Source organism: Callithrix jacchus, chromosome X (assembly GCF_049354715.1).
Source record: "Callithrix jacchus isolate 240 chromosome X, calJac240_pri, whole genome shotgun sequence".
Lineage (NCBI taxonomy): Eukaryota > Metazoa > Chordata > Mammalia > Primates > Cebidae > Callithrix > Callithrix jacchus.
Window position 1 is genome coordinate 49,311,043 of NC_133524.1, and position 60,948 is coordinate 49,371,990.

Genomic DNA, 60,948 nt, shown 5'->3' on the forward strand with positions numbered 1-60,948 from the left:
GCACCGTGGCTCACACCTGTAATCCCAGCACTTTGGGAGGCCGAGGCGGGCAGATCACGAGGTCAAGAGATCAAGACCATCCTGACCAACATGGTGAAACCCTGTCTCTACTAAAAAATACAAAAATTAGCTGGGCATGGTGGTGCACACCTGTAGTCCCAGCTACTCGAGAGGCTGAGGCAGGAGAATTGCTTGAACCCAGGAGGCAGAGATTGCAGTGAGCCGAGATTATGCCACTGTACTCCAGCCTGGCGCCTGGTGACAGAGTGAGACTCTGTCTCAAAAAACAAAAACAAACAAACAAACAAACAAACAAACAAAATTATCAGATGTTTTGGTGATTTTTTTTTTTAGCTCATCAGCTGTCATTAGTGTTAGTGTATTTTATGTGTGGCCCAAGACAATTCTTCTTCCAATGTAGCCCAGGGAAGTCAAAAGGATGGACACTGCTGATCTAGACAAAGAGGCTGGGATTGCTGTGAATCCTGATCCTAATGTGGAGTGGAGTGGAGTGGAGTGGAGGAGTTCACAACAAATCATGGGGCTCCTACTTCTCACTGCCTTTTTTTTTTTTAATTGGAGACAGAGTCTTGCTCTGTCACTCAGGCTGGAGTGTAGTGGTGTGATCTCAGCTCACTGCAACCTCAGCCTCCGGAGTAGTAGGGATTACAGACATGCGCCACCACACCCGGCTAATTTTTGTATGTTTAGTAGAGACAGGGTTTCGCCATGTCGGCCAGGCTGGTCTCGAACTCCTGACCTTAAGTGATCCACCCACCTTGGCCTCCCAAATGCTGGGATTATAGGCGTGAGCCACCATGCCCAACACTCACTACCTTTCTGAACTAGCATATGGTCCAAGCAGAGGGAAAGGGGGATGTTACACATACCTCATGTCTGGATTTGGTATGTGATAAGTCCTGATATAGCACTCCCAAAGACCTCAGAGCTTTTAAACCTTGGAACAGAAACCGTAAGACAGACCACAGACCTCACACTCTGAGACATAGACCCAAATACCTCTCAGAGAACATAAATCTCAGACAAAGACCTCCAAATTGTTCAAACACTTCATACCCCAGACCAATGGTTCTTAACCAGAGCCAATTCTGCCCCCTAAAGTACATTTGGCAATATCTAAGGACATTCTGGCTGTCACAAATGTGTGTGTGTGTGTTAGGGGGTTGCTACTGGCATCTGTGGTTTAAAGCCAGAGATACTGCTTGCCAGTGTCCTTTAGCCAAAGACCCCCCCCGCCCAGGAACATACCTATAGTTGAACAAGTTGGAACAATTTACTAATTGCAGTGAGGGAGAACACACTCCATGGGGAACTGTGGGGTAGTGGCGTTTGATGGAGTGATTTATGGGGAGGGTCTAAGGAAATGGGGACTCACTCTAGATTGGAGGCTCCCAGAAATCAAAGGCAATTTTACAATTGGGTATTTCAATAAATCTTATCTATAGGGAGGGCAGACTAGAGTGAGGCTAATGCTGTCACTGGTAAGGAAGTAGCAGTCACTCATTTTAACCAAGAGAGGAGAATGTTTGGTATTTTATGAGCAAAACAGTGACCTTATTTTTGTTTGTGCTTAGACAACATTATAAAGTGGCTATGCTCTGTCTATTTCATTTTATTATTTTTTTGAGACAGGATCTCACTTTATCCCCAGGCTGTAGTGCAGTAGCATGATCTCAGCTCACTGCAGCATCTAACTTCTGGGTTCAAGCAATCCTCTGGCCTCAGCCCCCCAAAGAGCTGGGATTACAGGCACCTGCCACCATGCCTGGCTAATTTTTGTATTTTTTGTAGAGATAGGGTTTCACCATGTTGTCCAGGCTGGTCTTGAACTCCTGAGCTCAAGCAATCTGCCCACCTCAACCTCCCGAATTGCTAGGATTATAGCCGTGAGCCACCTCACCTGGCCAAGCTCTTGTGATTTTATCATGGTCTCAGATTAACCTTACCTGAGGCTGGTATTCTGTGAGATTGTTCATGTCTGTTAGGAGAACAACGTGGCCTAACTATGGGGACCAGGCCTGCTTCTGGGTGTCAGGGGCTGCTCCCTTCCTCCCTCCCATTTTCTCTCATGCTAAACGTCTCTTATGGGTGAAATTGTGTCCCATCAAAATTCATATGTTGAAGTCCCAAACCCCAGTACCTCAGAATGTGACCTTATTTGGAAAGAGGGTCGTCGCAGATGTAACTAGTTAAGTTGGAATGTGGTCATGCTGGAGTAAACTGGGCCCCTAATCCTGCGCCACTGGTGTCTTTGTAAAAATGGGAAATTTGGACAAAGACACACAGGGAGAATGCAAGATAGAGATGAAGGTAGTGATGGGGTAAAGCAGCAGAAGCCAGGGAACAGCAAAGATTGGGCAGGCCATGAGAAGTGAGGAAAGATGCAGGGCACACACATTCCCCTCACAGCCCGGAGAGGGAACCAACCCTGCCTACAACTTGATCTCACACTTCAAGCCTCCAGAACAGACAATACATTTCTGCTATTTAAGCTACCTAGATTGTGGTACTTTGTCATGACAGCAGCCCTAGTAAACTAATACAATAGATCCTACAATGCACAGAATAGCCCTCCATAACAAAGAATTTTCTGGTCCAAAATGTCAATAGTCCTGAGGTTGAGTAACCCTGCCCTGGATACAGAACCTAAAAGTATTTACTGACCTCATAATCTCTGGTAGAAGACAATAAAAACCAGCTGACAGTACAGACAGCTTTGAACATAGTCCTCCAGAGTGCTCAGAAACCTCACACCTTGAACATGGAAGCCCATACAGCCCAGAGACAAGCCTAAAGAGACCACTAACAGGTCAAAGACATCATACTCTGGGACAAAGACAACCAAGAAGATTAAAGACCTAGCAACTAAAAACATACCAAGTGTTCAGAGACATCACATCATGAGACAAAACCCAAGAAAGCTCTGCGTCCAAAGGGCTCAGATATTTCACACTCTGGACACAGACACCAAACAGGCGAACAACAGCTCATAAATAACAACGTCATTCACTGCCTGGTTTTAAAAACTGTACAAAGATTATGTAAATTAACATTAGGGGACGCTGGGTGAAGAGTATACAAGAACGCTCTGTACTATTTTTGTAATTTTTTGTAAGTCTACAATGATTTTAAAATGTTTTATTAATTTTTTTTCTTTTTCAGCCTATTTTCATATTCCAAAAAATTTTTAAATGTTCAAGGCTAGATGCAGTGGCTCACATCTATAATTCCAGCACTTTCAGAGGCCGAGGTGGGTAGATCACTTGAGCTCAGAAGTTGGAGACCAGCCTGGGCGATATGGTGAAACCCTTTCTCTACAAAAATACAAAAATGAGAAAAGGGTGGTGGTACACACCTGTGTTCCCACCTGCTTGGGAGGCTGAGGTTGGAGGACCGCTTGAGCCCAGGAGGTCAATGCTGCAGTGAGCCATGATCATGCCAGTGCACTCCAGCCTGGGTGCCAAAACAAGACCCTGTGTCCAAAAAATAAAATAAAAATTTTAGCCAAAAAAAATGATCAGAGGACATAAAACGGAATTTAGAAAACTTAAATAAGGCCAGGTGCAGTGGTTCATGCCTGTAATCCCAGCACTTTGGGAGGCTAAGGCAGAAGGATCCCTTGAGCCCAGGAATTCATGACCAGCCTGGGCAACATGGCAAGACGTGGTCTTTATAAAAATAAAAAAAAAATAGTGGAGTGTGGTGGCACATGCCTGTGGTCTCAGCTACTCAGGATCAGGAGGCTGAGGAAGGAGGACTGTTTGAGCCAAGGAGGTCGAGGCTTCAGTGAGCCATGTGCATGCCACTATACTCAGCCTTGGCAACACAGTGAGACCCTGTCTCAAAACAAAACTTAGATACATCTTGCCAACAAGCACAGAAAACAATGTTAAGCCCCTCTAGCAGTCACAGAAATGCCAATAAAAGAAAAATGAAATTCGATTTTAAGAAGAAAAAAAAAAGCTGGGTGCAGTGGTTCATGCCTGTAACCCCAAGACTTTGAGAGGCTGAGTCAGGAGGATCATTTGAGCCCAGGAGTTTGAAACCAGCTTAGGCAACAGAGGGAGACCCTGTCTCTACAAAAAAAAAAATTGACAGTCTCGCTCTGTTGCCCAGGCTGCAGTGCTGTGGTGCGATCACAGTTCACTGCAGCGTTGACCTCCTGAATAGCTGGGACTACAGGCATGTGCCACCATACCTGGCTAATTTTTGTGTTGTTTTGTAGAGATGGGGTTTCGTCATGTTGGCCAGGCTGTTCTCAAACTCCTGGGCTCAAGTGATCCACCCACTTCAGCCTCCCAAAGTTCTGGGATTACAGGTGTGAACCACCATACCAGGCCTACCAAAAAACAAAAGTTAGCCAGGTGTGATGATGTGCACCTGTCGTCCCAGCTACTAAGGAGGCTAAGGTGGGAGGATTGTTTGGGCCAGAGGTCAAGGCTGAAGTGAGCCATGATCATACCACTGCACTCCAGCCTGGGCAACAGAGAGAGACCCTGCCTCTAAAAACACACAAAAAAGCCTTGGCAACATGGAAAGTCCTGTCTCCACAAAAAATAAAATAAAAAAATTAGCCAGGTATGGTGGCATGCACCTGCAGTCACAGCTACTTAGGAGGCTGAGGTGGGAGAATCACCTGAGCTTGGCAAGTCAAGGCTGCAGTGAGCTGAGACAGCACCAATGCACTCCAGCCTGGGTGTCAGAGCAATATCCTGTCAAATAAATAAATAAATAAACAAATATAAAGACACAACTAAAAAAGAAAAAAAACCCCTGCACATCTGGGCACAAAGATCCATAAACAGCTTAGAAACCTTGAGACACTATGGACCAATGTAAACAGAAAAACAGAAAAGAAAGAAAGAAAAGAAAGAAAGAAAGGAAAGAAAGAAAGAAAAGGAAAAAGAAAAGAAAGAAACCTACCCACCCACCCTGGGACAGAGACCCACAAACATCTCAAACACCTAAACCTCTCAGATACAGATTTTCAAACAGCAGAGACTTCACAGTCTTTTTGTAAGTCATACTCTGAACTGAGATTCCAAAACAAATCAGACTTCACATCCTGCACACAGTCCTCCGAACTGCAGAGTGTAATAACTACCTTATGATGAGCTGACTTGACTTTAGAACCACTTTCTTCCTACTACCTACCGACCTAGCCAGCCAAACACCTCCCCTGTCTCATGTTTAAAATCCCATCATTTAAAAGTGTACTCTTTTAAGTCTTGTCCCCCTTCAAAAATCTCCTTGCAATTGCCACAAGCCCCTCAGGATCCCAGAGCATGAAACCACGCATCTCTCTTTAGTCACTTACGGCCCACCCCATCACACTCCTAGTCAAGCCTAGTCCAGAGGGAGCAGGAAGCCTCCAAGTCACCCTCTTCTGGGGGATTGGGGCTGGCCTGGAGGAGAATCATGAGATCACCTTGAATCTTATCTGCTGGACTCAGACCTACAGGCAGCCTGAAAGACAAACGCCAGGGACCCTGGAGAAGAGTTTTTCTCAGTGCTGTTGTGAACGGTGAGTGGGTCCTGAAATCAATATAATGGAATGCAATAAGCATTGTTTTAAAAAAAAGAAAGAATAGGTAAAAGAAAATAGAAAAGATTACCCGACACACTCTGTGCCAGCCCTTGAGTACAAGCCATTAATGCCAGCTTCTTTTACAGGTGCACAAGTTGAAGTTCCCAGAAGGGATTCGAACCTACGGTCTCCAGTAGCCAAAGCCCTGCCTCGGCAACCCTGAATGCCAAACCAGGAACCATAGCGCCTGCGCCGAAACAGCAGCCAATGGGAGCGCGGAGCCGGGACCCGGCTTGCAGCCTCTTAGAGATGCTGGAAAACCTTGGTACCCTGGAAGAGCTTAGGCAGGCAGTCTCGCGGTGACCAATCAGCGCTCAGGACAGGATTTTGTCCCGCCCTATGCAACTCATCCAGGAAGCAATCACCGCTCCGCGGCCTCCTCCTCACCCCACCCCCGGAGTTGCTTAGCATCTGTATAGCCAACCCGGTGGGAACGGATATATTAATAAAAGCTTGGTGGTGGCGGCTTCTAGACAGGTGGACTCTTGAGGCCAGAGATCGGGTCCGCCCGGCGCCGGTGTCGGTCAAGGCAGAGCCATTCTCTCCTCGGTCTAGGGTGGAGGTCGATCCACTCGCGGAATGAGGAAACCTTTCTTGTCTTCACTAGTACAATGGTGCCTTCCGAAATACACGACCCCTCCACTGTGGTACCTCCCATCACCGTAGTGGTATGGTCCTGGAGCTGCACAGTCTAGTCGTTAACCCTTTATTCCCACCACTCACGTTCTCCTTGTGTGTGTGACAAGGACTCTTATATGTCAGTGTCTAGTGAATCAATCTTCGGTTCACAACAACACAACTAAATGGACTCTCTCTTTCATGCCTTTCTCCTGCCCACGTTCCAGTCCTGTCTCCCCCCACCCACGTAACCCAGAGCACCGTCCCTGCCCCATACCCTGATAATCCAGTTTAGAGCCAAGGCCCAGGCGTCCAAACCCTTGTTGCAAAGCCACTGCCCATTAATGGGTATTCATTCATTCCCCGAGGCCACTGATGGAAGTGTGCCTTTGGGTGGCAGCATTTATCAAAATAAAAAGCAGACACCCCTCCTTACTGAAATGTCAGCAACCCAAGCTAGTAGGGGGGCATATGTGTATTTCTAGACCCCGGGTGTCTCCGCCTGAAACGGCCCTGCACACAGTAGGTGCTCAAAAGGGAATCTGTTGAATAAATGACTCATTTGGCCTGGCAGTTTCACTTTTAAGTATGTGTTTTAAGGAAATAATCACACATACGTGCACAGTCCCGTGTGCACAAGAATGGGAGGAGCAAACAACTAAGGGCAAATGCATAAAGGCGATTATTCCATGGAGTACCAGTTGGCTGTGAAACAGAATGAGACCTCATCACTGGAAATACCCAGCTAGCTCAGGGACCTCACATCATTGCACACAGAGCACAACAGAGCTCAGAGACCTCACACCATGGGACACCGAGTCCAAAACAGTTCAGGGAATTCACACTGAACACAGACCACAAAACAAACTTAGAGAACTCAATAATGGAACATATTTTAATAGATTCCCAGTCATTTCATAGATCTCATCCTCATCACAAAATCCTGCAAACATTTCAGAGACTTCATACCCTGGGACACAAAAGCTGAAACATCTCAGGGACATTGCACTCGGAAAACAAATCCCAAACAGCTCACATACCTCACACCCTGGACACAGACTCCAAAACAGCTCAGAGACCTCACCACTTGGGATATAGATTAGAATGTGGACCGAGATCACGTACAGTTTTTGCAGGGTCTCACTCTGTAACCCAGGCTGTGGTGCAGTGGCATGATCTCAGCTCACTACAACCTCCACCTCCCCAGCTCAAGCAATCCTCCCACCTCAGCCTCCCCAGTAGCTGGGACTACTGGAGCAGGCTACTACGCCTAAGTTTTGTAATTTTTTCTAGAGACGGGATTTCACCATGTTGCCCAGGCTGGTCTCGAATCCTCGGCTTAAGTGATCCACTGGCCTTGGTCTTCCAAAGTGCTGGGATTACAGGCATGAGCCACCGTGCCTGCCATTAAACCACATAACTCATCGTAGACCACAAAACAATTCAGAGGCCTGGACACAAACAAAATGAAGGTGACACATCTGTACTGCCTGGAGAGACCACCTAAAGGACATGCTGTTAATGGAGGCAAAGCAAGTGGGAAAAAAATGCTCAAAGAATAGCCTCATAACCTGAGAACTAGCCCTGAAAAGTATTCTAAAATCTTACATCCAAACAGCTCAGAAATCACAGAAAATATATTCTCTTACCATAATGGAATTAAACTAGAAATCAAGAAGAGAAATATATCTGGAAAATCCTAAAGTACTTGTAAAAACAAAACACTTTTTTCTTTTTTTGAGATGGAGTTTTTGCTCTGTTGCCTAGGCTGGAGTGCAGTGGCATGATCTCGGTTCACTGCAACGGAAACCTCCTCCTCCTGGGTTCAAGTGATTCTCCTGCCTCAGACTCCCTAGTAGCTGGGATTACAAGCACTCGCCATCACGCCCGGCTACTTTTTGTATTTTTAGTAGAGATGAGGTTTCACCATGTTGGCCAGGCTGGTCTAAAACTCTTGACCTCAGGTGATCTACCTACCTCGGCCTCCCAAAGTGCTGCTATTACAGACGTGAGCCACCATGCCCAGCCAAAAAACACTTTTAAATAGCCCATGAGCCAAAGAGGAAATCACAAGGGAAATTAAAGAACTATTATGAATTGAATAAAAATGAAAATACAACAAATCCAAATTTATGGGATACAGCTAGAGTAGTGATCAGAAGAAAACTGATGGCAATAAAATGCTTACATGAGAAAAGAAATGTCTTAAATCAGTTTTCTGAATTTCCAATTTAGGAAAGTCTAAAAATTACACCTGAAGGAATGAAATAATAAAGACAAGAGTGGCCAGGCCAGGCACTAGGCACTGTAGCACACTCCTGTAATCCCAGCACTTTGGGATGCCAATGTGGGTGAATCACTTGAGGCCAGGCATTCAAGACCAGCCTGGTGAACACGGTGAAACGCCATCTCTACTAAAAATACAAAAACTTGATGCCTGTAATCTCAGCTACTTGTGAGGGTGAGGCAGGAGAATTGCTGGAACCCGGGAAGCCGAGGTTGCAGTGAGCTGAGATCGTGCCATTGCACTCCAGCCTGGGTGACAACAGTGAGACTTCATCTAAAAAAAAAATTAGCTGGGTGTGGTAGCACATGCCTGTAATCCCAGCTACTCGAGAGGCTGAGGTGAGAGAATTACTTTAACCTGGGAAGCGGAGGTTGCAGTGAGCAGAGATTGGGCCACTGCACTCCAGCCTGGGAGACAGAGCGAGATTTCATCTCAAGAAAAGAAAAGAAGGAAAAAAATTAGCCAATTAGCCAGGTGGGGTGGTGTGTGCCTGTAGCCTAGCTACTGGGGAGGCTGAGGCAGAGGTATCACTTGAGTCTGGGAGGCCGAGGTTGCAGTGAACCGAGATCGTGCCACTACACACCAGGCTGGGTGGCAGAATCAGACCCTGTCTAAAAATCAATAAAAAATTTAAAAATAAGAACAGAAATCAATGAAATTGAAAGCAAAAACAATAGAGAAAATCAACGGAGGCTGGGTGAGATGGCTCACCCATGTAATCCCAGCACTTTGGGACACCAAGGCAGGTGGATCAGGAGATCAAGACCAGCCTGGCCAACATGGTGAAACCCCATCTCGACTAAAAATACAAACATTAGCTAGGCGTAGTGGTGCACACCTTAGTCCCAGCTACTGCAGAGGCTGAGGCACAAGAATTGCTTGAACCAGGAGGCAGAAGTTGCAATGCACCAAGATCGTGCCACTGAACATCAGCCTGGGCAACAGAGTGAAACCCTGCCTCAAAAAAAAAGAAAGAATGAAAAAGAAAAGACAAGGAAAAAAAGAAAAGAGAAAAGAAAGAAAGATAAATGGAACCAAATGCCAGTTTTTGGAAAACAACAATAAAATTCAAACTCTCTAGCACCAAAAGCAGCACATTTGTCTCATAAGATCCAAATTCAATGAGTCTCTGCAAAAATTTTCTATTCTTTCTGAAATCTCAACTGAAAAGGATTTTACTTGAAATCGCCTAATTAACAGGTCTTTTCCTTTTTTTAAAAAAATTCTTATTTATTTAGAGACAGGATCTTGCTCTGTCACCCAGGCTGGAATGCAACAGTGTGATCACAGCTCACTGCAGCATCGACGGCCTAGACTCAAGCAATTCTCCCACCTCAGCCTCCCAAGTAGCTGGGAATCCAGGTGCACACCACCACACCAGGCTAATTTTTTGTATTTTTGGAAAGATGGTGTTTCACTATGGTAACCAGGCTGGTCTGGAACTCCTGGGCTCAAGTGATCCACCTGCATCGGCCTCCCAGAATGCTGGGATTACAGGTGTGAGCCTGGCCAAAAATTTATTATTTTATCAGTTTCTTTGGTGCAAGTTGGGGAAATCACATGTCCTTTATACTTAGCTAGACTGTACTGGTTTGTATCTGACTTTCTACTATTTTTGATATAGAATGAACCACTGGATAGTACTCAAAGAGCTTCAAAAGGACTTTTTTCTCGTTAATAAATGTCCACTGTTCAGAAAATGTATCACAAAGTTTATACCTACATCTTATCAGTTTGAGAGTTAAATATACACAAATAAAAGCAGATTCTAGCAACCACAAGAACTGAAAAGATTGAATTTAATCATCTTACAGTGCTCTGTTACACATCATTATGCATAAACAAATCCTAAGAAGTCGTGCTTACTTGTCAGACACGATACTCTAATATACTGCCAGACCTTTGGGAAAGTTTTGGGAAGCCAGGTCTTCAGGGATGGGTGCACAATGAGAAGCGGGAGCATTCAGAGGAAAGCCATGATGTCTTCTGGCATCTTCCTCCACTCACTGGAGTAAGGCAGCTATCAAGGCGTGACTTTAAAATGGCAGCAATCGGAAGGAGTGCTCGATGATTGGCTGTTGTCTAGAAGGGTGAGGTTGTTTCTGATTGGCTGTTGTCTAGAAGGGTGGGGTTGTCTCTGATTGGTTGACTCTGGCTGATTTTCATGGAGGCCATTGTTAATTGGCTGAGTTTCAGGACTGGGCATGTATCGCCTGGTGATTATTGAGTATATTTCCTGATTTCCTTGTATCTTAGTGTGCATGGAGGGATAGAATTTCTGGGTCACCAGGGATGCATATCTTTTTTTTTTTCTTTTTTTTGTATTTTTTGTAGAGATGGGGTTTCACTATATTGGCCAGGCTGGTCTCACACCTGTAATCCAAGCACTTTGGGAGACCAAGGGGTGGATCTCTTGAGGCCAGGAGTTCGAGACCAGCGTGGCCAACATGGTGAAACACCATCTCTACTAAAAATACAAAAATTAGCTGGGTGTGGTGGCATGTGCCTGTAGTCCAAACTATTCAGGAGGCCAAGGCAGGAGAATCACTTGAACCTGGGAGGCAGAGGTTACAGTGAGCCGTGATTGCACCACTGCACTCCAGCTTGGTGACAGAGTGAGACTCTGTTTCAAAAAAATGAAATAAATAAAAAATAAAACCAAGGCCAGGCATGGTGGCTCATGCCTGTAATCCCAGCACTTTAGGAGGCTGAGGCAAGAGGATCACTTGAGCACAGGAGTTTGAGACCAGCATGTACAATATAGCAAAACCCTGTCTCCACAAAAATTTTTAAAAACTATAAATTTAGTCGGACGCAGTGGCTCATGCCTGTAATCCCTGCACTTTGAGAGGCAGAGGCGGGTGAATCACGAGGTCAAGAGTTTGAGACCATCTTGACCAACATAGTGAAACCCCATCTCTACTAAAAATACAAAAATTAACCGGGCATGGTGGTGCACTGCTGTAATCCCAGCTACTCAGGAGGCTGAGGCAGGAGAATCACTTGAACCTGGGAGGCAGAAGTTGCAGTGAGCCAAGACTGTGACACTGCACTCCAGCCTTGGAAACAGAGTGAGACTCAGTTTCATATATATATATATATATATATATATATATATATATACATATATATATAAATTTAAAAAAATTAAAATTGAGCCATATTCCCATTAATAGGAATGTTTAAATAACACATCTGTTAACCTTGAGTTAATGGAAAGAGCCAGGAAGGGTCCAATTTGGTTTTGTGTCTGTAAAATTAAAATTAGAAACTGTTAAAAAAAAAATTCTTCTATGGTTTTTGTTGCTTGAGCCCAGGGGTTCAAGTCTATAGTGAGTTGTGATTGCACGGCTGCACTCCAGCCTGGGTGACAGAGCAAGACCCTGTCTCTAAGAGAAGGAGAGGAGGGCAAAATATATAAAATTAATATTACCAACTTTTAAGCAAATGTCTTGTGTGCTTTTCATTACTTATAAAAGACTCTCTGAAGGACAGGATGGGGCCATTTTAGAGATCTGGACCAAACACCAATGTGATTCTTCCAGAAGACTGTGATTTGATGGACTATGTCAGAGATGAGAAGACCGAATTCCTGACTCCCTTTCCACCGCTTCCTGATCTCAGGGCTTCAGGAGTCTGAAGATTTGAATTCTGGCTATGTAGCTTTGACCAAGTCATGTGTTGCCCATGGGACTCGGTTTTTCTTCTGCCCAGTGGGGAATCATAAGAGCCATTCTGACTTGTCACAGGGTTACAGGTGTGTTGGGAGATTACTAGACAGCGAAAATGAAGTATCTGTGACTAATTAAATCAGCTCTCTCAGAATAGAACACATTTTAATGTTTTTATTTATTATTATTATTTTTTTACAAGCATGTGCCTCCATGTTGGTCAGGCTGGTCTCGAACTCCTGACCTCAGGTAATCCACCCTCCTTGGCCTCCCAAAGTGCTTGGATTACAGGTGTGAGCCATCATGCCAAGCCTAATTTTTGTATTTTTGGTAAAGACGGGGTTTTACCACGTTGGCCAGGCTGGTCTCGAACTCCTGGCTTCAAGTGATCCTTCCACTTCTGCCTACCAAACCACTGGGACTACTGGCATGAGCCACTGCGCCTGGCCAAAAGTTGTTCCTTTGGAGCAAAACAGGTAATAATGCCAGCCTATTCGCTTGCTAAAATTTCCACAACAGAACACCACAGACGGGGTGGCTTAAACAACAGCAGTTTATTTTCTCACAGTCTGGAGGCTGGAAATCAAAGATCAAGGTGTCAGCAGGGTTGGTTTCTTCTGAGGCCCATCTCCTTAGTTTGCAGATGGCCACCACTTCCCCGTGTCCACATGGTCCTTCCTCCTGGTGCACACATGTTTGTGTCCTGATCTCCTCTCCTTACAAGGGCCATAAGACAGATTGAACTGGAGCCCACCCTGGCAGCCTCATTTTAATGTAATCATCTCTTAAAAGGCCCTGTCTCCAAATACACTCACATTCTGAGGTACTAGGGACTTTAACATATGAATTGGAGGGGGACAAAATTCAGTGCATACCAGCCAGATATTAATTTTATCTGTTTTCCTGAGATGGGGAAAGAGTAGGAGGCAGCTGGATGCCTGTGGGCTGTGGTGGTTTGCTTTGGGAAGAGCTCATCAGGTATGGGCAGGTTGCTCACTCATTGGTGGCCATGGGTAGCAACACAGGCTTTGATAATGAAAATACGTAATCATGACCTCATTGTTTTGGTAAAAAAACATAACAATTATTTGTTGTGGTGGTTGTTGAGATGGACTCTCACTCTGTCACTTAGGCTGCTGGAGTGCAGTGGCCCAATCTTGGCTCACAGCAACCTCCGTCTCCCACAAGCAATTCTCCTGCCTCAACCTCCCTAGTAGATAGGATTACAGGTGCCCTCCATCATGCCTGGCTACTATTTGTGGGTTTTGTTTTTAGACAGAGACCTGTTCTGTCACCCAAGTTGAAGTGCAGTGGTGCGATCTCCACTCACTGCAACCTCCGCCTCCCAGGTTCAAGCAATTCTCCTGCCTCAGCCTCCTGAGTAGCTGGGATTACAGGTACATGCCATCATGCCCAGCTAGTTTTTTCATATTTTTAGTAGAGACGGAGTTTCACCATGTTGGCCAGGCTGGTCTTAAACTCGTGACCTCAGGTAATCCACCCTCCTTAGCCTCCCAGACTGCTTGGATTATAGGCGTGAGCCACAGCATCCAGCCTAATTTTTGTATTTTTAGTAGAGATGGGGTTTCACCATGTTGGCCAGGCTGTTCTGAAACTACTGACCTCAGGTGATCTGCCCCACCTTGGCCTCCCAAAAAGCTGGGATTACAGGCATGAGCCACTGCACCCAGCTACAAAGATGTAAACTCAAAAAAATAAAAAACACTCCAAATCCCACTACCAACAAATAACCAATGTTCACACCATGCTCTCTCCACATACACAGATAGAAGGCAAGAACACTGGAGCTGAGATCACACCAGTGCACTCCAGCCTGGGTGACAGAGTGAGACTACATCTCCAAAAAAAAGAAGGTAAGAACACTAGGTAGAGAGACAGAAAGAAACAAAAGCAATTTTTACAAATGGATGTGTACTATAAGTGCTAGTTTAAGTAAAAGGTGTTACACTTTTCTGCAATTGAATTAATAGAAGAAAATCAAATGGATGTTGTGTTAGTTTCTGATTTTTTTTTTTTTTTTTTTTGAGACAGAGTCTTGCTTCGTCGCCCAGGCTGGAATGCAGTGTCGTGATCTTGACTCACTGCAACCTCTGCATCCCGGGTTCAAGCGATGCTCCTCTCTCAGCCTCCTGAATAGCTTGGACTACAGGTGCATACCACTATGCCCAGCTGATTTTTTTTGTATTTTTAGTAGAGACAGGGGTTTCACCATGTTGGTCAGGCTGGACTCGAACTCTCGACCTTGTGATCCACCCATCTCAGCCTCCCAAAGTGCTGGGATTACAGGCGTGAGCCACCACACCTGGCTGTGTTTCTGAATTCTTAATGCTGCTGTAACAAGTTACCACACACTTAGTGGGTCAAATCAACATGAATTTCATCTCATATAGTTCCTTTTTTTCTTTTCTTTCTAGAGACAGGGTCTCACTTTGTCACCCATGCTGTAGTGCAGTGGCACTATCTTGGCTCACTGGAACCTCTGCCTCCCGGCTGAAGCTATCCTCCTACCTCAGCCACCTGAGTAGCTGGGGACACAGGCACACACCACCATGCCCGGCTAATTTTTTAATATTTTGTAGAGACGGGGTTTTGCCATGTTGCCCAGGCCCTTCTCAAACTCCTAGGCTCAAGCAATGCTCCCGCCTTGGTCTCCCAAAGTATCGGGATTATCATACAGTTCTGGAGGTCTGAAGTCTGACGTGGTCTCACTGGGCTATAAAGGGAAGGTGTCCGCAGGGCTGTGTTGTCTTTTAGAGGCTCTAGAGGAGAAACTGTTTTCCTGCTTTTCCCAACTTCGAGAATCACCCACATTCCTTGACTCATGACCTTCGTCTTCCATCTTCAAAGCCAGCTGTGGTTGTGTCTTCTCAAGTCACATCACTTCTGCCTCCTACTTTTAAGGACTTTTGTGATGTCCTTGGGTCTACCAGATAATCCAGGATAATTTCCCTATCTTAAAATCAACTGGTTAGAAACCTTAATTCCATCTGCAACCTTTGTTTGTTTGTTTGTTTGTTTGTTTGTTTGTTTCTTTCTTTCTTTCTTTCTTTCTTTCTTTTTCTTTCTTTCTTTTTTTCTTTCGACAGTCTCTCTCTGTCACGAGTGCGGTGGCATGATCTCGGCTCACTGCAACCTCCACCTCCCAGGTTCAAGTGATTCTCCTGCCTCAGCCTCCCATGTAGCTGGGACTACAGGCGCGTGCTATCACGCCTGGATAATTTTTGTATTTTTAATAGAGATTGGGTTTCACTATGTTGGCCAGGCTGGTCTCAAACTCTTGACCTCAAGTGATCCGCCCACCTCGGCCTCCCAAAATGCTAGGATTACAGGTGTGAGCCACTGCACCTAGCCTTAGTTCCTTTTTACCGTGTAACATAGCATAGCCCCAGGTTTCAGAGTGCAGGCATTGTTCGCCCTACACAGGAGGAAGGGAAAGAGTGTAAAAGGAGGTGGTCATCCTCAAAAGTTTGGGTTTTTCTTGGAGGGAAGGTGTGGAAACACCACGGGCCCCAAGACTGAGAGAGCAGGGTTGACTCTGAGCTGCGTTTGCAGGTGGCAGTGAAACAGTTGACAGATGGAGGCTGAAAGGCCACCGGAAGATCCACTCTTCCCCAGGAACTCCGAGGCATGATTAGGGGCTCCGTGGCAGGGTTAGCGGCTCCGAGGCAGGGTTAGGGGCTCCGAGGCAGGGTTAGGGGCTCCGAGGCAGGGTTAGGGGCTCCGTGGCAGGGTTAGGGGCTCCGAGGCAGGGTTAGGGGCTCCGAGGCAGGGTTAGGGGCTCCGTGGCAGGGTTAGGGGCTCCGTGGCAGGGTTAGGGGCTCCGAGGCAGGGTTAGGGGCTCCGAGGCAGGGTTAGGGGCTCCGTGGCAGGGTTAGGGGCTCTGAATGGAAGCAGTGTCAAGGCCTCAGCTGAAAGTAGGTCATTAGCTCTGAAAGCAGCTCCAGCTCCCCTGTGAATGGGGAGCTCTCTGTCTTTCCCTGGCAGCCCCTGACTCCATGCCACCCCCCCGCCCCTGCCCCTGCCCCAACTCCTGCCTCCAAGGGCCTCCCATGTTCCCAGGAATACAGATTTCACCTTTCTCTTCTGTCTCCCTTAAACCCAATCATCCTCAGCAGTTTAGGGCTATAAAGTCCAGCAAAAACCATCCTGTATGACTCCCTCACTGAACAAATGGGGAAATGGGCCCCGGCTCTGTCCCAGGAGTTCCTTATACACACTCAGAGTGACCTCTTCAAGGACAACAAAAAATGACTTTAATCCCAGGGGAAGAGAAATCCTTGCACCTACTGGGTGGCAATCTCTACTCCTTCCCTAATCAAGACTTAGTGGGGTCTGGGCATGGTGGCTCACACCTGTAATCCTAGCACTTTGGGAGGCCGAGGCACGTGGATCACTTGAGGTCAGGAGTTCGAGACCAGCCTGGCCAACATGGTGAAACTATGTCTCTACAAAAAATATGCAAATTAGCCATATATGGTGACATTCACCTATAGTTCCAGCTACTTGAGAGGCTGAAGCAGGAGGATCACTTGAACCTGGGAGGTGGAGGTTGCAGTGAGCTGAGATTGTACCACTGCCCTCCGGCCTGTGTGAAAGAGTGAGACCTTGTCTCAAAAAAAAAAAAATAGAATGACCATATGATCCAGCAATTCCCCTTCGGGATATGTATCCAAAAGAATTGAAAGTAGGGTCTTGAAGAGATATTTGTACAACCATGCCCATAGCAGCATTATCCACAATAGCTAAACCATGGAAGCAACCCAAGTGGTCACAGACAGGCGAATGTCTAAGAAAATGTGGTTTATCCATACAATGGAATACTATTCAGCCTCAAAAAGGAAGGAAATTCTGGCTTCTGACACATCCTACAATATGGATGAACCTTGAGGACACTATGCTAAGTGAAATAAGTCACAAAAAGACAAATACTGGATGATTTCACTTATATGAGAAACATAGTGTAGTCAAAGTCATAGAGATGGGCCAGGCGTAGTGGCTTACGCCTGCAATCCCAGCACTTTGGGAGGCTGAGGCAGGTGGATCACTTGAGCCCAGGAGTTCAAGAGCAGCCTATGCAACATAGCAAGACCTTGTCTCTATAAAAAAATAAAAGTTAAAAATTAGCCAGGCATGGTAGCATACACCTGTAGGCCTGGCTGCTCAGGAGGCTGGGGTAGGAGGATTGCTTGGGCCCAGGAGTTTGAGGACGCCCAGGACGCAGTGAACTGTGATTGTGTCACTGCACTCCGTGCTGGGTGACAAAGTGAGACCATGTCTCAAAAAGAAAAAAAATCATAGAAACAGAAAGTAGAAGGGTGGTTACAAGGGGCTTGTGGGAGGAAAGAATGGGGAGCTTTTGGTACAGGGTTTCCATTTTACAAGAGAAAGAGTTCTGGAGATGGATGGTGGTGTTGGTTACACAATATTAGGAGTGTATTCAATTCCACTGAACAGTGCACTTAAAATGATTACAATGATACATTTTGTCATGTGTATTTCACCACAATTTTTTAAATGAGGAGGAGGAGAAAGAAATGCATCTGCTAGGGCTGGGTGCGGTCGCTCATGCCTGTAATCTCAGCACTTTGGGAGGCTGAGGTGGGAGGATCCCACTCACTGATGGTCTTGTCAGTAGATCAAGACCATCCTGGCCAACATGGTGAAACCCCATCTCTACTAAAAATACAAAAAAGTTAGCTGGGTGTGGTGGCACGCACTTGTAATCCCAGCTACTCAGGAGGCTGAGGCAGGAGAATCACTTGAACTGGGGAAGTGGAGGTTGCAGTGAGCTGAGATCGCACCACTGCACTCCAGCAACAGAGCGAGACTCTGTCTAAAAAGAATGAAAAAGAAGAAATGCATCTGCTAAAAAAGCGCTGTCCCAGCACATTGCTGGGCCTGCGTTTGCAGGAACACCAACTGGCTCTGAAGGTGTCCATGATTTGGGAAGCCTTGGCTGCTGCCCCACTGGTTCTCTGGGCTTTGTACTGGAAGATGTGCTGGGGCCAGCAGTGGATGGGGAAGAAGCATGATAGGTCTCCATTACTCAACGGAAAGTGCCTCCATTCTAAGGAGACAAGAAATTATCTGCTGGAAACGTTTAGTGAAACCAAAGCTATCTTGGATCTGTTTATGTAAAGGAGTGGCTGAGTTCTACCAGATTTACCCTGAAGCCCGTTACCACCGCCAAGCCAAGCTTCAGACCACCAAGCAGCCCCTCATTCACCTCCGGATCTCTGAAGAACAGGGTCCCACGTCCAGGAGCCTCCCACAGTGGAGCCAGTGTCCAGTTTGGAGGTGCACATGTCCTCCTGGCTACCACCTCAGCTCTGGCTGGTTCCCTTCACCCTGGACAGTGCTCTTCCTGCAGTAGAGGAAGGAGCCATCTCCTGAAAGCTAGGAGGTCCTCCTGGAAGAATGCTCCCCTGTTCCTGAGCTTCCCAGTCTGCAGAGAGCTTCTCCACCCAGGATTTGATCCACTGAATTGAGGAATTCCTTTTCCTGCAGTAACAAACCAACCCGACAACACCAGGGCTTCACACGCTAATGAAAGTTCTCGCTCTCATCCCAGACTGCTGTGGGTCTTCCTGGTTGATGAGCAGACTTCCATGTAGGGGCTAAGGACCCCAGCCTCCTTGGACACTGTGGTCTCACCACCCTCCACTTGGGCTCAAGACCTCCAAAACACGGACAAAGGGCAATGGGTAAAGCACTACTGCTTCTTAAGGACACGCATCATTTTAGCTCAAGTTCCATTTTGCAGAACTGGTTGCATGGCTCCACCCAGGGGCAAGAGACGGTGGGAAGTGGAATTTCTGGCTGGACAGCTATTTTGCAACAGCTCAATGTGTGTGACCTTTAGGGCAGCCAAACATCACTGTGACACCCTGCCAGATGGTTATCATCCCCATATTACTGATCAGGAACCCGACACTCAGTGCAGGCAATGGACTTACTCCAGGTCACGTATCTAGATTTGTTATCATGATCACAAACTAGGTGTCCACTGTTCCAGCTCCTGGCCTGACACCATCTTGATCAGCCAGCTCACTGCTTTGAATTTTAGGAAGAGTCTCAGGCCTCCTCATCCAGAGGGTGCTTTACTTTACAAAGCAGTTTTAACCTGAGAACTTCACTTCATCCCCAAAATGTCCTGGTCAGGGAGGCAGGAAGCCAGTGATTCCCATTTTACAGATGAAAAAAAAAAAAAAACTTGAAAATCAACAGGAAGTAAAATAAAAGAAAAAAAAGAAAAATAATTTGGAAAAAAAAAAAAAAACCTGAGTACAATCAGTTCTGAAGAGCAGTGAAAAGCCCAAGGTCCCAGGCACCACAGACCTTCCCAGGAATAGATTCCAGATTTTTCTCTTCCTCCAGCATCCTCAGTGTCCATGAAAAGAGGCAGGCTGTGGGTTTTCCATGGTGATAAAAAGTGAAGCCAACATTCTGGAACCCGTCTGGTCTGTCATGTGCGTGGCTTAGGTGATATTCAAACTCTCCCCCCTTGCATCAGTGATTCCTGAATGTGCACCTGCAGCATCATTCCTTCCCCAATGTGTGTGGCCCCAGTGGCACCCTCTCCTCATTCTGTGTGACAGCACAGCTGTCCACCCCACAGTCTGTCCGACCCCAGGAGTGTCCACTTACCAGTCTGCATTACACGAGTGTTCACATTCTTGTGATGACAGAGGTGTCCCTACCACAGGGTGTGTGACTCTAGGAGTGTCCCAGGAGTGTGTGTGTGACACCAGCAGCGTCAAGCCAGTCTGTATGACCTCAGAAAGGTCTAAAGCCAACCCAGTGTATGTGTGTTCAAACCCCCATGTGAGTGACTCGCAGGAGTGCTGACCCCCCATGTGTGGGACCCCATGACAACCTGCTACCCTTCCAATGTAATCCCAGGCAGCACACTGCCCAGGGCGTGTTACTCCACTTACAAGACCCCAGTGATGTGCACACCTGATCTGTGTGACCCCAGGATAATTCACATTCCAGTGTGTGTAGCCTGAGGGTCGCCCGTGCTGTAGCTGCTGTGACCTCAGCAGTATCTACCCCCACATCTGCATACCAAGGAGTGTCCATGACTATCCTGTGTGACACGGCAGCATCCACACCTCAGTCTGTGACCCCAGGGGCACCAATTCATCATTTTTTTGACCACAGGAATGTCTACTTCCCTAAACTGAGATTGCAGGAATGTCCATTACACAGACTATGTGACTACAGGACTGTCCCCCCGCTTAGTCACTCTAGCCCCTGGAGTGTCCACACCCCTGTCTGTGTAACACTAGGAGTGTCTGGTTCACAATGTGTGATTTCAGGGGTGCCCACTGGTCAGTGTGTTTAACTTTAGGAGTGTCCCCAGGGAGAAACCTCTCCTTCCTGTATGAGAAGGGTCGGAAGGTCCCAGGCATCCCGAGCACAGTGTGAAGGGCCACAGCTCCTCTTGGCTGCCAAGCACCCAGATTCCATGGACATTTGGGGAAAGGGCTCCTTGGGTTGCTGGTGAACTTCCTATGGCCACCACCTCCCTCTCCTGACCTGCCTGACAGGGTGCGATCACTTCTGACCTGACCCTTTAAGTTTTGTAAATTGGTTTCCAGCCCCCAATGCCCTGACTTCTCTCCCTGCCACATGAGGGAGGCCCTGCCTGCAAGGGAGGGTGGTTACTGTGGATGGAATAGCGGGGACCTTCAACTGATTAGACAAGACCCACCCACATTTTGGAGGGCATCTGCCTTACTGATTAAAATGTCGATGTAATCTAAAAAAAAATTAAGAGTGTCCCAAACTCCCTCTGTGTGACCCTGGAAGTGTCCACTCTCTAGTATGGGTGGCCCTTGGAGTTTTACACCTCTGTCTATGTGACCCCCAAGTCTATCCACATTCCAGTCTGAGTGACTCCAGGGGTGTCAAAACCCCCACCTTTGTGACCAGCTAGCACTCTAGGCTACCTCACGGTTGTCCACTCCTCAGGTTGTATAAGCCCAGGAGTGGCCACATTCTGGTCTGAGAGGCCCCAAGAGTCTCCACATTCTAATCTGTGTGAACCCAGGGACATGCACACTCCAGACTGTCTGACCTTTGGGATGCCCACATCCTGGTATATGTGACCCTAAGAATGTCCACAAGCCAGTCCAGATGACTCAGGAGTATCCGCTCCCCAGTCTATGTGGGAAGTGTCCACATACAAATCTATGTGACCCTGGGAATGTCCACACTCCAATCATTGGAATCCCAAGATTACCCACCCCTCAGTTTGTTTGACAAGAGTGTTAACACCTAGTCAATCTGACCCCAGGATTGTGCCTGCATCCCCCTCTGTGTGACCCTGAAAGTGTGCATTCTCTAGTGCATGTGATTCCCAGAGTGTCCACTAGGCAGTGTGTGTGACTCCTGGAATGTCCAGAACCCCATCTGAGTAACCCACAGCTGTCCACATGGCAGTGTGTGCTGCCTCAAGTGGCATCCACACTTCCTATCTGTGTGACCCCAGGAGTGCTCACACTCTGTGACTCCAGCATTACCCACATCCCTGTCTTTATGACTGCAAGTTTGTTTACACAACAGTCATGTGATCCCAGGAGTATCCACACAACAATTGCACAGGTTCCAAGACAGTACTAAGTTTGTCATCACTGCCACTCCTGCATACCCTCTGTGGTGCAACCGTGAGGGGCTGTTCATGCTTCAATTTGCTGGATCGTTTTGTCCCAAGCTCCCTCCAACACCATTAAATGGTCTCTTCTATTCGTATTACCCCTCAGTCTCTCCTGTGGTCCATTCAATTTCCATCTCCCCCTTCCCAACCACATGTACACACACACATGCCCACCCACATACACCTATATGCACATGCACATCCCTAATCGGACCATCCCAGCATCAGACCCTGTGCAGCCTGTAGAGAACAAAGGTCAAGGCAGCCAACCCCCTGCTGCAGGCCCCACCCTAGAGTAGGTCAGGCAATTCATTACTGATGAGAGTAAAACCTTCTAGGACCCTAGGACCTTGTGAAGCATCTACAGAAATCAATATTGGACACTCTCCCCACTCCCCCCAGCTCCATATGGACAGGGACATTTGTCTGCTGTATTCTCTGTTGTCTGAACAGCATTTAGAACAGTGCTGGGTACACAGTACACATGCATTAGGTGTTTGTTGAATGAATGAAACTTCTGATCCAGTAATTCCACTCACTTCTTTTTTTTTTTTTTTTTTTTGAAATGGAGTCTTGCTCTGTTGTCTAGGCTGGAGTACAATGGTGCAATCTCAGATTACTGCAAACTCTCTCTCCTGGGTTCAAGCAATTCTCCTGCCTCAGCCTCTTGAGTAGCTGGGATTACAGGCACCCACCACCACTATCGGCTAATTTTTGTATTTTCAGTAAAGACGAGGTTTCACCATGTTGGCCAGGCTGGTCTCGAACCGTTGACCTCAGGTGATCCACTCACCTCAGCCTCCCAAAGTGCTAGGATTACAGGCATGAGCCACCACACCTGGCCTGAACAATTCCACTTCTAACTCTAACACTCACACATGTGCACAAAGCTGTGTGCACAAGGGTGGTGGGAGCAGACCAGGAAAACCTTGTCAATGTCCATTTATAGCAAATGACTGTCGCAGAGTGAAGTGAATGATGGAGGTTCATGTTGCTCCACAGAGCACCTGCTGGACGTGATACAGAATGAGGGGACTTGCTGCATTTCTGGAGGGATTGCAAGGACTTCAAGGAAGCAGGGGTGGTGATTTCTACCACATCCCCATTCAATTCTCCTATTTGGCCTATGCAGAAGACAGATGGATCTTGCAGAATGACAATGGATTAGCCAGGTGATGACTTAAGCTTAACGTAAGCTTAAGTAGGTGGTAATTCCAACTGCAGCTGTTGTACCAGAGGTGGTTGCATTGCTTGAGCACATCCCTTGGTACCTGGCGTGCAGTTATTTGATCTGGCAAATGCCTTTTTTCTCTATCCCTGTCCATAAAGGGTACCAGAAGCACTTTGGTTTCAACTGGCAAGGCCAGCTGTACTCCGTCACTCTCCTGCCTCGGTGGTATATCAATTAACTCTCCAGCCCTATGTCATAAGTTAGTTCACAGGGACTTTGACTGCATTTCCCTTCCACAGGTATCACAATGGCCCCATGACATTGATGACATTATGCTGAGTGGACGTAGTGAGTGAGAAGTAGCAACTACTCTAGACTTATTGACAAGAAATTTCTGTGTCAGAGGGTGGGAAATAAATTCAACAAAAATTCAGGAAACTTCTACTTCAGTGAAAATTATAGGAGACCAATGTGGGGTCTGTCAACATATTCCTTCTAAGGTGAAGGATAAGTAGCTGCATCTGGCCTGTGGTTCAGCCAAAAAAGAGGCACAGTGCCTAGCAGGCCTATTTGGATTTTGGAGGCAACACATTCCTCATTTGTACATGTTACACAGGCCTGTTTACCAAGTGACCTGAAAAGCTGCAAGTTTTGTGTGGAGCCCAGAACAGGAGAAGGCTCTGCAACAGATCCAGGCTGCTATGCAAGCTGCTTTGCCACTTGGGCCATATGACCCAGCAGATCCAATGGTGTTAGAAGTGATTGATAGTGGCAGATAGGGATACTGTTTGGAGCTCTTGACAGGCTTGATAGGTGAATCATAGCCTAATCCTTTAGGATTTAGTTTTTTATTTTTTGAGACATGGTCTTGCTCTATCACCCAGGCTGGAGTGCAGTGGCATGATCACAGCTCACTGCAGCCTGGACCTTTCAGGCTCAAGTGATCCTTCCATTTCAGCCTCCCTAGTAGCTGGGGCTACAGGTGTGCACCACATCTGGCTAACATTTGTATTTTTTGTAGAGATGCTATTTCCCCATATTCCCCAGGCTGGTCTTGAACTCCTGGGCTCAGGCAATCCACCCATCTTAGCCTCCTAAATGAAATTTGGTGACCCTCCTTTAGGATTTTGGAGCAAAGCCCTACTATTCTCTGCAGATAACTATCCTCCTTTTGAGAAACAGCTCTTGGCTGGGCATGGTGGGTCACTCCTGTAATCCCTGCACTTTGGGAGGTTGAGGCCAGCAGATCTCTTGAGTCCAGGAGTTCGAGACCACCCTGAGAAACATGGCAAAAATACATCTCTACAAAAAAATACAAAAATTATTAATAGCTGGGTGGAGTAGCACGTGCCTGTAGTCCCAGCTACTCAGGAGGCTGAGGTGGGAAGATTGCTTGAACCCAGGTCTAGGCTGCAGTGAGCTGTAATTGTGCCACTGCAGTCCAGCCTGGGTGACAAAGTGAGACCCTGTCTCAAAAAAATAAAACATGTATATAGAGAAGCAGCTCTTGGTCTGCTACTAGGTCTTAGTAGAAACTAAATACTTGACCATGGGCCACCAAGTGACATTCCTGCTCATCATGAACTGGGTGTTATCTGACTAACCAAGAGTCGGTGTGCACAGCAGCGCTCCATCATCAAATGGAAATGGGAAATATGTGATGGGGCCTGAGCAGGCCCTGAAAACACAAGCAAGTTACATGAGGAAGTGGCCTAAATGCCCATGGTCCCACTCCTTCCACCCTGCCTTCTCTCTCCCAGCCTGTGCCTGTGGCCTCATGGGGCATTCCCTACAATGAGTTGACAGAGGAAGAGAAGACTCGGGCCTGGTTAACAGATGGTTCTGCATGTTATGTAGGCACACTATGAAAGTGGACAGCTGCAGCACTACAGCCTTTTTTGAGACATCTCTGAAAGATAGTGGAAAAGGACAGTTGACAATGGGTGAATTTGTGATGAGAAATTTTATGTGTCAAATGTGAATGGGCATCACCCAATCCTCTGAACGTCGGAATAGAACAAAAAGATGGAGGAAGGTGGAATTTGCTCCCTGCCTGACTGCTCTGGAACATCAGTCCTTTGCCCCTGGCTGGGACTTACATCATCAGCCCTTTGTTGTTTTGTTTTGTTTTGTTTTTTGATACAGAGTCTCACTCTGTCACTCAGGCTAGAGTGCAGTGGCACAATCTCAGCTCACTGCAACCTCCGCCTCCCAGGTTCAACCAATTCTCCTGCCTCAGCCTCCCAAGTAGCTAGGACTAGAGGCGTATACCACCACACCTGGATGATTTTTGTATTTTTAATAGAGACAGGGTTTTGCTGTGTTAGCCAGGCTGGTCTTGAACTCCTGACCTCAAGTGATCCACCTGCCTCAGCCTCACAAATTGCTGGGATTACAGGCATGAGCCACCACACCCAGCCAACACCATCAGCCCTTTGGTTCTCAGAACTACACCACTGGCTCTCCTGGGTCTCCAGCTTGCAGATGACAGATTGTGGAACTTCTCAGCTTCCAAAATCACACGAGCCAATTCCTTATAATATATTTCATATTGGTTCTGTTTCTCTTGAGAACTTTAATACACCCAGCAATTCCACTTCTAACTCTAGTACTCAAATGTGTGCACAGAACTGTGTGAACAAGGCTGGTAGGAGCAAACAACCAGGAAAAGCTTGTAAAAATGTCCATTGATAGTCAAGGACTGTTGCAGAGTGAAATGAATAATGGGGGTTCATGCTACAGCCCAGAGTGCCCACTGGACATGATACAGAATGGATGGGACTTGTGTGTACCTGCAGGGGATGCGCTATAGGCAGGGAAAAGCAAGGGGAAGTCAGTTACAGTGACTTAGTTCATGTGTGTAGTGCATGCACACACACACATTATGTAAACACAGAGAACTGTATCTGGAAGGAAACACCAGAATCTGACCCCAGTGGTCATTTTGAGGGGATGGGGATAGAGATGATTGGTAGAGTCCATGTACTGATGTGTTGTTCAAATCTTTTTTTTTTTTTTTTGAGAGACGGAGTCTCCTTCTGTTGTCCAAGCGTGATCTCAGGTCACTGCAACCTCCACCTCCCAGGTTCAAGTGATTCTTGTGTCTTAGCCTCCCAAGTAGCTGGGATTACAGGTGCCTGCCACCATGCCCAGCTAACTTTTGTAATTTTGGTAGAGGTGGTGTTTCACCATATTGGCCAGGCTGGTCTCGAATTCCAGACCTGAATTGATCCACCCGCCTTAGCCTCCGAAAGTGCTGGGATTACAGGGTGAGCTACCACGCACGGCCTGTTGTTCAAATCTTTTATACAAACCTGTATTCGCATATTATTTGTGTAACTCTTTTTAAAAGAAAATCATATGCTTAAAAACAATATTTGGCAGGGTGTGGTGGCTCACGCCTGTAATCCCAGCACTTCAGGAGGCCAATTACAGGCAACGTAGCAAGACCTTATCCCTACCAAAAATACAAAAATTAGCCAAGCATGGTGGCGCACACCTGTAGTCCCAGCTACCCAGGAGGCTGAGGCAAGAGGATCCCTTGAGTCTAGGAGTTTGAGGCTGCACTGAGCCGTGATGGCGCTGGTGGGCTCCAGAATGGGTGACAAAGCGAGACCCTGTCTCAAAAAAACAAAAACAAAATAATATCCACAGCACAAAGTGTTTGTGTTGGGGGTAACTAGAAACAAAAATCTCAAACTCACATGCTCCAGGGACCAGACAGGTAACCTGTAGGAGAGATGGGGGATCTCAGCTCAGGGTCAGGTGAATAGCAACGAGGCTGATGAATGTTCTCTGACTCTCAGCAGCGGAAGGTGAGTGGGGTGGAGGAGGAAGACTGCAAATCTCATCCTCCAAAACATATTCCCCAAAATAATTCAGGAACATCACACACTGGGGCTCAGAGCTTTTTGTTTTTAAACAGAGTCTCGCTGTATCACCCAGGCTGGAATGCAATGGTGCGATCTCAGCTCACTGCAACCTTCATCTCCAGAGTTCAAACTATTCTCCTGCCTCAAGCTCCAGAGTAGCTGGGACTACAAGTGCACATCACCATGCCTGGCTAATTTTTGTATTTTTAGTAGAGATGGAGCTTCACCATTTTGGCTAGGCTGGTCTCGAACTCCTGGCCTCAAGTGATCCATCCACCTTGGCTTCCCAAAGTGCTGGGATTACAGGCGTGAGCCACTGTGCTCGGCCAAGGGGCTCAGAACTCTAGAATTTAGGGATCTTGCTTATAGCCATTACTGGAGGTAAAAAAGAAGAAGAAGAAGAAAAAAAAGAATGTAGGGATCTTGGCTTGGAAACAGACCAATAATAAGTCAGAGCAGTCATACTCTAACTCAGCCCACAACTTCACACCCCTGAAACACACTTTCAAACAGCTCACAGATCTCACACTTCGGAGACACACCCCTAAGTAGACCAGAGACATCATACCCTAGAATAAAGATTCCTTTGGTAGTTTTTCAGTGTTGTTATTATTATTATTATTATTGAGATGGAGTCTCACTCTGTCTCCCAGGCTGGAGTTCAGTGGCATGATCCTGGCTCACTGCAACCTCTGCCTCCCAGGTTCAAGAGATTCTCCTGCCTCAGCCTCCCAAGTATATGAGATTACAGGCACCCTCCACCACGCCCTTTGTATTTTTAGTAGAGACAGGGTTTCACCATGTTGGCCAGGCTGGTCTCAAACTCCTGACCTCAGGTGATCCACCCACCTTGGACTCCCAAAGTGCTGGGATTACAGGTAGGAGCCACCGCACCCGGCCTTCAGTGTTATCAAGAAGTAATCCCTTACACACATCCACGTTAAGCTTTTAATTTTGAGGCCCTGAGTTTAATGTCAAAGTCCTTCCATTTGCTCCACCTACCTCTGTCACCTCCCACAGTCCTCAGCCTGTGTCCTCCTGTTCCTGCCCCTTGATCTCCAGGCGCTGAGCCAGAGGGTTGTCGGGAGGCCCCAGGACAAGGACGCCTACCCTGCCATGCTGCGCCATCTGCCCTTCAGGCTGCCAGTCAAGATGTGGGGCAGGACTTCGGAGAAACAGGTGAACAAGGTGGCCCCTGGGGGTCTGGGGCAAGGGTGTTGGCACCAAAGCTGGTCTAGTAACCTGTTTCCCTTCTCTGTGGGCTCCTGTTTCCTGTCCTCTCTCCCTTCCTCTTTCAGAGACAAGCAGAGGGCAGCAGAGGCCCATGGAAAGGCCCCGCTCTAAGCCATGAGGGCCCTGTGTTCAGGTGTGCATAGCTGCGCCGGGGCTGAGGGCTGGCTCCTCTCCCAGTTCAGCCAAGGACAGGTGGAGAGACACAAAGGAGGCTCATGCAGGGTGTCCCCGAAGCTGTCATGATTAAGGCTGTGTGGAGAAAGGCTAGGAAACATAGCATTGACCTTGAACTTTAAGAGGAATTCAGAGGCCCCTGGCAGCCTAAAGGGGACCTTGAAGAGGACCCTGTAGGAAGACAGAACGCTTCCCTGTGAAGGAGGCCAAAGGAGGAAGGATGTGGTGTTCCGGGCACTCTGACTATAGGGATTTTATAGGCTGTGGTGAGAAGTAAAATTGATTATATTTTTGTAGACTGTGTAAAACAGGGCTTGGCACACAGTAAGCCTTGTGTGATTACCATGTCTTTTTTTTTTTTTTTTTTTTGAGACTGAGTTTTGCTTTTGTCGCCCAGGGTGGAGTGCAGTGGCGCGATCACAGCTCACTGCAGCCTCTGCCTCCCAGGTTCAAGCGATTCTCCGGCCTCAGTCTCCTGAGAGTGGGGATTATAGGTGTGCACCACCATACCCAGCTAATTTTTGTATTTTTAGTAGAGACAGGATTTCACCACGTAGGCCAGCTGGTCTCAAACTTCTGACCGCAGGTAATCCACCCACCTCGGCCTCCCAAAGTGTTAGGATTACAGGTATGAGCCACCACAACTAGCCCTTTGTGTGATGACTATGTCTTGATCATCATTTTATAAAGCAGGCTCTGTAACTTCACCTTCAAGACCCTGCAGGATCCGGACCCTGCATTGCCCGCCCACTCATCTCTCACTCACTCTTGGGTTCTGAGCCACGCTGGCCTTCCTGTTCCTTAAAAGAGCCATCCCTGCTCATCCTTGAATTTGCAAAGATGAAGCTCCGAGTCTGCAAAGCAGAATCTGGGGAGTGAATCTGAGCTGGCAGGGAACTGAATAATGGGAGGCATAGGTGGAGTTTATTTCCAATCAACTATTGAAATGATGCGGATGTGCCCAAAGCAGTGCTTAGGAGAGATCTATAGTTCTAAATGCATACATCAGAAAAGTTGAAAATCAGTGATCTGAGCTTCCTTATCAAGAAGCTGGGAAAAGAATGGCAAATTGAACCTAAGAAAGTAGAAGCAAGGAAATTATAACAGTAGAAACTGGTGAAATAGAAAGCGAACATACAATAAAGGCAACAAATCAAAAGTTGATTCTTTGAACAGATTAATAAAATATTAGCAATATCTGTTTTCTCTCTAGTAATTAAGAGAAAAAATATAGATTACCAATATCAGGAATGTAAACAGAGTATTGTGACAGATTCTATAGATGTTAGAAGGTTAATAAGGGCCAGGTGCAGTGGCTCATGCCTATAATCCCAACACTCTGGGAGGCTGAGGCAGGAGGATCTCTTGAGCTTAGGAGTTCAAGACCAGCCTGGGAAACAGTGAGACCTCACCTCTACAAAAAATGAAAAAAGAAAACAAAATAGTTGGGCATGGTGGCACACACCTGTAATCCGAGCTACAACAGAGGCTGAAGTGGGAGGATTCCTTGAGTGCAGGAGGGTGAGACTGCAGTGAGCTGTGATCGTGTCACTGCATTCCAGGCTGGGCAACAAAGCAAGCTTCTGTCTCAAAAAGGGAATAAGAAAGAACGTTAATAAGATTTTTTTCAACATACGACTTTATTTTCTTTTTTCTTTCTTTCTTTTTTATTTTATCTCTATCTGAGTCTGCTTGCCAGGGAAACGACTTTATTTTCAATGAAGCCAAAATGTTGGTCATTTTCTCTTTCTGTAGTCCCTACGTCCCTGTGGATCTTCTGTATCCACAGGGAGAGCAGAACTCAGCAACTTTGCTAATGCCTCCTCCACTCAGGAAAATAGAATGGTACAGGATTTTTTTTTAACTGGATCTCAGTGAAATCAATTGTTTAAAATGGGCTGGTTTCAATGGAACTAAACGCAGTGGAATAGAAAATAATAAAATAGCAAAGGGTAGATAGAATAGAATGGAATGGAATTGAATCGAATTGAACAGAATAGAAATTAGTCAGACTTTGTGCTAAGCACTGTCTCTAGTTGTTGCAGTAGATATTTATTGAATAAAAATGACTGAACTAGTTGTTTGGGAAACAGTGGGGAACAAAACAGATAGGTCCCTGCTCTTATGAAGCTTATATTGTAGTCAGGGAGACAGGCATTACCATCTGCAAAGGCCCGGAAACGAACAGTACAAGGATGGCCCTTATGAGGAACAGGCAAAAGGACAGTGTAGCCTGGAGTTCAAGAGCAATGAATGAGACTGTAGAGACTGGGGGGTCATTGTAACTGGAGTCTAGATTTTAACAAGATGACCACATCATCATCATCATCATCATCATCATCAATCCTTTTATTGCACTTGATGTGTGTCAGTGTCAGGCATTGTTCTACATGCTTAAAAATATAGTAGTTTTTTGCCAGGCATGGTGGCTCACACCTGTAATCCCAGCACTTTGGGAGGCCAAGGCAGGTGGATCATGAGGTCAAGAGATCGAGACCATCCTGGCCAACACGGTGAAACCCCGTCTCTACTAAAATTACTAAAATTAGCTGGGCGTGGTAGCATGCACCTGTGGTCCCAGCTACTTGGGAGGCTGAGGCGGAAGAATTGCTTGAACCAAGGAGGCAGAGGTTGCAGTGAGCCAAGATTGTGCCACTGCACTCTAGCCTGGTGACAGAACAAGACTCTGTCTCAAAAAAAAAAAAATAATAATATATATATATATAGTAGTTTTTTTAAACTCTCACAATAATTCTATAAAGTATGTATAAAATCTTGCTCATTTTATAGAAGGAGAAACCAAGGCACAGAGAAACTAGAGAAATTATTTAAATGTTAGTCTGATTCCAGAATCTTTTTTTTTTTTTTTTTTTTTGAGACACAGTCTTGCTCTGTCACCCAGGCTGGAGTTCGGTTCTGTGATCATAGCTGATTGCAACCTCCTCCTCCCGGGCTCAAGTGATCCTCCCACCTCAGCCCCCCAAGTAACAGAAACGACACGTGAGCTCCACCCTGCCTAGCTAATTTTTGTATTTTTTTGTAGATACAGGGTCTCACTGTGTTGCCCAGGCTGGTCTCAAACTCCTGGTTTCAAGGGATCTGCCCACCTCAGCCTCCCAAAGCACTGAGATTACAGGTGCCACCACCAGAATCTATACTTTTACTAATTTTGACTAATCTTTTTTTACAAAAATTAGCTGGGTGTGGTGGCAGACACCTGTAATCCCAGCTACTTGGGAGGTTGAGGCAGGAGAATCCTTTGAACTGGTGTGTGGGGCGGGGGGAGGGTATGGAGGTTGCAGTGAGCTGAGATCCTGTCACTGCACTCCAGCCTGGGTGACAGAGCAAGACTCTGTCTCAAAAAAAAATTAGTAAAAAATCATAATCTATACTTTTAAGCATTATACTCCATTGCTTATAGTGCCAGACCACAGGTGCTTTATAATCCTACAGCAGAGATACTGTTCATATACAATTTACTAAATAGTTCAAGTCAAGAGGAAGATCTGATGGGAAGTGTGCTGAGGGTGGGAAAGTGGAAGGTGGAGGAGTAGTCCTCCCTCTGGGTGTCAAGGCGAATCTATAAATACACATGCCCAGAAACCTTCATTTCTTCTGAGACGCCCCCTTCTCATCCTGTTCTCTGTGACCGAAGTTGCAGAATGGGAAAGGAGGGGGCTGGGTAAAACTGGCCAACGGAGGGCTTGTATTCACAGGGTTGGGCTCTTCTGTGTCTTGTCACTTCTTGGAAAGAAAATGAATTCTACTTAGGGAAAACAAGGGAGGGCATTGTCTTTGTCTCCACTCCCCTAATTTTCACTTCTGGAAGGAGAAAGGGAACAAGAAGACTGGGCACTGTGACTCAAGCCTGTAATCCCAGCACTCTGGGAGGCCAAGGCGGGCAGATCACTTGAGGTCAGGAGTTTGAGACCAGCCTGGCCAACATGGTGAAACCCCATCTCTACTAAAACTACAAAAATTAGCCAGGCGTTGTGGCACACACCTGTGGTCTCAGCTATTCGGGAGGCTGAAGCAGGAGAATCGCTTGAAGCTGGGAGGTGGAGGTTGCAGTGAGTTAAAATTGTGCCACTGTACTCCAGCCTGGGCAACAGAGTGAGACTCTGTCTGAAAAAAGGAAAAAAAGAAAGGGAACAAGAAAACAGTGGAGAGTGGTCATGGCAGACACATGGACTCCCGTGAATCCACACATGGGCAATAAGACTCTGCCAGTAAGTATTCTCTCAGGCCTTTCCCTTGAAAGAGGGTGAGGAGGAAGTAGAGTCATTGGGGAGGTGGGGGGAGGTGAGGAGAAGGAAACATGAGCGTGACAAGTGGCATTGTGGTCTCTTCTGACTATTTTTCTTTTTTTAGTCGTGGAGGGACAGCAGTCAGACTCCTCCCCCAAGTCTTATCTGTAGACTTGACCACATCGTGATGACGGTAAAGAGCATCAAAGACACTACCATGTTTTATTCCAAGATCCTGGGCATGGAGGTCACAACTTTTAAGGTAACCACTTCCCTAAATGTCAAATTCAGGTGGGCTAAACTTTGTTTATAACACTTTAACATATAACTTAACTCCCAAAGGAAAACCGCTGGAAATCTGAAAGAAAATATAAGGAGATCAATAGAGGAGATTCCAAACTCTGAATATTTGGACTTCCAGAGAGAGAATGGAGAAAAAGGAGAGGAGGAAGTTATCATAGAAATACTGCAACAGAACTCTGCAGTCTCTATATGGGAAAGGTTAACTAAGTATCCAGCATGTTGACACTTATATGGATCCTTATGAAATTACAGAACATCAAACTGAAAAAGTAGATCCTAAGAGCTTTCATAGAGATTAAAAAGTAGATTATCTACAAAGGAAAAAAACAAACAAATATCAGATTTTCCAAGAGACCAGATACCAAAAGATAAAAGGACAACTTCAAGATTCTGAGGGAAAATTTTTCTACCTAGAATTCTATGTCCAACCAAACTATTAACCAAAGGTAAATGTAGGGGCCAGGTGCGGTGGCTCAAGCCTGTTAATCCCAGCACTTTGGGAGGCTGAGATGGGTGGATCACATCAGGTCAGGAGTTTGAGACCAGCCTGGCCAATATGGCAAAACCCCATCTCTACCAAAAATACAAAAATTAGCTGGGTATGGTGGTACACGCCTATAATCCCAGCTACTTGGGAGGCTGAGGCATGAGAATCGCTTGAGCCTGGGAAGCAGAGGTTGCAATGAGCAGAGATTGCACCACTGCCCTCCAGTTTGAGTGACAGAGTCAGAAAAAAATCAAACAAAGAAAAAGGTAAATGTAGAATAAAAGCATTCTTAGTCATACGAAGTCTTAGAAAATTTTCCCACTTGCTTTGAAAATTACTTGAGGGTATGCTATATCAAAATGGGTGACTTGCTGGCCGTGGTGGCTCACACCTGTAATCCCAGCACTTTGGGAGGCAGAGGTTGCATTGAGCTGAGATCACACCACTGCACTCCAGTCTGGGTGACAGAGCGAGACTCCATCTCAAAAAAAAAAAAAATGACTAATCTGGGAATATGGAAGACATGGAAGTCAGGCCACAAGCCACAATGGATCCCAAGAGGAAGATCTCAGAAAGGTACCTAGAGAACAATTAATCCAGTTTGGAACAAGTGTAAGAAAAACCCCAGGCAAGACAGATCCAAGGAAAAAAAGAGGTTTCCAGAGACTGAAGTATGCTTGAGAATTTGGAACAACTTCAAAAAAGATAAATGCAGAGAAAGCAAAAAATATATGCCTACGATGTGCTTCAGTAAGTGAATGGATATATCAACTGTGGCCCAGACAGTGAAATATTATTCAGTGATAAGAATAAATGGACTATCAGCCAGGCTCGGTGGCTCATGCCTGTAATCCCAGCACTTTGGGAGGCCGAGGTGGGTGGATCACCTGAGGTTAGGAGTTTGAGACCAGCCTGGCTAACATGGTGAAACCCTGTCTCTACTAAAAATACAAAAATTAGTTGGGCATTGTGGCGGGTGCCTATAATCTCAGATACACAGGAGGCTGAGGCAGGAGAATCACTTGAACCCAGGAGATGGAGGTTGCAGTGAGCTGAGATCACGCCATTGCACTCTAGCCTGGGTGACAGAGCGTGACTCTGTCTCAAATAAATAAATTAAATTAAATTAATGGACTATCAATCCATGAAAAGACATGGAGGAAATTTAAATGCATATTACCAAGTGAAAGAAGTGAAGGAGGCTGTGCATATATGGGGGTATATCCCTATACCTTTTGCTCAATTTTGCTGTGGACTTAAGACTGCTCTGAAACAATTAAGTACACACAAACACAACCCCCACATACCATATAACTTAAATAGAAAATCACAAACAGGAGAAGAAATTTTTTTTTAGACAGGGTCTTGCTCTGTTGCCCAGGCTGGAGTACAGTGGTGCGTTCACAGCTCACCGAAACCTCAGCCTCCTGGACTCAGGTGCTGCTCTTGCCTCAGCCTCTGGAGCAGCTGGGACTGAAGGCACACGCCACAATGCCCAGCCAATTCTTTCTCTCTGGGTAAAAATGTTAAATCTAACATGGAACCTTATGCAGAAATGTAGTATTATGCAACATCAGATTGGATGTGTGCACAGCAACACGGACATGTCTTGAAAAGATCGTGCTGAGTGAAAAATGAAGAAAATCAGGTCTACGGCATGCGACCATTTACAATACACACACATAAAACAATAACACGCTTTTTACAGCAATTTATGAAAACTAAAGGATACACATCAAACACATTATAGTGGTTGCCTAAAGTGGAGATGGGAATGGAGAACGAAAAGAAAAAGAATAAATGTATAAGTAAAACAAGAGATAGTCCTTGTATAGGCCAATGGTAATAACAAGGTGTATGATGCCTCAACCTCTGTACTTGGACACATTGGAGTGAAATTTCAGCACATTAGGATTAAGAAAAATCCTAAAGCTGCAGTAGTAGAAGACGGATGTATCACCAACCAAAGAATAAAACACAGATGAACATCAGACTTCCTAACAGCAACACCACATTCAGGGAAGACAATGAAGCAATATATTTAAAAGGCTATGGGAAAATAAGCTGCAACCTACAATTGTACACTGAGCCAAACTACCTTTGAGTCCAAAAGTGAAATAAAGTTGTCTGGGCGCGGTGGCTCACACCTGTAATCCCAGCACTTTGGGAGACTGAGATGGGTGGATCACTTGAGGTCAGGAGTTCGAGACCAGCCTGGACAACATGCTGAAGCCCTGTCTCTACTAAAAATACAAAAATTAGCCAGGAGTGGTGGCGTGCACCTGTAGTCCCAGCTACTCGGTAGGCTGAGGCAGGCTAATCACTTGAACCCCGAGGGCAGAAGTCACAGTGAGCCAAGATCGTGCCACTGCACTCCAGCCTGGGTGACAAAGGGAGACTCTGTCTCAAAAAAAAAAGTGAAATAAAATCATTTTCTGATTGAATGGATGTGGTAGTGATGCAAAAGAAAGAGATAGAAAAAGTATAAAAGAAATCGCACATGTTCAGAGGTCCAGAAGAGGGAGGAGCCATGAAGAACATGGCAGGGCTGTGAGTTAATCTGTAGTTTATCTACAAAAATAAACTTGCAGCCAGGCACAGTGGCTCACGCCTCCAATCCCAACACTTTGAGAGGATGAAGCAGGAGGATCACTTGAGCTCAGGAGCTGGAGTCCAGCCTGGGCAACATACTGAGACTATCATCGCTACAAAAAAAAAAAAAAAAAGTTTTATAATTAGCCAGACATAGTGGTGCTCACCTGTAATCCCAGCTACTCAGGAGGCTGAGGCAGGAGCATTGCTTGAGGCCAGGAAGTCAAGGCTGTAGTGAGCCATGATTGCACCACTGCATTCCAGCATGGGCAATAGAATGAGACTCTGTCTCTTAAAAAAATAAATAAACAAAATAAACATGCAAGTGGGTTATTTAAAAATTGTAAAGGAGCTAAAAGAAAAACTAAAAATGATAATCAAATTGTGTTGGAAGAGGTAGTAATGTGAATGAGCTAAATTCTCATTTATCATAGCAGGGAGATGATAGGAAATATCTCAAGTTGCTGAATCGAGAAATAGTGGTGCAGTGAGGCACACTGGCTCACACCTGTAATCACAGCACTTTGGAAGGCTGAGACGGGGATTGCTTGAGCCAGGAGTTTGGGACCAGCCTGGACAACATGGGGAGACCTGGTCTCTACAAAAAATAAAAAAATTAGGCAGGCATGGTGGGGTGTGCCTGTGGTCCCAGCTACTCAGAGGCTGAGGTTGCAGGATCACCTGAACCTCGGAGGTTGAGGCTGCAGTGAGCCGTGATCACTTCACTGAAGCCTGGGCAACACAGCGAGACTCTGTCTCTCTCTCTCTCTTTTTTTTTTTTTCATCTTTTTCATGAGTCTATGTCTGAAGAGACTCTGTCTAAAAAAAAAAAAAATGAGGCTGGGCACAGTGGCTCACACCTGTAATCCCAGCACTTTGGGTAGTTGAGGCAGGCAGATCACCTGAGGTCAAGAGTTCAAGACCAGCCTGGCCAACATGGCAAAACCCCATCTCTACTAAAAACATAAAAATTAGCTGGGCATGGTGGCATGTGCCTGTAGTACCAGCTACTCTGGAGGCTGAGGCATGAGAATCTCCTGAACCTGGGAGGCGGAGGTTGCAGTGAGCTGAAATTGTGCCACTGCACTCCAGCCTGGGCAACAGAGGCAAGACTCTGTCTAAAAGAAAAGAAAGAGGGGCCAGGCACAGTGGCTCATGCCTGTAAACCCAGCACTTTGGGAGGCTGAGGTGGGTGGATCACCAGAGATCGGGAGTTCGAGACCAGCCTGACCAACATGGAGAAAGAAGAAAGAAAAGGAAAGGAAGAGAAGAAAAGAGAAAGAGGAAAGGGAGAAAAGTGAAGGGTTAGGGACTTTGTTTGGAGGCATAGAGGAGAAAACTCAACTATGAGTTAAACAAGGCAGAGTTTTCTTTTCCTCTCATTGAACAACCAGTCCAGAGGTAGTCAGTCAGGTCATGGGCAGTGGCTGGGAAGAAAGAGGAAGTGAATGGGCAAAATGGACCAGTGCAGTGGGCAGGGAGGTTCCCGGAAGCCCCACCCACACCTCTGCCCTCATCTCATTGCCCAGTCCAGCTAACATGGCCTCTGGAGGTTCTGGGAAACATAGGGTTTTTGTTTTGTTTTGTTTTGTTTTGTTTGAGACGGAATTTCACTCTTGTTGCACAGGGCCGAGTGTAATGGTGCAATCTCAGCTCACCGCAACCTCCGCCTCCCTAGTTCAAGCAATTCTCCTGCCTAGCCTCCTGAGTAGCTGGGATTACAGGCATGTGCCACCACGCCTGGCTAATTTTGTAGTGGGGCTACGGGCTGTTGCTTGGGTGGGGCTAAGGGCTGTTGTGTAGTAGCTCTATTCTAGTTTTTATTTTTTTTAAACCTTGTTGGGATAGGTGGAAAGGCTTCATCTCACACTCATCTTGGAGGTTTAATTCCAGGCTGTTTTCTCCGCCCCTCCCTACCAAGTAGGAAGACCGGAAAGCACTGTGTTTTGGAGACCAGAAATTTAACCTCCACGAGGTGGGAAAGGAATTTGAACCCAAAGCCGCTCACCCAGTTCCTGGCTCCCTGGACATATGTCTGATCACAGAGGTGCCTTTGGGTGAAATGATCCAGCACCTCAAGGTGAGTGGGACTTCCCTTCTTTTTGCAAAAGCTGCTGCAAACACAGTGAAAACAGAAGCATGACCCAGAGAGGTAACAGGTTTTACCACAACCAGATAAATGCCTGCACACAGTTATGTACTATTTTGACTGACATGATTTTTCATGTAAATAATTGTATTTGAAAAGGAACCTATGCATTCCCCTTGTTAAAAAAAAAAACTACACTTAAATACCTTTTTTTTTTTAGATGGGGTCTTGCTCTGTTGCCCAGGCTGGAGTGCAATGCAGCGATCTTGGCTCACTGCAACCTCCACCTCCTGGGTTCAAGCGATTCTCCTGCCTCAGCCTCCCAAGTAGCTGAGACTACAGATGGGCACCACCACGCCTGGCTAATTTTTGTAGTTTTAGTAGAGTCGGAGTTTCGCCATGTTGGCCAAGCTGGACTCAAACTCCTGACCTCAAGTGATCTGCCTGCCTTGGCATCCCAAAGTGCTGGCATTACTGGCATGAGCTACTGTGCCCAGCCCTAAATCCATTTATATAAAAAGAAAATGTTCATCCAAGTACATGAAAAACTCATCATATCTTGGCATAAAGGAAAAGTAACTGTAAAATCCAACAGCTATAAAAGCATAACAATGTCATTAAATTCTAGCCGCTTCTGTTCCCTGTACTCCCTGACCCTGACATTACAAAGGGAGATATGGCAGGTGGTTAAAAAGATACTAAGGACTTGTTAGCATCCACTTTCTTTGTATAATCAGAAGGATTGAGAAAAGATTGAAGAGGGAATAAATCTCTGTAATACTTAAAATGATGTCATCTAGAAGGGGCATTGGTTGAGCATGGTGGCTCATGCCTGTAATTCTAGCACTTTGGGAGGGTGAGGTAGAAGGATCATTTGGGCCAGGAGTTCCAGACCAGCCTGGGTAACATAGTGAGACCCCCATCTCTACAAAAAATAAAAAATTAGCCAGGCATGGTAGTGCATGCAAGGCCCTGTCTCTAAAAATTAAAATAAGGCCGGGTGTGCAGTGGCTCATGCCTGTAATCCCAGTGCTTTAGGAGGCCAAGGAGGGAGGATCACTTGAACCCAGAAATTTGAGACTGGCCTGGGTAACATGGCGAGACCCTCTGTCTACATAAAATACAAAAAATTTAGCTGGGCGTGGCAGTGTGTGCCTGTAGGCTCAGCTACTTGGGAGGCTAAGAGGTGGGAGGATTGCTTGAGCCCAGGAGGTTGAGGCTACAGTGAACTGTGGTCGTGCCACTGCATTCCAGTCTGGGTGACAGAGTAAGACTCTATCTCTACAATAAATAAATAAATAAGAGGGGCATTAGTTTCCCTTTTGCAGAACATGAATCAAGGTCTTGTATGTATTCTGTGCAGATAACCTAGACTCCTTCTTTGAGAAGTCTCAGTGAAAAAGACTGGTCTGGAAGTAAAATGGTTGAAGCATAGGGGTTAAGAGGTATGGTCTTTGACCCAGACTGCCTGCGTTTGAATTCTAGTTCTGCCACTTACTAGATAATACTAGGTACTATTATCCTTCCCATTTTACAAATGAGGAGGCCGAGGTACAAGGTGGTTAGGTACTGTGCCCAAGGCCATCTAGCTGATAAGTGTCTGGAACAGAGTGAGGGAAGGAAGGATGGTAGGAGATTGAGGTCAGAAAGATACAGGGGTGGGGCCAGGGCGCAGTGGCTCATGCCTGTAATCCCAGCACTTTGGGAGGCTGAGGCAGGAGGATCATGAGGTCAAGAGTTCCAGACCATCCTGGCCAACATGGTGAAACCCTGTCTCTACTAAAAATTTAAAAATCAGCTGGGCATGGTGGTGTGTACCTGTAATCCCAGCTACTTGGGAGGCTGAGGCAGGAGAATCGCCTGAACCCATGAAGCAGAGGTTGCAGTGACCTGAGATCACGCCACTGCACTCCAGCCTGGTGACAGAGCAAGACTCCGGCTCAAAAAAATAAAAATAAAATAGGCCAGGCGTGGTGGCTCACACCCATAATCCCAGCACTTTGGGAGGCTAAGGCAGGTGGATCACCTGAGGCCAGGAGTTCAAGACCAGCCTGGCCAACATGGTGAAACCTTGTCTCTACTAAAAATACAAAAAAATTAGCCAGGCATGGTGGCACATGCCTGTAATCCCAGCTACTCAAGAGCCCGAGGCAGGAGAATCACTTGAACCTGAGAGGCCGAGTTTGCAGTGAGCTGAGATTGTACCACTGCACTCCAGCCTGGGTGATAGAGTGAGACTCAGTCTCAAAAATAAATAAATAAATAAAAAGAAAGATACAGGGGTGTTCCAAGGTCTTTTAGGTCACTATAAGGAATTAAATTTTACAGGCCAGGCGCAGTGGTTCACACCTATAATTCCAGCACTTTGGGAGGCCGAGGTGGGCGGATCACTTGAGGTCAAGAGTTCAAGACCAGTCTGCACAGCATAGCAAGACCTCGTCTCTACAAAAAATGCAAAAAATATCTGGGCATGGTGGCATGCGCCTGTAATCCCAAGCTACTCGGGAGGCTGAGGTGGGAGAATTGCTTGAGCCCGGGAGGCGGCAGAGGTTGCAGTGAGCTGAGACCTCACCACTGCACTCCAGCCTAGGCGACAGAGTGAGACTCTGTCTCAAAAAAAAAAAAGGATTTAAATTTTGGTCTCATACACAGATTTTGATGAATGACTTTTGTCTTTTCTTCCCACCTCAGACTTGTGATGTCCCTATTGAGGAGGGGCCAGTTCCCAGAACAGGGGCAAAAGGGCCTATTATGTCCATCTACTTCCGAGATCCTGACAGAAATCTGATTGAGGTGTCCAACTACATCTCCTCGTGATGGAGGCTGGGCCTCCTCCATTCTGTCCTCATCGATATCACCTTCTCCTTTCCTTTCTGCAAACCCCCACCCAGACCCAGAGGCCTCCGAGGACTGAGGACTTAGGCACTTCACACATCCTGATGAGGGGGGACCCAAGACAGGTTTGGGACCATACCATATCTGTATATCATTCAAGCTGGCCTAATAAATGCATAACCTCTCAACAAATACAGGGTCTTTGTTATTGTATCAGCGCCACACATGGGTGTTTATCTAGGGTGTGAGATCTCTGAGCTGTTGGGTCGGAGGTCTATGACCAGAGTATAACAATTCCAAGTGCCAGATCTAGGGGTCATCCCCTTGGGATTCAAGGCCCTTGACAGATTTCTCCTTGTCAGTGACACCGTCATCTTCGTCCTTTCCTAACTCACCTCACTCTTCCAGCTGCTGCCTGCTGCTTTCTCCATTCCTGGGATCTCTCATGCCCATCAGACTTTCCAGGATCAGCCCCAAACAATACTACCACTTCCCGGAGAGCCTTCTCTAGTCTCACTCCCAGGATATTTAGCACTTTCTACCTTTGGATCTAGTAGGTCAAAGAGTTTGAGACCAGCCTGGGCAACATAGTGAAACAGCCCCTTTTCCACACAAAATAAATTAATACATAAATTAGCCAAATCATCTCAATTGAGGCATAGCTCATGGCAGGGTAGGCAGAACGAGGTCAAATTTCCTCTGTTTCTGTTCCCTTCCACCATTCAGTCAACTAAAATACAAATGTTGAGTACCTACTATGTGCCAGGCCCTGTTCCAAGCACTGGAGAGACAGCATTGAACAAAAGAGATAAGCATATCTCTGTTTGTGGAGTTGCCATTCTAGTGGGGCAGATAGAAAATAAATAAAATTAAGTAGGTAAAATATTAAGTATGTTACAGGCTGATAAACGCTATGGAGAAAAAGAAAACACAGAAGAGGGAATGTAGATAAAAATATTTGGGGCAGGCTGGGCACAGTGGCTCATGCCTGCAATCCCAGCACTTTGGGAGGCCGAGGCAGGTGGATCACTGAAGTTAGGAGCTCAAGACCAGCCTGGCCAACATGATAAACCCTGTCTCTACTAAAAATACAAAAATTAGCCAAGCATGGTGGCACATGCCTGCAGTTCCAGCTACTTGGGAGGCTGAGGCACCAGAATTGCTTGAATCTAGGAGGCGGAGGTTGCAGTGAGCTGAGATCACACCGCTCTGAACTCCAGTCTGGGTGACAGAGCGAGACTGTCTTTTTTTTTATTTTTTTGAGATGAAGTCTCACTCTGTGGTTCAGACTGGAGTGCAGCAGCATGATCTCAGCTCACTGCAACCTCTGCCTCCCAGGCTCAAGCGATTCTCCTGCCTCAGCCTCCCGAGTAGCTGGGACTACAGGTGCGTGCCACCACACCTGGCTAACGTTTGTATTTTTAGTAGAGACGGGGTTTCACCATACTAGCCAGGATGATCCCTATCTCCTGACCTTGTGATCCACCCACCTTGGCCTCCCAAAGTGCTGGGATTACAGGCGTGAGCCACCGCGCCCAGCCAAGACTCTGTCTTAAAAACAAAAATTGCTGGGGCAGCTTCTGATGTCTAATGAGGTGGTCCCAGAAAGTATGACTTAGAAGGGTCTTGAGCACAGATGTGAAGAGATGAGGGAGTGAGCCACACAGCTAGCCAGTGGAGGAAAAGCACACCAGGCAGAGACATCAGCCAGTGCAAAGGCCCTGAGGCATGAATGTGGCTGGTGTGTGTGAGGAACAGCAAGGAGGCCAGTGGCGGGGAGCAAGGGGTATAGATGGGTGGGGTCTTGCAGGCCAGGGCGAGGACTTTGGCTTTTACTCTGAGTGACAGGAAACTGAAGGATGGTTGTGGGCAGAGGAGGGACATGATATGATTTAGGATTTAACAGGCTCCCTCTGGCCGCTGCATGGAAAATAGACTGTCAGGGCAAGGGTGGAAACGCAACCAGTGACGGGGAGGCCACTGCAGTGGTCCATGCAAGGGTGGTGGTGGGGACAGGGGAAGTGATTTTTATTTGTTTGGGGTTTTTTTGGTAGAGTTGGGGTCTCGCTATGTTGTTCAGGCTGGTGTTGAACTCCTGGCCTCAAGAGAGCCTCATGCCTCAGCCTCCCAAAGTGCTGGGACTACAGGCGTGAGCCACTGCACCCAGCCAGGAAAGTGATTTTTTAAATGGTTAGATTCTGGAGCTATTTTGAAGATAGAGACTGGATGAGTTCAGCTGACTAGGATGTCAGCTAGAGAAGAGGCCTGAAAACCTTTGGGTTCTAAAACAAAAGAAGGCACAGGCAGATGAGTCGAGCAATTGGGAATGGAAGTGTGCAGATTCCTGAGTGAAGGAGTGATGGATGGAGGAGCATGCGTGAGATTCTCTTGAAGTAAAGGAGCCACTGGTCTTCTGGACTCTGGTCACTAAACAGTCCTCAAGAGAGTAGTTCAGCCAGACCCTGTGAATGAACCACCAGGGAGCCCCAAAAGTGCTGGGAATAGAGGGAGTGTAAGGATGTCAATTTTAGCACTTAAAAGGTTTTCCCAAAACCTGTAGCATTTTCTGACAGTGGAAAAGAGAGGGAAGGGAGGGGAGGAGAGGGAAGAAAAGAAACAAAAACTGTAGCAGGTTTTCTGCTTTTTTTTTTTTGAGACAGGGTCTGGCTCTGTCTCCTAGGCTGCAGGGCAGTGGTGTAACCTTGGCTCACTGCAGCCTTGATCTCCCAGGCTCAAATGATCCTACCACCTCAGCCTTCTGAGTAGCTGAGACTACAGGTGCCTGCCATCATGTCCAGCAAATTTTTAAATTTTTTTTAGAAACAGGGTCTCGCTATGTTGCCCAGGCTGGCTTGGAACTCCTGGGGTCAAGTGATCCTCCCACCTTGGCCTCCCAAAGTGCTGGGATTACAGGCATGAGCCACCGTGCCCAACCAGGTTTTCCATCCCATTCTAAAAGACAATTTGGCATGGACCCAGAAATTATATGCCTGGAGACAAGTGATTTATGGATGAAAGGAAAGAGGAAATGAAGGAATAGAGGAAGGAAAGAAGGAACAGATGGGTGGATGGGTGAGTGGGTAGGTGGATGAATGAATGGATGCTCTGATATTTCCTCCCTCCTCCCCAGAAGAAACTCCTTCACAGGTGTGCAGAGAGAGAGGAATATGAGTTTATAAATTGCAGATTTGCCTATACTAGGGAAAGAAACTAGAAACAATGCAAATGTTCACCAACAAATGAGTGGTTAAACAAAATATGGTATATCCAGTCCGTGGAATATTACTTCCAATAAAAGGGAACAAACTTATGAGGCTAGCATTATTCTGATGAGAAAACTAGACAAAGACATCACAAGAAAACTGCAGAGCAATATCTGTTATAACTATAGATGCAAAAATCCTCAATAAAATGCAAGCAAGTAGACTCCAGAAATACATAAAAGGATTATACACCACGGTAAAGTAAGATTTATCCCAAGAATGCGAGGTTTGGTCAACTAATGAAAATCAATTGATATAATGCATCATATTAATATAATAAAGGACAAACACCACATTATCTTTTCAGGAGATGCTGAAAAAACATTTGACAACATTTAATACTTCTTCATGATAAAAACACTCCACAAATGAGGAATAGAAGAGACAGGGACTGGCTCTGTTGCCCAGGCACAAACACAGCCCACTGCAGCCTCAAACTCCTGGGCTAAGCGATCCTCCCACCTCAGCTTCCCAAGCAGCTGGGACTACAGGCATGCACCACCATGCTCAGCTAATTTTTTTTTTTTTTTTTTGAGACAGAGTCTTGTTCTGTCACCCAGCTGGGAGTGCAATGGCATGATCTCGGCTCACTGTAACCTCTGCTTCCTGAGTTCTAGCAATTCTCCTGCCTCAGTAGCTGGGATTACAGGCATGCACCTGAGTAGCTGGGATTACAGGCACGCACCACCATGCCCAGCTAATTTTTGTATTTTTAGTAGAGACAGGGTTTCACCATGTTGGCAAGGCTGGTCTCGAACTCCTGACCTCAGGTGATCTGCCTCGGCCTCCCAAAGTGCTGTGATTACAAGCATAAGTCACCATGCCTGGCCAATGCTCAGCTTATTTTTTAAAAACAGGGTTGCACGGGCTGAACTCCTAGGTTCAAGTGATCTTCCCATTTTGGCCTCCCAAATGCTGGGATTACAGGTGAGCCACTGTGTCCAGCCAGCAATTGATTTTTGACAAGTGTACCAAGACTATTCAATAGGGAAATAATGCTCCTTTCAACAAATGGTGCTGACAGCTGAGTATCCACATGAAAAAGAATAAAGTGGGACCCCCTTCCACACACCATTTACAAACAAGAACTCAAAACAGATCAAAGACCTAAATGTTAGAGCTAAAACCATAAAACTTTTAAAACGGGGGTCCCATGCAGTCCTCCTTGAAGCTAAAAAAAAAAAAGAATGGGGGTCCCCAACCCCAGGCCACAGACCAGTACCCATCTGTGGTCTGTCAGGAACTGGGCCACACAGCAGGAGGTAAGCTGTGGCTTGCTGCCATTCATGAAGCTGAGCCCCACCTCCTATCAAAGCAGCTGCAGCAACAGATTCTCTTAGAAGCTCAAACCCTATTGTGAACTATGCATGTGAGGGATCTAGGTTGTGCACTCCTTATGGGACTCTAATGATAAAGTTAATGTGCTTGAATCATCCTGAAAACATCCCCCCTTCTGTGGAAAATATGTCTTTCAAGAAACTGGTTCCTGGTGCCAAAAAGGTTGGGGACTGCTGCTTTAGAAGAAAACAGGCATAAGTCTTTGTGACCTTGGATTAGGCAATGGTTTCTTAGACATGACATCTAAAGCTTAAGCAGCCAAAGAAAAACTAGATACATTGGAGTTCATCAAAACTATAAGCTTTCTGGCCAGACGCAGTGGCTCACACCTGTAATCTCAGCAGTTTGCGAAGCTGAGGTGAGTGGATTGCTTGAGCTCAGGAGTTCAAGATCAGCCCAGGCAACATGGTGAAACCCCATCTCTGCAAAAAATACAAAAATTAGCCAAGCATGGTGGCACACGCACCTGTAGTTCCAGCTACTTCAGAGACTGGGTTGGTTGGATCGCTTGGGCCTGGGAGATTGAGACCTCAGTGAGCCACGTTCACACCACTGCACTCTAGCCTGGGTGACAAAGTGAGACTCTGTCAAAAAAAAAAAAAAAAAAAAAAAAACCCTAGAAGCTTTCATGCTTCAAGGGACGCTCTTAACAAAGTGAAAAGACAACTTACAGAAGACAGTATTTGAAAATCACATATCTATAAAGAGTCTAGTATCCAGAAAACATAATGAACTCTTACTACTCAACAATAAAAGGGCAAATAACCCAATTCAAAATGGGCAAAGGATTTAAATAAACATTTCTCCAAAAAAGACAAATGGGACCAGTGTGGTGGCTAATGCCTGCAATCCCTGAAATTTGGGAGGCTGAGGTGAATGGATCACTTGTGGTCAGGAGTTTGAGACCATCCTGGCCAACATAGTGAAACCCCATCTCTCCTAATAATACAAAAATTAGCTAGGTGTGGGGGCGGGCACCTGTAATCCCAACTACTCAGGAGACTGAGGCAGAATAATTGCTTGAACCTGGGAGGTAGAGGCTGCAGTGAGCCAAGATCATGCCACTGCACTCCAGCCTGGGTGACAGAGTGAGACTAAGTGTCAAAAAAAAAAAAAAAAAGGCCAGATGCAGTGGCTCACGCCTGTAATCCCAGCACTTTGGGAGGCCAAGGTGGGCGGATCACGAGGTCAGGAATTCAAGACCAGCCTGGCCAACATAGTCTGTCTCTACTAAAATACAAAAATTAGCTAGGCATGGTGGCACGTTCCTATAATCGCAGCTACTTGGGAGGCTGAGGCAGGAGAATTGCTTGAACCAGGACCCAGGAGGCAGAGGCTGCAGTGAGCTGAGATATCGCCACTGCACTCCAGCCTGGGCTACAGAGTGAGACTTGGTCTCAAAAAAAAGAAGAAGAAGAAGAAGATAAATGACCGACAGGTTTATGAAAAGATGCTCAACATCAGTGGTCACACGGAAATGCAAATCAAAACCATAACGAGATACCACTTCACATCCAGTAGGATGGCTAGAATCAAAAAGAGGGACAATAAAAAGTGTTGGAGGCTGGGCATGGTGGCCTGTAATCCCAGCACTTTGCAAGGCCAAGGAAGGCAGATTGCTTGAGCCCAGTAGTTTGAGACTGGTCTAGGCAACATAGTGAAAACCCCATCTCTACAAAAAAATACAAAAATTTAGTTGGGTGTGATGGTATGTACCTGTAGTCCCAGCTACTCAGGAGGTTGAGGTGGATCATTTGAACCGAGGAGGTTGAGGCTGCAGTGAGCTGAGATCATGCCAGTGCACTGCAGCCTGGGCAATGAAGTGAGACCCTGAAAAAGAGAGAGGGAGAAAGAAAGAGAGAGAGAAAGAAAAAGAAAGAAAAGTGTTGGAAAGAATGTGGTTAAATTTGAACCCTTGTACAGCAGCTGGGGAGAACACTTGCAGTTCCTCAGAAAGTTAAACATAGAATTACCATTTCACCCTGCAATTCCATTCCTAGTTGTATTCCCAAGAAAATGAAAAACATATGTCCACATAAAAACTTTCACATGAATGTTCACAGCAGCAGTTTTCATGATAGCCAAGAGTTCATCAGTGGGTGAATGGATAAGCATAATGTGGCATTTCTTTTTTTCCTTTTACCTTTTCAGACAGCGTCTGGCTTTGCTGCCCAGGCTGGAGTGCAGTGGTGCAATCATGGGTCACTGCAGCCTCAACTTCCTGGGCCCAAATGATCCTCCCACCCGAGCCTTCCAAGTAGCTGGGACCACAGGCATGCACCACCGCACCCGGCTAATTTTTCTTTTTTGTAGACATGTGTTCTTGTTATGCTGCCCAGGCTGGTCTCAAACTCCTGGGCTCAAGCAATCTACCCGCTGCAACCTCCCAAAGTGTTGGGATTATAGGCCTGAGCCACTGCATTCAACCTATAATGTGGTAGGTATTTTCATACAATGGAATATTATTCAGTCATGAAAAGGAATGAAGTACTGATACATGCTACAACATGAATGAACCTTAAAAATTTTATGTGAAGTAAAAGAAGGCAGTTACAAAAGGTCACATATTATATGACTGCATTTATATGAAATGTCCAAACAGACAAATTTATAGAGACAAAGAGACTTGTGATGGCTTGGGGATGGGGGGAGAGGGAAATGGAATGGGAGGGTGAATGTTAATAAGTACAGGGTTCCTTTTGGAGGTGATGAAAATGTTCTGGAATTGGGTAGTGGGTGGTTGCACAACTTTGTGAATATACTAATCACTTTATGGTACATTTTAACAGTAATTTTTATGGTATGTGAATTACGTCTCAATAAAAAGAAAAAAAGAATAAATTACTGATACACATGACAAGAATATTACAGACATTACGCTGAGCAAAAGCAGCACATACTGTGTGATGTGCTTCCATTTCCATGAAGTGCAAAAGCAGGCCAAAAAAACCCTGCGTATCTTATGGTGTTTATGGGTACCAACATATGGAGCGATGGAGTAAAAATACTCTTGAGGAAGATAAACACCAAGCTCAAGGCAGTAGAAGGAGGGAGGGAAATGGAATCGGTACAAGAACATCTGTAATATCGCATATCTTTTAAAAACAATCTGAAGTCAATAAGGCAAAATATTAATGTTTGACAAAAGTAGATGTTTGTAACAGCACCCTTTATACTTTCCATTTTTTTTAAAAAAATCAACTAACAGTTTGGTTCTGAGGGCAAACGCTTGACTCGTTAGCCAGGCTTTGGTTGACATTTGTCTTGGTGCTTTTGATACCACAGTCCATCAGGCTCTGTCCCCACCCTTGTGGACTCCACAGTGCAGAACAGTCACAAACAGTCCAAATGCCATGGGGCCTAGACCAAGCAGGGGCTCTAGAACCCCAGAAGATGCCAGGAGGGAGTGAGCCAATCAGGGAAGGCTTCCGAGAAGAGAGGATATTGAAGACGAGTCTCAAACTTAGGCCTGACCAAGGCCGGGACACCCCACCCCCGCTCCCGCCCTCATCTCCCCCAAAGCCTGATCTGGCTCCGCTGATTCCCTTATCTGCCCACTCCCAGCTGCCTCCTTGCTGGCTGAACTGTCGCCGCAGACTTGTGAGCCTGCACCCCTTCACAGGGATGGGGGAGGGAATGGGGTGAGGCCTGGCCTCATAGTCTTGGGGTTTCCAACTCTTTCTAGAGTACCCCACTCCTTGCCCTTGGCTTCTCTTCCTGAGCCCCATGTGCTCTCCAGAAATGAAGAAATGGGGTGAGTCCAGCCGCCAAACCCTTGTCTTAGATCTTAGACATGTCTCCAACCTGCCCTTCCCTGTGAGGACAGACTTCCCTACGCTGCAACTGCTGCTTCTAATAATAATAATGATGATGGCGATGATGATAATTCCCACCTACGGAGCACACCATTTATGGTGTACCAGCAGGCCCTGTGCTGAGTGGTTTCTATCCATGTGGGGGGCTATGACTGTACCCACTTTCCAGATGAAGAAACTGAGGCTCAGAGGGCGTCTGGCCCAGGAATCACGCAGCAAATCAGTGACAGAGTTGAGACAAGAACCCAGGGCCCTGGAGGAAAATCTTCATTTCCCCACACCTATGTAGACCCAGTCTGGAAGGTAAGAACAATTACATACACTTGCATCACAAAGAGCTGGTGAGAATATGATAGAATTATGGATGGAGGGCACTTAGCACAGTGCCTGGGGTCACTCAGCAAATAATGCTGTTGCTATTAGTCTATTAGCGCTAGTATTAGTATCAGAATTAGACAAGCCTGGGCAATATAGCGAGACCTCATCTCTACTAACAAAAAAAAAATTGCTGGGTGTGGTGGCACACACCTGAAATGCCAGCTACTTAGGAGGTTGAGATGGGAGGATCGCTTGAGCCTGAGACATGGAGGCTGCAGTGAGCCGAGACTGTCACTGCACTCCAGCCTGAGTGACATAGTGAGATATTGTCTCAAAAAAAATTCAGTATGTATTATTATCACTATTGTTGTTAGAATTAAAATAATAGTTTTAGAATTAGTATTAGCAATAATAGTATTAGTGTCAGATTAGAATTAGCATTAGCATTAGATGAGTATTACTATTACTGTGAAAATTACTATGTCCTCATAGAAGTAGAGAGTAGAATAGTGGTTACCAGCAGATGGGAGGGTAGGAGGCAGGGAGGGATGGGGAGAGGCTGTCAATGGGTACAAAGCTATAGTTAGATAGGAGGCATAAGTTCTCGTGTTCTCATGCACAGTACGATGACTAGAGTCAATGATTAATATATATTTCAAAATGGCTAGAAGAGATGTTTTCGAATGTCCTCATCACAAAGAAAAATGTTTAAGGTGATTAATATGCTAATTACCTTGATTTGATCACAATGTATACATGTATCATGTTTTACCCCATAAATATGTACAATTATTAGGTGTCAATCATAAATTTAAAGAAATAAAATTAGTTTTAGTGCCAGTACCAATATTACAGTATTGGTATTACTCTTGGTGTCAGCATATTACTTGCATTAATAATGTAAGTAGTACTAATTACTATTAATATTGATACTCTTGTGGCCTGGTCTCACAGCCTCGGGATTTCCAGCTCTTGCTGGAGGCAGGGCTATGGGGCGCCCCATTTCTCACCCTTGGCTTCTCTTCCTGAGCCCTTTGTGCTCTTCAGAAATGAAGAAATGGGGTGAGTATCAATATTACAATTAATATTGGTATTACTCTTGGTGTCAGCAAATTATTAGCATTAGTAATGTAGGCAATAGTAGGTTTAGTTAAAAAGGTTGTGTATTCTCCCTTGTATACAGTAGGTATTCAATAAATAAGGATACTTAATATTTATTAAGATTTCAGATTCAAGTGAGTTAAAATCACGTAACATGGGTTAAAACTCATTTAGTCTCAAGAAAAAAATAAAAATTAAAAAACGGACAAAAAAACACCTCATTTAGTCTCCCCAGTCATCGCATGGAGTGGCTTACTGGGGTGTATTATTACCCCATTTTTATAGGTGAGGAGCTAAATTCCAGAGGGGATGGTAACTCTCCCAAAGTTACCCGATCTGTTAGTGGTTAGGGCAATCTATGAACAAGGATGTGCTGGCTCTAGAGTCCATGTCCTGAAACCATTGCCACATTAAGTCAAAGATGTCTTTGTAGTCATTCTCCTTATTACTGAAGAGGGCTCAGGATGGGGTGTGGCATACAGCAGGAGGTAAATAAATAGGAATTCGTGGGCTTGCTCTCTTTCCTCGTCAAAGCTCCCATTTTGCATATGAGGACACTGAGGCTCAGAGAAGTGAGATGAGAATGGTAAGCTGCCTCCAGGTTGGGCCAATGGGCGAGCTGACCCCACTGACCCAGGCTCCAACCTTGCCCTCTTTGTAGGTCTCAGTCTCCCCATCTGTAGACAACGTGGGCAGGAGAGCGCCTTGTCCCATGGAATTCCAGAACCATGACTGGGGAGTCTTACTCTCTGCCATGTTGGGGACCCAAGTTGTACACCTACTGTGTGCATGTGTGTCAGATGATTTCATATGGAAAAAGTGCTCAGAACAGGTTAGGTACAGGTCTATGAGACACTGTGGTTGTTGCCATTAATATTTGGAGGAGGTGGAGCAGGGCAGGAGCATGGAGACTGGAAGGCCCAGCAATATTCTAGTGGTCCCTTGCTGAGGGCTGAAGGCAGAGCCACAGGCTACATCGATCCACATCCCCCCATCCCACCTGCGTGGACACCTGCCCAGGGTGTAATCCAGTCTGCCACCTGAATGAAGTCTCATGAAATTCCTCTGAGTCTGTCTCTGAATATCTCTCTGTGTCTGTCTCCCTTCTCAGTTCTCCACTTGCATCTTTGGCTTCTTTCCCTCTCAGGTTTTTTCTGTCACTTCCGTCCATCTCTCTCTCGTTCTCTCTTTGCTTCTATCTGTCTTTAATGGTCTCTGGTTCTCCCCGGGTGTCTTCCCCTCTTTGTCTCTCCTTTCCTTCTGTACCCTCTCTCTACTTCCTTCCACCTCTGTCTCCTTTTCTGTTTATCTCTGTCACTCTCTTTCTCCCCATTTCCATCTCTGTCCGCCTATCTCTATTTTTGTCTCTGTCTCTCTGCTCCTGTCTTCCTCTCTTGAGGAATCATCCCTGGCTTCCACCTCAGTTTCCCGCCTCCAAGGCAGCATGGCGGGCAAGAAGTCGAGGCCACTGTCCCTGGGTGTTCCCACCCCCACACCCTGCACCCTCGCCCCAAGACAGCCTGTTACTGCGGCGCCAACAGCCACGGTCGCCTACATCTGATAAGACTTATCTGCTGCCCCAGGGCAGGCCGGAGCTGGCGTAAGCCCCACTGGGGCGCTGAGAGAGTGTGCCCCTTCCTCCTGCCAGCTCTGGCCTGGCCTGCAGGCTTAGGCTGGGTCATCAAGATACCCCACAGGCTCTAGTCCAAATACAGCAGAACCTCTTGCAGCCTCACTCTTCTCACCTGCAAAATGGGTACAGCCAAATCCCTTCTCTCCCTGAAGTCAGGAGGACTCACATACATAGGAGCCCAGCCCACACCAACCCCACACACAGTAAAGGCTTTATTCACTGAAAAGCCCAGTAAAGTCATGACACCATATCAGCTATTTTCATTTATCTTGGTTTCAGTGCATTTTGCTCGTCTGAACACTACAGTCCACAAGAGCCTACGTCGAGCTGGGTCCAAGAATCCGCAGGGTGGGCAGGGAGGGTGGAAGAGGGCCTCCAGTGCCCAAGAAGTGCCCCACAAGCAGGGGACCCACCCCCTCCCCTGGACCGCCCCACCCACTGGGGCACCAGCCACTCCCTGGGGAGGAGGGAGGAGGGAAAGGGGAGGGAGGGAGGAAGGGAGCCTCAAAGGCCAAGGCCAGCCAGGACACCCCCTGGGATCACACTGAGCTTGCCACATCCCCAAGGCGGCTGAACCCTCTGCACCAACCAGCCCAGGTCAGTCTCAGCCCCCAGAGAGCCCCCAGCAAGGCAACCCTGGGCCTGCTGCCCCTATCCTTATGGCTACCCACCCCCCACCTTGCTCCAGGCTCCCCAACCCACGGCTGGTCCCCAAAGTGTCAGCCAGCCCTGAATCCCTTCACAGCTCCTTAGACCCACCTGTCTTTCCAACTCCCATTTCTACCCCAAATCTACCCCCTAAATCCCACCTCTTTCTGCCCTCTCATCTATTCCTTCCAAGATATCTATATCCCCTGGATCCCTTCACTTCGTTCCCTGTACCCCTAGGTCTGTCTCCCCTAAACACTAACTCTGCTTCCCAAAACATGCATTCATCCCCCCAAATTCTTTCCCTGTCCCATATCCGATTTCCACTCACCCAATCTTGTCTCTGTCTCCCTGACTTCTCCCCCAAACCTCACTTTTCTGCTCCCAATCCCCTGATCCACTCTATAACACCCTTGTCTCTGTCCCACTCTCTCTGAGCCCCTAAACCTGTCTCTGACCCACCAAATCCTAGCTCCATCCTCTTACCCCTATCTCTGCGTCTCAAACCTACTCTTTGTTCCCTATGACTTCTCTCTGATCTCCCTAAACCATTTATCTCTCCCAACTCCCTGCCTGCTCAATAAAATATCTTTGTCACTCCAAACACCAAGTTGACTCCCCAAAATCTGTTCTGCCACATGAACCCTCATGTCTGCCTTCCTGAAAACCCTATCTCAGCCCTAAAACAGGTCTGTGTCTCCCGGAATCTCTCCAGCTCCAAGCCTTTCTCTATTCCAATCCTATCTTGGCTTCTCAAACTCCCCTTTAATCACTAGCCACATTTCTCTCTGCCCAAACAGATCTTTGACTCCTAAACTCCATCTCTGCTCCAGAAAACCCCTGAACTCCCCAGACTTTTCTATGACCCTCGGAATCTGATTCCCACACTACATCTCTAACTTCTCAACTTTATTTCTGAATCTCAAACTTCACCTCTGATCCCCCAACCTTGTCTGTTTTCACAACCTATTCCTGAGCCCAAAATGTGTCTCTGAACTTCCAAGCTCATCTCTGCTCCACAAAACCCCATATCTGCCTCCCCCAAAACTCCATGGCTACACCCCAAAACTTTCTCTGACTCAACCCTATGTCTGATCCTCAAACTCTACCTCTATCTTCCCACAAGCCCCATATCTGCCCCCTAGACCCTATATCTGCTCCCTTTAGCCCCATGAGACCCTCCCTTGAGGGCTGGGATTTGGATGTTACCTGGGGCGAGGGGCTGGGGCCGAGGGAGAGTGGAGGGTGCCAGCTGCTGCCTGCTGCTGCCGTTGGGGCAACACTTACTCTAGTGGGGCAGCTGATAAGGAGCTTTCATATCCCCCAGCCTCGAGATAAACTTTATCTCTGTCCGGAGAGTGATAACTGGGGGTGAGGGGGCTGGGCCCCTGCCATTGGAGGAGTGGGCAGCCCTGGACTCACCAAGGTGTGAGGTGTAGGAATAGGGGGCAGTGGGGCTGGAGGGAAATCATGGTGGGTAAGGTGGGGTTGAGGGGATGAGGGAATAGTGGTGAAGGAAAGAGAGCAGGAGACACACAGTGAGACAGGGAAGGAAGGGAGAAACAGAGGGAGAGATGAGGAGAAAGAGACAGAGACAAAGAGCAAGAGACAAAAGAGACATGAATAGAAAGGACAAAGAGAGAGAGAGAGAAACTCAATGAGTAAGAGAAGTAAGAGACAGAGACAGACAGACAGCCGGAGAAAGAGAAGAAAAGACCTGGGGGCAGAAAAGGAGATAGAAATGCAGACAGAGAGATACCCTCAGGTAGCACTGTAAAGAGACAGAGACTAACACAGAATTAGAGACAGAGAGGAAGGAGATGGAGACCAAGATGGGGAAGCAAGACACTCTCTTCAGAGAGCAACAGCAGGCACCCTGGGGCTGAGAAGGTGTTGGTGGTAGGCACACTTGTGGCCCATCTCTTTCCCAGCACAATCCCCAAGCCTGGGCCTGCCCCTTAGCCTGTCTACATCATGGGTCATGTAAGCAGGGGTGAGGGGCAGTTTACAGACAGCCTTCTAATCCAGCCCAGTCACTCCAGCCCACAGACACAGAAACAGGGCAGGCCAGCAGAACAGGGCCAGGGCTAGCATTCCAGGCTCCTTATCCTGAGCTGCATATAGCTGGGTGTCAGGTGTATGGGACTAGTAAGAGGCACAGGGACATAAGGTCAGAGGGCCCAAAGAGAGGGAAACAGAGGGAAGAGACAAACAACGGAAAGAGACAGAGTGGGAGAGATGCAGAGATGTTCAGAGAGATAGGAGAGGAGAGAGAGAAAGCAAGAGTAACAGAAAGAGATAGAGAACTAGAGAGAAACATGAAAAGACAGAAAACAAGATGAAAAAGCATCAGACATTTACAAAACACAGAAAGAGAGCAGGCGCAGTGGCTCAAGCCTGTAATCCCAACACTTTGGGAAGCCGAAGTAGGCAAATCACTTGAGGTCAGGAGTTCAAGACCAGCCTGGCCAACATGGTGAAACTGTGTCTACTAAAAATACAAAAATTAGCTGGGTGTGGTGGCATGTGCCTGTAATCCCAGCTTGGGGGCTGAGGCATGAGAATCGCTCAAACCTGGGAGGCTGAGGTTGCAGTGAGCTGAGATCACACCACTGCACTCCAGCCTGGGCAACAGAGTGAGACTCTGTCTCAAAAAACAAAAATCACAGAAAGAGAGGACAAGCTATATCATAGAAACACAGAAAGCTGGGGGAGATGTAGAATCAGACTTGAGAGGAAACAGGGTCAGGAGAAAGAGCCCCAGGGTGACAGACAGGCAGAGAGCTAGATGACAGAGACACACACAAGGCAAAACAGAGGCAAAGGGCCATCTCACAGGTCTCAGCTTAGCCGGAGCCCATCATCACCCCCAATACAACAGATGGGGAAACTGAGGCCTGGGAACTGAAAGAGCCTGAAAGCAGAACTATGGTGGGCCTCCCCAGGGAAGAGGGTACCAGTAGAAGTACCTCCCTCCTGTCACCCTCTTCGGAGGAAGTCAGTGGCCTTGGGGTGATTTCAAAAGTTGGGCGGGGAAGGCAGAGATAAGCAGTGGGGGCACTAACCCCCCCCCCGAAGAGGTAGGGAGGAACTAAGGGGCCTTCTGTCTGCAGACCCAACGGAGGTGGAGGGAGGAGGGAGTCAAGCCCGGAAACCATGGGGTTTCTGAGAAAGTTAGAGGGCAAGATACAACAGATAGGGATGAAGTTGAGGAGCAAAGGATGGTGAACCCTAAAGTCCTTGGGGGAAGAGACCAAGAGGCTCAAGGGACTCTGGTCCTGTACCCCATCCTACCCTCACCCAGTGTCTTCTAGAAGGGGAGAGGAGAAAGAATGGGGGGGGGACAAGGAGAATAAGAGGAAGTGGAGGAGGGGAGGAGGAGCTGAGGAAAGGGAGGAAAAGATGAACAGAAAAGGAGGGGAGAGATGAGGAGGAAGAAAATGGAGGGGAGGAGAAAATGAGTAGTAGGAGAAAGAGGAGTGGAAAGTAGATCTAGAAAGGGGAAGAGAGGCCGGGTGCGGTGACTCACACCTGTAACCCCAGCACTTTGGGAGGCTGAGGTGGGAGGATCATTTGAGGCCAGGAGTTCAAGACCAGCCTAGGCAACATAGTCATACCCCATCTCTACAAAAAAACAAAAATTGGCCAGGCATGCTGGCACAGGCCTGTAGTCCCAGCTACTCAGGAGACTGAGGCAGGAGGATCACTTGCATCCAGGAGGCAGTGGTTGCAGTGAGCCGAGATTATGCCACTGCACTCCAGCCTGGCAACAGAGGAGACCCTGTCTCAAAAAAAAGTGTGTGTGTTGGGGGAGAGGGAGGTAATATGTGTGAGGAAGGCATAAAAGGAGAATGAAGACAAAGAGAGAAGGAGGACAAGGAAGAGGAGAAACAGGAAAGGAAAAGAAGGAGGGCAAGGAGGAAAAGAAAGTGGAGGAGAAAAAGGAAACGGGAGAGGAGAATGAGAAAGGAGTGGAAAGAGAAGGAAGCGGGAAAGAGGAGGACAAAAAAGAGATGGGAAGAAGAGAGATGGGAGAAAGGAGGAAAAGGGAAGAGGGGGAAGAAGAGAATGGAAGGAAGAAGGGAGAGGTAGGGACAGATAAGAGTAGATGAAGAGAGAGAGGAGGGATGAGAGGAAAGAAATGGGGCAAGATGGGGAGAATGGAGCGGAAGATGAAAGGAGGGGCACTTGGGAAATAAGAGAATGGAGTGGAGAGATGGAGGAAGGGGAAGACAGGAGAGGGAGGAAGAGAAGGAGGGGAAGGAGAGGGGAGACTAAGGTGAGGAGGAGGAGGGGAATGGGGAGTTGGGAAGGAGGAATATGGAGACTGAGGCAATGGAGTGGGAGGAGGGGGAAAGGAGGGAAGAGGAGCAGGTAAAAGGAGGTAAAGGGCAGAGGATTTCTGTGTCTGAGGACCCCTTCTGTCCTGGCAGGTTAACCTCCAGAGGCTCCATGGAGTTCCCTGGCCTGGGGTCCCTGGGGACCTCGGAGCCCCTTCCCCAGTTTGTGGATCCTGCCCTGGTGTCCTCAACGCCAGAGTCGGGGGTCTTCTTCCCCTCTGGGCCTGAGGGCTTGGATGCAGCAGCCTCCTCCACTGCCCCGAGTACAGCCACTGCTGCAGCTGCGGCTCTGGCCTACTACAGGGATGCTGAGGCCTACAGACACTCCCCAGGTAACTCCATTGGGTGGCTGTCTTGGCATTGGCTGAGTGCTGTTGGGGCTCATGGAGACCCTTGGCTAGGTCAGAATACCACTGTGAGGATATCTCAGAAATGGCTGGAAGCTTCTCAAATGGACGTGCTGACCACTTTCCCTAGTTAAGTGAAGACCTGGGAATTCAAATGCTTCTCAACCTGACACATTGGGGTGGCCACACTGAGAGGCAATATTGGAAGTCTGTGGTGGTTCCCCTAGTTGTCGAGTAATCTGTGGAGCTCCAAATCCCAACAGTTATCCTCAAAAGCCCACTTGGAAATGGTCAGAGGTTATTGCAGATGTCACACTGACCAGTGGGGCTCAGGATCCAGGAAGCATCCAGTGGCCAGCAGCTGTTCTGGTAGCGTGTGGAAAAGGTGGGAACTTGGCCACCATGTTGGGGGTTCTGGGCACCACTGCACCCTTATGTGGGCTGACCCTAGACTGATTTTGCCTCTACTTTCCCCTGTTCCTACCTGCTCCCCCAACAGTCTTTCAGGTGTACCCATTGCTCAACTGTATGGAGGGGATCCCAGGGGGCTCACCATATGCCGGCTGGGCCTACGGCAAGACGGGGCTCTATCCTGCCTCAACTGTGTGTCCCACCCGCGAGGACTCCCCTCCCCAGGCCTCAGAAGATCCAGATGGAAAAGGCAGCACCAGCTTCCTGGAGACGTTGAAGACAGAGCGGCTGAGTCCAGACCTCTTGACCCTGGGGCCTGCACTGCCTTCATCACTCCCTGTCCCCAGCAGTGCTTATGGGAGCCCTGACTTTTCCAGTACCTTCTTTTCTCCCACTGGGAGCCCCCTCAATTCAGCAGCCTATTCCTCTCCCAAGCTTCGTGGAACTCTGCCCCTGCCTCCCTGTGGTGAGGAACTCAAAAAAGGACAGAGAAGTTGAGGTGGGAGGGGTGGCCTAAGGTAAAGCTGAGCTGAGCCTAGCTCCCTCTTCCCCTCTTCACCCCACCAGAGGCCAGGGAGTGTGTAAACTGCGGAGCAACAGCCACTCCCCTGTGGCGGAGGGATAGGACAGGCCACTACCTGTGCAACGCCTGTGGCCTCTATCACAAGATGAATGGGCAGAACAGGCCCCTCATCCGGCCCAAGAAGCGCCTGGTAAGACTGCAGACCTGCCTGACCTTATTATACATAGGAATGCCTGTCCTCACCCTGTACAAGAAGCCATATCTTCCCACTGTAAAGGAATGCTATTCTCATGCTTATGGGCCACTCTGTGTGGGAACCCTTGTCCTAATACCACATGGAAACCCTTGCCTTCATCCTACACAGGAAAATCTCCTCATTCGATGTGGATATCCTTACCCTCACCCTGCATAAGAACTCCCACCCTCGCCCTATACAGGAACCCAGCTCTACAGGAGCTCCTATCCTCAACCTACCCTTATAGGCTTCAAACAGAAACCTTTGTCCCCACCCTGCACAGCAGTGTTTTCATCCTTGGCTTCACACTGGAGTCACCCTGGGTCCCTTCCCCCAGATGTGCTGATGGAACTGGACTGGGGCGCTGCCTGGGCAGCAGCATATTTTAGCTCACCAAGTAATTCTGGTATGCAACCAAAGCTGAGAACCACCAGTGTAGTCCCCCATAGAATACAGAACAAAAAACCCCTATCCCAGACAGGAACCCCTGTCCTGGCCCCGTACAGAATCCTCAGGCATCACCTGTAAATGCCCCTGCTCTCACCCTATACAGGAAGCCCTGCCTTCAACCTGACCCTCACTTCCTGGGTCTTCCTGAGAGCCCCTGTGAGCCCCTTGTGCCCACTTCCACATCCCCAGGGCAATGATTTCACATCCTCTCATCCCCTAGATTGTCAGCAAACGGGCAGGTACTCAGTGCACCAACTGCCAGACGACCACCACGACACTGTGGCGGAGAAATGCCAGTGGGGACCCTGTGTGCAATGCTTGCGGCCTCTACTACAAGTTACACCAGGTGACACCCTGCCCCTTGGAGCCACCCCTCCACTTTCTCTGTCTTCATGCCACACTGCCCCACACTCTGTTCCTGTTCCACCTTCTCTCTTCCCCTCACAACCTTCTTTGTTCTTTCTTCTTCCTTCCTTCCCCTTCACTCATCTCTTCTACTTTCCCTCTTCTGTTATTACCTTCCCTCCTTCCTTCTCCATTCCCTCCTCCTCCACCCTCCTTTCCTCTCCTCTCCCCAACCTCCAGGCGTCAGCTAATGTCCACCTCCCTGCCCTAGACCTTGGGCAGCTCCTATCAGCCTTAGAGGCTTTCCCAAGCTCAGGGCCTCACAAACTCAGGATTCCTTGAGACAATCTCTGCACCCCAAAATTATCTTACCCTAAAAGAAGTGGGGTGGAAAGGGTGGCCCTGGTTGAGACACAGAGAGGTAAAGATCTGGAGCTGGGGACATCTGCAGCCTCCCTTTTGGCAGGTGAACCGGCCACTGACCATGCGGAAGGATGGTATTCAGACTCGAAACCGCAAGGCATCTGGAAAAGGGAAAAAGAAACGGGGCTCCAGTCTGGGAAGCACAGGAGCAGCTGAAGGACCAGCTGGTGGCTTTATGGTGGTGGCTGGGGGCAGCAGTAGTGGGAATTGTGGGGAGGTAGCTTCAGGCCTGACACTGGGCCCCCCCGGTACAGCCCATCTCTATCAAGGCCTGGCCCCCATGGTGCTGTCAGGGTCTGTTAGCCACCTCATGCCTTTCCCTGGACCCCTGCTGGGCTCACCCACGGGCCCCTTCCCCACAGGCCCCATGCCCCCCACCACCAGCACTACTGTGGTGGCTCCACTCAGCTCATGAGGGCACAGAGCGTGGCCTCCAGAGCAGGGGTGTTGTCCTCCTCCTCTTGTAGCCAGCAGTCTAGACAACCCAACTCTCTGAGCCCCAGGCACCCCCTAGGCCTGAACCTTCAAAGCTTTTGTAAAATAAAACCACCAACGTCCTGAAACTAGAGGTGTGAGTCTATGTGTGGCTGGACAGCAGAGCCAGGTGGAGTGTGTAGCAATGCTTGTGGCTCTCTGATGACAATGCATGGCTGCAATGTGTGACCATGTGAGGCTAGCTGAGGCAACACAAGGGACACTTTGTGACCAAGGGTTATGATGTGTGATTGCAACAGTCTGTGAAACTTCTTGTGAAGCATCCAGGTGGTTCCATATGTCATGGTGAGAGACCAGCAGGACCTGCCGATGGTGGGGGTGACGCCAGGTGACTGTATGAGCGCACTGGAAGTGTGTGTGTGCTGGAGCAGGTGATAAGGAGGTGTGCAGGGCT

The 60,948-nt window shown here is 47.2% G+C and overlaps 2 protein-coding genes across 3 annotated transcripts; both read left to right on the top strand.

Annotated features, from left to right (window-relative positions):
• The first annotated feature begins 27,981 nt into the window (after positions 1-27,981).
• Positions 27,982-41,061, top strand: GLOD5 (glyoxalase domain containing 5). Of its 2 annotated transcripts, XM_035288774.3 has the most exons (5): positions 27,982-28,088; positions 32,417-32,545; positions 32,688-32,825; positions 37,870-38,025; positions 40,726-41,061. In XM_035288774.3, the coding sequence occupies exons 1-5, from the start codon at positions 28,026-28,028 to the stop codon at positions 40,849-40,851; spliced, it is 612 nt and encodes a 203-aa protein (XP_035144665.1). In that variant the 5' UTR covers positions 27,982-28,025; the 3' UTR covers positions 40,852-41,061. The 2 variants fall into 2 exon arrangements, with proteins under 2 accessions (XP_035144665.1, XP_035144666.1); XM_035288775.2 differs by lacking the exon at positions 32,417-32,545.
• Positions 41,062-52,872: 11,811 nt separating this feature from the next.
• Positions 52,873-60,617, top strand: GATA1 (GATA binding protein 1). The gene is made up of 6 exons (XM_035288906.3): positions 52,873-52,934; positions 57,419-57,657; positions 58,172-58,549; positions 58,651-58,796; positions 59,512-59,637; positions 60,103-60,617. Exons 2-6 carry the CDS (start codon positions 57,438-57,440, stop codon positions 60,472-60,474), a joined length of 1,242 nt encoding a protein of 413 aa, XP_035144797.1. The 5' UTR covers positions 52,873-52,934; positions 57,419-57,437; the 3' UTR covers positions 60,475-60,617.
• Positions 60,618-60,948: the final 331 nt, after the last annotated feature.

Coding starts and splice junctions, on each gene's coding strand:
- GATA1 (XM_035288906.3), top strand. CDS start 57,438: ATGGAGTTCCCTGGCCTGGGGTCCCTGGGGACCTCGGAGCCCCTTCCC. Junction 58,550..58,650: donor TCTGCCCCTGCCTCCCTGTG/GTGAGGAACTCA, acceptor TCACCCCACCAG/AGGCCAGGGAGTGTGTAAAC. Junction 59,638..60,102: donor TCTACTACAAGTTACACCAG/GTGACACCCTGC, acceptor CCCTTTTGGCAG/GTGAACCGGCCACTGACCAT.
- GLOD5 (XM_035288774.3), top strand. CDS start 28,026: ATGCTGCGCCATCTGCCCTTCAGGCTGCCAGTCAAGATGTGGGGCAGG. Junction 32,546..32,687: donor TGGGCAATAAGACTCTGCCA/GTAAGTATTCTC, acceptor TTCTTTTTTTAG/TCGTGGAGGGACAGCAGTCA. Junction 38,026..40,725: donor AAATGATCCAGCACCTCAAG/GTGAGTGGGACT, acceptor TTCCCACCTCAG/ACTTGTGATGTCCCTATTGA.